Genomic DNA, 70,734 nt, shown 5'->3' with positions numbered 1-70,734 from the left:
AATAAAAAGTACACTAAAGAAGATTTTATTGCTGAGAAACATGGTAATGAAAGAGAACCTTGGGTGCAAAAGCAAATGCCTTTTCCTGCTAAGAAATTAAAATCAAAGGAAGAAGAACACTATAATAAATTTTGCGATTGGATGAAACCTTTATTCTTGCAAATCCCTTTGAATGATGCTATTAAATTGCCACCTTATTCAAAGTATATGAAAGATATTGTTACTAACAAAAGGAAAATCCCCAATGAGGAAATTTCCACTATGCTTGCTAATTACTCTTTCAATGGAAAAGTTTCAAAGAAGTTGGGCGACCCAGGTATACCTACTATTCCTTGTTCTATTAAGAATAATTATGTTAAAACTGCTCTATGTGATTTGGGAGCTGGTGTTAGTGTTATGCCTTTTTCTCTTTATAAGAGACTTTACTTAGATAAGCTGATACCTACTGATATATCTTTGCAAATGGCTGATAAATCTCTTGCTATTCTGTTGGTATATGTGAGAATGTTCTGTTCAAGTTACTACTAACTGCTTGATATTAACTGATTTTGTTGTGTTGGAAATGCCTGAAGATGATAATATGTCTATTATTCTTGGGAGACCTTTTCTTAACACCGCAGGGGCTGTTATTGATTGCAATAAAGGAAAGGTTACTTTCAATGTTGATGATAGAGAGCATACCGTCTATTTCCCCAAGAAGATTGATAAAGTATGTGGAGTCAATACTATTTCTAATGTGAGAACTATCAAAGTGGGAACTATTGATTGTCCTATATATGAGCCTAAGGAAGAATATCAAACTCTTGTGATTGGATCCATATCAATACAATTCAAGGTAACATGATTGATTTGAGGTTTATTTCTTCTTATGCTTTGTAAAATTTATTTGGTGACAAGACTTGATCAACCTTGTTAACAAATACCTTTTACATGCATAGAGGAAGTAAACAACATCTCTTTCTTCCTCCACTTGTTTTACTTACTGTAGCAACCTCTCCTTATATTTATTTTATTGCAATGTTGTGCCAAGTGAAGTCTCTAATCGAAGGTTGATACTAGATTTGGATTTCTGCGCAGAAACAGATTTCTATCTGTCACGAATCTGGGCTGTTTTCTCTGTAGGTAACTCAGAAAATTATGCCAATTTACGTGCGTGTTCCTCAGATATGTACGCAACTTTCATTAGTTTTGAGTTTTCTGATTTGAGCAAACGGAAGTATTTATTTAAAATTCGTCTTTACTAGCTGTTCTGTTTTGGCAGATTCTGCCTCTATTTTTTGCATTGTCTCTTGTGGACTTTAAGCGAGCTTTTCTAGACATAGAGAGCTGTAGCTAATGTTTTATTGAGTTTTTGCAATGTGCCACTACAGGACCAAGGTGGATTCAAATTTTTTGAGTACTAACCCCTCTAATGAAGTTTATGAGAAGTTTGTTGTGAAGGAAGTTTTCAAGGGTCAAGAGAGGAGGATGATATATGATCAAGAAGAGTCAAAAGCCTAAGCTTGGGGGGAGGTATACCGGCATCACTCATTCTTTGCATATTATGGTTGATGGATACTTGCACATACTTGTTTTGTTCGTTTGAGTGGTTTTCTAATGAGAGGAAGATGATATTTGGGGAAGTGCTGCCTGAAAACAGATTCTGGAATGTTACCGTAAACATTCTCAAAAATAGCCAGAGCGTCATTTTGAGCTGCCAATTTTTGTGCAGGTTCCCCAGGTTGTTATCTAACTTTCATTAGTTGAACACTTTTCGATCTGAGCAACTTAAGATTTTTGTTAAAATCGATTTCTGTACTGCTATCAGGTTTTGGCAGATTTCTGCCATCTCGCTTTTCTGTGTTTCTTTCAGTTTGCTATTTCTTGATTTCGCTTTGTTTCCTTCCCAAAACACAAAAAGACCAAAAATGTTTCTGTTATTTCTCTTCACCATTTGTTTGCTTTAGTTTCTTGCATTTGTTTCACTTTATTTGCTATTGCTAGTTTGCTATAAGAAAACCCAAAAAGATTTTGCTTTGTTTGTTTGTTTCCTCTTGTTCTTATTTGCAATTTTAAAACACCAAAAATATTTGCTGTTCTTCTCTGGTTTGTAAAGTTCTTTATGAGTTCAATGGTCTTCGGTGGCTGGAGCGTGGTTTTCATTTCATATTATCCAAGCTGCACAAGTGAAAAGGCAATAATGACGATCTACGACAATCTGATTGTGGTGAGAGGCTGGTATGAACTCTATTTGTTTTCATTTTTGTACATATACTCATCCATGTGAGCATGCTTAGTTGGTTCATGTGAGGTATATGTTATTTGGGAAAGTCTAGTAGTTCATGACCTCTCATGTTTAGCTCCAATTTATTAATATGAGTAGCATGTCATGTATGTTTGTTTGCATTATTTTATTCATAAGTAAGTATGGCATTGTGGCATCCTCCTCTGAATAATTCATTTATATCGACTTGGCACATGCTCACGCATGCATATGACTGAACAAAAAGTCAATTAAGCCTCGATGATTTATATTGCTTCAGAGTTCTTGTATCACTTTTATGCCTCCGTTAATTTATTTTGCCGCAAGCATGATTATGACGATTCTTTGCTCTCTTGATTTGTCGCTCCCTAGTCTATTGCTAGCCTTCACTTGTACTGAGCGGGAACGCTACTCGTACTTCCAAACACATGAAAACCAAGTTATTCTAGAGTGTCCACCATAAATACCTATGCATGGCATTTCAAACCATTCCAAGTAAATTCTCATGCGCTACCTTTAAAACCTTCAAAATGCTTCTCAATTTGTGTTTATGTTTCATAGCTCATGAGGAAGTATGTGGTGTTTAGCTTTCAACCTTGTCATTTACTTTTGACGGACTCTCATATGGACTAGTGGCACATCCGCTTATCCAATAATTTTGCAAAAAGAGCTGGCAATGGGATTCCCAGTCCCGAATTAATTAACTTAATAGACACTCCTCCATGGTTTGTGATTGTTGGACGGCACCCGAAGGATTCGGTTAGCCATGGCTTGTGTAAGCAAAGGTTGGGGGGAGTGTCATCATCATAATAAAAATAAAATAAAAAGGCACTCCTTCATGGTATGAGATTGTTGGTAGGCACCCGAGGATTCGGTTAGCCATGGTTTGTGAAAGAAAGGTTGGAAGGAGTGCCAAATAAATATGCAATAATTCATGGGAGCCGCTCTTGAAAGTCCGGTTGGCGAGGTAGTTAGTGTACCCATTACCATTCGTTGACAACAACAAACACCTCTCAAAATAATTTTACTCCTGTCTTTATAAAAATGAAAAGCTCTAGCGCATGTTAATCCCTGCTTCCCTCTGCGAAGGGTCAATCTTTTACTTTTATGTTGTGTCTCCATTATTTCTTTGAGCACTATCTTGAGAGCACAACTGTCATTCTTAGTATAATATGCTTGTCTCAAAATATGATTGATTGTGGTATAATTTTGATGCATTTATCTTTTGACAATCACTACTTCTAGTCTTTCTATGAACTCCAGAGGTGCCCGGGCATTTATGTTTTGCCAATCAAATACAAAGCGAGATACCACTTTATCATACTCTCTTATGAACATTGCAATCCTGCTTATATACATGATTCATGATGCTTATTATTAATTGTTGGTACCTCTCCATGATTGACATAGCTGTTAGATGATATTATTTGCATATACCTCATTATGAACTGCTCGAGTATTAGCCATAGCATGAGAATATATACATCATATGAGCAAATGTGTTCGTGAAAGTTCTTTTATCGCTCAGTTGTTAACTGAATTGCTTGAGGACAAGCAATAAGCTAAGCTTGGGGGGAGTTGATACGTCCAAAACGTATCTACTTTCCCGAACACTTTTGCTATTGTTTTGCCTCTAATTTGTGTATTTTGGATACAACTAACACGGACTAACGCTGTTTTGTGAAGCGCTCAGTGTCTCGTTTTTGTGCAGAAATCCAACTTTCGGGAAAAACCTCGGAATTTATGCGAAGGCCCTATTTTCCCAGGAAACTAACGGAGCCGAAGGGCAATTGAAGTGGAGGCCCGAGGGCCCCACACCATAGGGCGGCGCGGCCCAGGGGGGCCGCGCGGCCACGTGGTGTGGCCCCTCGGCCGGCCTCCGACGCCCTCCTTCGGACTATTTATCGGCCTCGACCTAAAAACGCACGGAGAGAAGTGGAAGTCGCCGAAACCCTCCGTAACGCCGCCACATCGCGAAACTCCGTCGCGGGAGCCGAAGTCTCCGTTACGGCACTCCGCCGGAGACGGGGAATTGGAGGAGATCATCGCCGCCATCACCGCCAACGCCTCTACATCAACCAGCCATGTTTCCATCCATGTGTGAGTAAGTCCCCCGTTGTAGGCCGAAGGGGATGGTAGGGATTGGATGAGATTGGTCATGTAATAGCATAAGATTGTTAGGGCATAGTGCCTAGTGTCCGTAATTGGTACTTTGATGATATTGTTGCAACTTGTTATGCTTAATGCTTGTCACTAGGGCCCGAGTGCCATGATCTCAGATCTGAACATGTTATTGTTTCATCAAGATAATCATTGTTTATGGTCTTACCTATAAGTTGTATACACATGTCGCTGTCCGGAACCAATGGCCCCGAAGTGACAAGAATTGGGACAACCGGAGGGGATGGTAGCGATGTGAGGATCACATGTGTTCACGGAGTGTTAATGCTTTGCTCCGGTACTCTATTAAAAGGAGTACCTTAATATCCAGTAGTTTCCCTTGAGGCCCGGCTGCCACCGGCTGGTAGGACAAAAGATGTTGTGCAAGTTTCTCATTGCGAGCACGCACGACTATATATGGAACACATGCCTATTGATTGCTTTGTACTTGGACACCATTTTATTATTATCTGCAAATGCCCTGCTATGATTGTTACATGAGTTTCTCTCATCCATGCAACGCCCGTCATCCGTCCCCGTGCCTACAGTATTTTAATCCTGCTGTTTACTAAAATCACTACTGCTGTCTCTGTTACTCTGTTTCATTGTTATTTCACTATCGCTATCGCTATAAACTCGTTACTATCGATAAACTCTTGCGAGCAAGTCTGTTTCCAGGTGCAACTGAATTGACAACTCCGTTGTTAAGGCTTCCAAGTGTTCTTTGTCTCCCCTTGTGTCGAATCAATAAATTGGGTTTTACTTCCCTCGAAGACTGTTGCGATCCCCTATACTTGTGGGTCATCAAGGCTCTACGGGAGATCAAGAAGTAGCAGTGGCTGAATGGACTCGGGGGGCAAGCCCCGTGTCCTACAAATGGGTTAAGCCACAAGGTCCCCCAAGAGGGTTTGACTTCGACGTGACCAAGGCTGAGCAAATTTTCGACCTCCTACTTAAGGAGAAGCAGCTAAAGGTACCCGAAGGCCACAAAATCCCCACAACGCAGGAGCTGAACGGAAAGCCATACTGCAAGTGGCATAACACGTTCACTCATACCACCAACGACTGCAGGGTGTGGCGTCAGCAGATCCAAATGGCGATAGAACAAGGGCGTCTAATTTTTGGCCAGTACGCCATGAAAGTCGACACACACCCCTTCCCCGCCGTTAACATGGTGGAGTGCACTTACCCTGGGAGGTGCCAGCCAGGTTTCTCTTTCAACATCAACATGGTAGGACCTGGGCACCACCCTGGTAAGGACAGAGACGAGGGCAGCTGCTCTCATAACAAGGACAAAGAGGAAGCCGTTCCACGCGATCGGCTCCGGCACGATGGCAAGCGCTACATCACAGAGGGAGAAGTGAAGAATGTGAGATATCAGCGACCTCTCTCTGATCACCTCCTCAATAAATATGTGAGTCAATACGACCAACGCCAACGATACGACAACGATGACGAAAGGGATCGTCTGGCTAGCAGGGACGCCAGGAGACATCGTCGGCATGATCGCGACGAGGAGAGATACGAGCGCCACTCCAAGGAAAAGTCAAGAGAGCAAGACGACGTGGATAGGCACTGGGACTGTCCCTTCTTCAGACACTGCTGGGATTCAGGAATGAGCCGATTGCCTACAATCGGCAACTGCCCAGAATGTAGACAGAAGAAGAAGGATGCAGGTGACGTGTCCGTGTTCAAACGTCTAGGGCCTCTCCCGCCTCGGAACAAGCACGCTGAGTCTTCTCGGGTAGAAGATCTCGAGGAGATAGAAGACGATGACGAAGAAGAAGAAGATAAGTACCACCGGCCAAGGTGGTGCCCTGATGGACTCAGCCGTTCCCAAAAGCGTAGGGTTCAGCGACTACGTGGATTGGAGGAAGCCGAAAGGTTATACCTGCACACGTTAAGGAAGGCGCGGCCTGATCTGGCCGCGAAAATTCAGCGAACCCTGGACGAAGAAGGTCGGCCACAAAAGAAAGAATGGCGCCCCAGACAAAGGAAAGCCGATGATGAGACATCGGCTGGCACAAACATGGTGTTCATCCTTCCGGCAGAGTTTAGTGCTCCAGGATTAGACGAAGCACCTGTGGCACAACTTGACTGCGGCCCACGGCCAGTTATCTTTGAGAAGCCACGAGAAAGAAGCTACGTACACGAAGGCCCTGTACTTGCGAGGTTATATCAATGGGCAGCCTGTCAACAAGATGCTGGTGGACACCGGAGCGGCAGTCAACATTATGCCATACTCCATGCTACGTCGGTTGGGACGCTCTAGCTCGGATCTGATCAAGACCAACGTTACACTGAGCGATTTCAACGGCCAAGCATCTGAAGCACAAGGTGTTCTTAACGTGGATCTGACCGTAGGAAGAAAAACCATCCCTACGACATTCTTTATTGTCGATAGCAAGAGCACCTATGCTGTCCTGCTAGGGAGAGATTGGATCCACGCCAACTGTTGCATTCCATCCACGATGCACCAATGTTTAATACAGTGGGATGGAGATGAAGTAGAGGTCGTCCAAGCAGATGACTCAGCCGAGATTTCAACGGCTGGCATGAACGTTTGGGAGACGACGGGCCAAGAGCCACTCTCAGGCATCACTTTGGATGACTGCGAGCGCATCGACGTGACGAAGGACGGGGTTAGGCTGGTCTTATCCACCAGCCTGACCGTGTAACAAGAGCAAAAACTATGGACGTACGTGGCAAGGCCGATCCTTGTGATCGGCCCCAAAAAATAAAAAGGGATAATCTCGTCTCAAGCATGTCACGTGGTTATAGTAAAGCAAGACCAAGACGTAAACCTTTATTGAGCGATTCAATCAACATGGAGGCCGATTCCAGCAATCGGCCAAAATTATCCTCACCATACGTTTTGCCCGTGTTCAACGTCGATCTAACGGGCGGCGGAAAGCGGGGATACGGGTTTACGTCGGCTGATGAGCTGGAAGAAGTCAACATTGGTCCTGATGGAGCCGATGTTCAAGTACAGTGCCTTGGCTAACTACAGAGCCGATATCTGCCGTTACCTGACAGATTCGGCTCGGGGGGCACCTAATCAGATGAACATGTGCGATACATGTGCAGTGAAATATTGGGGGCCGATAGAAAAATCGGCCAGTAAAAAATCACGTTCCGTGTAGTGAAATATTGGGGGCCGATAGAAAAATCGGCCAGTAAAAAAAAATGTGTACATGCAAGTCACAGCCGATGCACAGACATCGACTTGAGAAGATATGCAAAGACAATAATATACAAGTAAAGCCGATGCACAACCATCGACTCTAGTACAAATTACACAGGGGGACTCAAGGAACATTTCGAGGACATGGAGGGCATCAGCGCGAACACGATCCACCTCCGCGATCTCGGCCTCATCATCTTCGTCTTCGCCTGCTACCAGCTATGCGTTCAAGGCAACAAGAAAACATCAGGAGACAACAAGGGAGCAAGGTAGAGCTAGAGGGAAGGATCATACCTCTCCTAAGACCAGAGGAACAGCCGATGAAGAGGTGATCGGCTCTGGTGTTTCTGCTGTCGGCTTGGCCAAATCGGCCACCTTCCCAACTACACTCGTAGAAGTTGCTAGGACCAGAGTGGCGGATGGCATGGGTACCTCCTCGACTTCCCCATTGGAGGTGTCATCAATCTGCAAATGGAGAGGCTTGCGGTTCCTTGCGGCCTCTCTTGATGCATCGGCTCTCTGTGCGTAGGCTGCCCTGCCCCGCTCTGATGGGAGTTTGGGAAGCGGCAGGTTCAGTGGCTGACCTTTTCTTGGAAGCCGACGGTGGGAAGTCTGGCTGACTCTGCGTGGTGGTTTTCTCAGAATTGCCCGAGCTCGAGTCTCTTCGACTGGACTGTGTGTCCTCGCCGCTGTTCTCGCCTTGACTGAGGCTCGGGGGGCAGCTGACTTAGTAGACACTCTGCTTTTGGAAGCTGATTTGGGTGTCATCGGCTGGCTCACAACCTCCTGCAAAGGTGATGAGTTTTGCAGAAGAAGGACCACCGGAGTTGCTGGGAGGAATCTGAAAGGGGAGCCGTCATCATCTGCAGGGTCAGGACCGTCCTGTTGCTGCAAGTAGACAGAGCAAGGGTATAAAGGAAGATTAGGCCAGGCTCATAAGCAGTCGGCCCAAGAAGTCAGATCTAGGTTTTGGTTCACGAAGGGAATTCTATTTGCCTTGCATGAAATCAGATGGGCAGGACTCTCGGTAGGACGAGGGCCAAGACAGAGAGATTTGGAAGAGAAGGATGTGGCAGTAGAATGTCTGATACCTGGAAATTAATGATAGGATGAAGCATTGATTCAAATGTCTGTTGTTAATTCTAGCATTATGTTCGGACCGCGAGGAGCGGTTAAGGATTACCTTCAAGCCGGAGACCATAGTGTTGGCATTGGATGATTCCGCCATTGGGTCCGTTGCGGGTGCGAGCCTGTGCGATTGAGATCTGAGGTTACCGATTGAGTAGGCAACAGAGCTGGCCTTGCTCGCGTTTGGTGGGAAGGGCTGATGCGTTGTCATCGGCTCTTGGTGTGTTTACTTACTTTGACAATCGGCAAAACTGGTAAAAGGATAGAATCGGCTTAGAGATATTTTCTTCATTAATAAAGGTGCTTTTACAGAGAAGAGCCGATTGCTCAAGGAAGAAAGAACAGAAGCCGATTACTACTACTAATTCTATGCTGGTAGTCCCTAATCTAAGGGCCGTTGCTGCCCTCGTCATCGTCATCACTGCCGCCGGCGCAGCTGCTGGCGGGCTCTTCGTCGCTGCTCCCGTAGCCCTCTACGGGAGCCTCGTCCTCCTCGTCATCGTCGCTATCGTCGTCGTCCCACCAAGCGCGGAGACGCTTCGCCGGTGGGTAACCCTCGAGGGAGTCGTCGTCGTCATCTTCTTCCTCCTCTTCCTCGGAGGAAGTGAAGTCGTCCCAGGAGAAGCGGTCGTCCTCGCTCTCCGCCTCTTCCTCCCCGTCAATGAGGAATTGGAGGTCGTCCTCTCTGCCGGTCAAGGATTTGTCATCCTCGGACCAGACGGAGGAATCATGGTCCTCCTTGTCCCACGTCGTTGGGGCGAGGATGTCGTGCGCCGCCAATGAGCCCCACTCTGGCGTCGGCTCACGGAAGGGAGATGATACGTAGGAGAGGTTTGAGGAGGCAGAGGAGGAGGAGGAGGAAGAGGACGTGGCTACAGAGGAAGGGGTTTTTTTGCCGATGGCTAGTACGGAGCAAGAGGGTGAAGGGGCGAACTGCTCAACACGGTTAAATAATGGGGTATTGGGGAGAGTTAATGTTACAGCAGTTTCCGAGGAAGTGGTGCCAGAGAATTGTCAAATCGCGTAGAGAAATTGAAAAGGCAAGGCATCATGATGAGGGATACTGCAGCGGTTCTGCTCTGCCACGACATGACCCGACGAAGAAAAAAACAGAGTGATTTTGGAATTAGCATTTCCAAAACCAGGGGGGCATGTGTTATCACCAGATTTTGACCGGATCAGAGGTGGGCCGCGATTAAGATGGGTTTGAAGAATATACACGGAAGAAATACATGATTCGGCCTTATATACAAAGTTTGGGCTAGTTTGCCCGTGTATCTGTAAATATAGTAGGATACGTGTCGGTTAGATAGAATTTGGCTCGTGCACGGTTGGGATTATTCCCACGTTAGAAAGTCTACGGACTATAAATATATATCTAGGGTTATTGAGAAAAACAACAATCACGTTCATCACAAACCAATCTAGGCGCATCGCCAACCCCTTGTTTCGAGGGTTTCTTCCGGGTAAGCATCATGCTGCCTAGATCGCATCTTGCGATCTAGGCAGTACACGTTTATTCGCTGTTCATGCGTTGCTCGTGCTGAAGCCTTGTTGATGGCGAGCAACGTAGTTATCATAGATGTGTTAGGGTTAGCATTGTTTCATCGTATCATATGCTTTCGTCCATGCAACCCTTAGACATCTAGCCGCCCTTACACCTATCTTAGGAGTAAGGGCGGCACCTCGCTTGATCATTATCTAGTAGATCCGATCCGTTATGATTGCTCCTTGTTCTTCAAGGATTAGTTTAATGTCTGCATAGTTAGGCCTTGCAAACGGGTTGAAGGATCCAGTAGCACGTAGGTTGTAGTTTGCTAGCCCTAGATGAGATGTTCCGGGGATCAACTTCATGTTGGTTTTTAGGCCTTGTCTAGGGTCGGTTTATTATCACCGTGCGTGGCTGCCAGGCTCAACCACGCGTAGGATGTTCCGATTATGTGGTGAAAACCCTAAATCGTCGTAGGTCGTGTTAGCTTTATATTGATCAAGAAGGACCACCATTGATCGTATACCTCGTACGAATCATGGGTGGATCGGCTCCTTGAGCCGATTCACAGGACAACCTGAGAGCCGATCGAGGCTCGTATTTAATGTTTATGTGTATGCCATGCAGGAAACTAAGCGAAGCAAATCCATCACCTTTCTGACCAGGTATAGGTCAGGTGGCACGCCCTTGCACCAGCATCGGACGTGCGTGCCGAGGCTTTGCGGGCCGTCGCTCGAGGGACCAGGGCCAGCCGCAGTCCTGGGAGCCTCCCGGCTCTACTGTGTTGCCCGTCGTTGCTCGCCGGTGGGTTTCTGACCGCAACAGGATCATTCTCTTGATCACAATATCTTGGTGAGGACTCTACATTTACTCCATATATCCCAACACAAAATTGAAAATATCTAGATGTGATGTCTAGAGCGAGGGTGATTAGGAGTTTACAAATATATATTTTTAAATGAAAGATATAATCAGATGCTTCGAGTAATCTACCAATGCAACAAAACATAAACAAATCAAAGGTGAGAGATCAGGAAGCAAATGATCAGAATGTGAAGTAAAAGAACATGTATTGATGCTTGAGAACATATGAACTAGAACGACAAGCAAATATAGCAGTACATATGATTAAGTATGAACTGCAATAAGGAGAACCAGAACACCGAGTGTAGTTCAGAAGTTAAAGTTGTCGGTACGTTTTCGTTGGAGAGGCTATGAAAGCATGTACCCAAATCCTTAAACTTAGCCTAGGGAGAGGCATCATGATTGTTGAAAAAAAAACGGTGTTTCGGAACATGGGTGCATATGCTCCCACTATTTTGAAATGCATCTTACATGGATTTTGAACTTCAGAAAAATTGAAACAAAAAATTTGTTCGGACATCTTCACGTGTTACACGCTTACAAAGTTGTTTCATAAAAAATCGACTTATTATGTGATGTGTGTAAAAAAGACAAATTTCAGTGAAAAAATAATGGTTTTCACAAGATAAATTTTCTCTTTTTTACATAGACCACAAAAATGTTGGTTTTTTGTGAAACTTGAGGAACACACATATATTATGAAGATGTACATGTAGAATTTTTTGTCAATTTTTTTGACACTTCAAAATATGATTTTTTGGTAGAGGGAACATACGCACCCGGGAGCCGAATTGAATTTCCGAAAAAAACTATGTGTGTCAAATTTGTGTTGGTACCGTATCTCAATGAAAAACCATATTTGGTCAAGGGTACATCACACAACTTAAGTACTTGCACTACATCCAAATAAGTAAATCCGATTAGATTTTTAGTATGTTAATTTCAAATTAAACGTTCATAAATAACTAACTTAGAAAGTTAGTAAATTAGTACTATACATAAGATTATAAGGAATGCCCAATATTTAACAATCATTTATTGAAGATTTTCCCTAACAAACAGTCAACTTATGGTACACCTGTTTCGAAAATATAAGCTCTAGCTTTCTAAAAAAGGAGGTAATAAATAGTTAAGTTTCAAAGTCCAGTCCTATATATGGCTTTGTTCGTACAAAATGTTGATTGATATAGTAATTGCTTCTTGAGGTTGTGGACGAGAGGTTGTTTCATCCAGGAGTGTTTTTCGAATGAGTTTTAAACATATTTTAAAATGTCGAAAAATTCTCACAAAAAATGCCGCACATACATCTCAAGTTCTACCTGCTCGCAAAGTCGTTTCATGAAAAGAATTGTATTGTACGTGTCGTGTGTAAAAAGACAAATTTTGGTGCTAAAAAGTAATTTTTATTGAGACATTTTTTTTTATAAATGACGCAAAAATTATTGGTTTCCACGAAAATTGATGTGCACACCTAAAATGTTGACATGTATGCGTGTTTTTTTAATATTTCAACAAAAAATAAAAAGAGCACATGATTTCTATGACACGTTTTAGATGCATTAATTTTTTTCATGTGGTTTTACCATAACTTAGATCACTTACAAAAATTTAATGGGTTGAATTCTACATTCTCCCTCATTCCAAATGTTTTCATACGGTATAACATTTTTTGCTATTCTAATGTTCCGAAATTTCCACAACGGAGTACAACAAGTAAGACAGAACCCGTTGAAAATACCAACAGACGAGATACTAGGAACCAAAAATCAAATCTTGCGATGAAAAAAATCAAACCGGCGATTAAAATCCGTGTGTCGGGGAGCGAGGATAATGCGTCCCACAAAGATCTGTCTGCCCTTCACTCCCTCAGTCGGCCATGAGCTGACTTTTGCCCTCGGACCTCGGACATCCTCCTCTCTCCTCGCTTTCTCTCTCCTGCCTCTGCCTCTCTTGCCCGTTCTTCCAAAGTTCCATAGTCCCTCCCCCCAAATTCCCCGACCCGCCGCTACCAAATCCCTCCATACCCTGCAAAGATCAAGTTTTCGGAGGGCTTCCGCCCCCAGATCGGGGAGGGATCCCCGTATCCTCTGGTGGGTCGGTCCCCGCCGTACTTTCTTATCTTTTTCTTGGGGGAGGTTTCTTGGATGGGGTGCCTGCCGTGCTTCGGGTCGGGCAGCAAGGGGGAGCCCGCCAAGAAGCCCGCCGCCGGCAGCGGCGGTGCGCGGAAGGACGTTCCGTCGGATCGCCGCGCCCCCGGGGTCGGATCAGGTGTGATTCTTGGGGAAGGCTGGATCTTGGACGAGTTTATTTTTGCGAAATGATCTTTATTTTCGCCGGTTAAATTAGTTGATTCCAAGATTTGGGTGGATCAGTCTAAGGAATGTGCCAATCTCTCGTGTTTCGGGAAATCCTTGTAACACGTAGTCCATGTAGTGAATAGCTTCAGATTGAGACCAACGTCATTGTATTGGTGGAACTATTTTAGTTTAATTTATGGCATGGATGAATTGAGGTATCTATATATGTTTTGGCCTTGTGGGGAGCAAGAGTAATGTTTTTTTTGCATTGGCCATATAGGTTTATTACCTCTGAAATCTTATAAATAATGCACAGCCGTGGACGGATTATATTATGACACTTGCTATCTTCAACTCGGTAGGGTGACAAAAGTGCCGCATGGATAATTGTTTCCTTACAAGTTCTTGGTCCCACCGTCAAACCCATTGGAAACCCATGCTTTTGCTGCAGCAAATGGTAGATGACCCTGGTACAGCCTACAAAATGTGTCAAAGAACTGCCAAATGTTTATTAATTTCCTCCAACATAATACACTTGCTGCAGAAGTTATCTAAAAAGTTCTAGTTCAAGATGGCACTAGTTCCCAATTCATGTAGGACACTGAACTAGGTTCTTTGGTAGCTCTTCTGCTACTGTTACGTCTTAATACCGCAACACCCACACTTTGCTGGAAGCCTGTAACATTTGTTCACTAGCTCCATTAATGTCCGGATTAAATTGTGTTGGACTCTTTGCCCCAATAGTAAACAGTTTATATCATTGCATACACGTCTGTGTTCATATAAACCACTTGTGGTAAGTTGAAGGTTTATGGAAAATCTAGAATATTTTTGGCAAGTTGAATTTTGTTCTTTTATATTAGTAATGATAATGATTACTCTTGTCTAGAGCACGAATAACCTTACTTTTCCCCCTTTCCGTATCTATTATTATGTAGTTAAAATAATGTTAGTATTCCACACCACATTTGCTCCAAGGGGCTAGAATTCCGAAAGCGGGCTGGGGGTGTGTGTGCGTGTGTGTGTGTGGGGGGGGGGGAGGGGATGTCATCCATAGACATTGGGGTTGCTATAGTTGTTCAAGTTACCAACAAGGAAGTAGGTACCTTTTCATTAATAAAAGAAATAATCACCAATTCGAGTTGAAGAGAACTCGAAACTGGGTCTTGGGTGCGTACACCCACACTTCCCACCAACTGAGCTAGGCTCGGTAGCTCAGTTGAGTATATCTGCAGTTATGGTATCGGAGTTTTCAAGGAATCAAGTTATGATGTTAGATACAAAGACAAGCCTTCAATCCAGTCACACATTTGCACATGGGTCTATGGCTACTTTACCACTTTAACTACTGTGTTCTGGAAGTAGTTCATCTTACCTATATTGTATTCTTTAATCCAGATGGTCCCTAACCCTAAATGAACTCTTGCTTCAGATAAATCAAAACCACAAGGTGTATTGGACTCTAAGAATGATGCAGTCATCCCAAGGGAGGGAAATAATCAACATATTGCGGCACACACTTTCGCTTTTCGTGAGCTTGCTAATGCTACTAAGAACTTCAAACCGGATTGCCTATTGGGCGAGGGAGGTTTTGGCCGTGTTTATAAAGGACGTTTGGACAATGGACAGGTTTGGCTTTCTGAAAATAATTCATGCATTCAGATTTTATGTGAATCTTCCTTTCCGTTTAATTTTTGAGCCTTTAATTAGCCTATCATTGAAACGCCAATATGATTGCCACATCTCTTTTAACCTGGGGTTGAAGTTTCTTGTTATATGGTCTAGATGGGCCATTGGAGAAGACAGTTTCCTTTCTGTAACGACTTCCTACTGTGCAGGCTGTCGCAGTTAAGCAACTTGATCGCAATGGTCTTCAAGGAAACAGAGAATTTCTGGTTGAGGTCCTTATGCTCAGTCTATTGCACCATGATAACCTTGTAAACCTAATTGGATACTGTGCTGATGGGGATCAACGTCTTCTTGTATATGAATTTATGCCACTTGGATCACTTGAAGATCATTTGCACGGTAAGTTTACTTCACTTATGAACAAGACCTCTTCTGCCCATCTCAGTTCTACTGCTTCTATTTCATCAAATCCCGATTGTGTGGGTGTTCAGTGGAGAAATCTTCTATCGATGCACTCAGTACACGCAGCCCCATTTCCCAAATATTCAAAAGCTTTTGCCATTGTCATGGTTCAAAGAAGCGTCTCTAGGCGCTTACCTAGGCAACAGCAGAGCGCATAGCCTTGGCCCTAGGTGGTGGATTAGGCATTTACCAAGGTTGTCCACAAGGAATCACCCTCAATGGCGAGTTGCGAGGAATGGATTGCGAGGGAGAAGACGCAGTGTGGTGAGAGAGAAAGCGCAGCAGGCAGCAGCTGCAGGGATTCTAGAAAATGTGATGGAGTTTCGCTGGCGGAGTTGGCGCTCACTGACGAGGGCGCTGCCACTGTTACTCGGTCGTGGTTGTTCATATGTAGTCATTTTTTTTGCGGTGGCTGCATGATGTGGAGGCAGGTCTGAACCCTGACCTAACTAACTAAAGCAGCAGCTTAGTGGGCCAAATGAGCTTGGTGTGCCTTTCTTTTCTTCCCTTCTCCCTTCTCTTTTGTTTAACCCTCTGATTCCTACCCCTTGAGGTCCTATCCAAAGAACCTCTCTGTTAAACATGCTTGACTGGGAGCAATATTGGGATGAGTGACCTCTTGGGAAGTTTCCTAGGATGCACATGGATGAGGACAAAGTGTGCTCTGAAAGACTTGTGTGTTTGTGGGGTATTAGAGCCTAGAGAGCAGCCAAGAGTAACGAGTGGCTGGGATGTTACATTGTGTAGCAATGTTGTTGGGCAGTTAACCGGGAGATGGACGTAGGTGGAAAGGCGAGAAGCAACAGAGGATGTTGCCATTGCTGACAGTGGTCTCTCTTGCACATGTACCACCTCCATGCGCTCCTTGTAGGGGGCTTTGTAACTTACTAGTTGGTTGGGTTTAATATAATGTCGTCCAAAGAACAAGTAATGAAGTTTATCTTGAAAAAATCTTAACTTTCAACAACTGGGGCCTTGGGGGTCAGGTGAGGGGAAAAGTCCCCATTCAGAATGTAAACATATCTCAGTTACACTCTTTTTAGATGGTAAATTGTACTAATGTTGTTGTACCACACTGTTATCTAATTGTTTTCTGCGCCCTAGATTAATAAAAGTTCGTGGGCGCATCTCATATCTTCATAACATTTTATTTTAAACAGCAACTTATCTATCTAATTTGAAATTATTCTCATTTTAGATATTCCACCTGAAAAGGAACCTCTTGACTGGAATACGCGGATGAAGATTGCTGCTGGTGCTGCCAAGGGGTTAGAGTACTTGCATGACAAGGCAAGTCCTCCTGTTATCTACCGAGATTTTAAGTCGTCAAACATTCTTCTTTGCGAAGGGTTTCATCCAAAGCTATCTGACTTTGGCCTTGCAAAACTTGGCCCTGTCGGTGATAAGACTCATGTTTCAACACGTGTTATGGGGACTTATGGCTATTGTGCCCCTGAGTATGCAATGACTGGACAGCTTACAGTTAAATCTGACGTGTATAGCTTTGGTGTTGTCTTCCTTGAACTGATTACTGGCCGCAAAGCAATTGACAACACCAAACCACATGGAGAGCAAAATCTAGTGGCATGGGTATGTTCTTCCATTCTCTACTAATCTTAGTTCACAGAATTGACGGTTGGCGTCAACTTATCATTCGAAATCCCATTTTCGTACACATTTCATGAGTTAATTTGAAGCATTACTATAGTGCATTCGCTAAAACATTAAGATAGTAACAACGTAATGGGATTAAGCTGTTGCTATAGTCCAGAAAATAAAACAGTGAGGAAATAGGAAGAGAAATTGTTCATATCAGGTGGAAACTCTGCTGCCCAATCAAGGGATTTTAGGAACTCATTTTTGTCGTGTTTTGTATAGCCAACACCTGAGGGTCTTTAACTTTTCCCCCCATCTTGACTCACATTGTCCTCTTGAACTGAACTCTGAGACCTTCATTCTCTATTGGATGGGCATAGACTGCTGATGTAGAATAGTAGAGCTTAGATTGTATGTGTGTTTCCTTGCAAGGTATTTTCATAGCTCGAACTTGTATCTTTCTAGATGAATCCACCTAGGCACTGATTTTTTTGTGTGTAATATGTAATACTTGTGCATTGTCATGCTATGAGGATTATGTTACTTGCAGAATAAGCTGCCAGATCAGTTGTTTAGGTTGGTCATAATTCATGAATACTAGTGAAATCGGGGTCTTATGTTCAGTATTTACCACTGAGATTACTTCTTCAAATATTTATGGATCAACTTCATTCTCAATTTCACAAGTTGTTGCCAAAAAAGATGCACTGAAAATTAAGGGTATTTTTCTAAAGTCAGTAACTAAGGTTTGATCAATGTATACAAAGAGAAAGTATATATTGCTTGTCAAGTATTCTTTGCAGTTGCATCCTTAAATCAATATTTCTCAGGTAATATAATGTCGTATACCTTACTGTTGATCTGATAATCCTGTTTTGCAGGCTCGTCCTCTGTTCAAAGACCGTAGAAAATTTCCTAAAATGGCTGATCCATCACTTCAAGGACGCTTTCCTATGAGGGGTCTGTATCAGGCTTTAGCTGTTGCTGCGATGTGTTTGCAAGAGCAAGCTGCAACTCGGCCTTTTATAGGAGATGTGGTCACTGCCCTTTCGTATCTGGCTTCTCAGGCATATGATCCAAATGCACCTGCTCAACATAGTCGGAGCAATGCATCTACCCCTAGAGCCAGGGACCGTGGTAGTGGGAACAGTGACCAACGGCGTATCCACTCGCCAAATCACCATTCTCCAGATTTGAGGAGGAAAGAGGCCACGGCAACATCGAAGTATGAACCCGAGGTTAGCAGGAATAGTTCTGGTGGTGGTTCTGGTAGACGGTCGGGCTTGGATGACCGGGATGTGACAGGTTCACAAGCGGGTAGTCCTGCTCATGCAGGAGGTCTTCAAGGACCTCTGAGAGGCAGCGTGCTATTGCAGAGGCCAAGACATGGGGTGAGAATTCAAGAGAGAGGAAGTGGCCAAATGCTCGAGGCAGCTTCGATAGTACAAATGAATAGAACTCTGGAGCGGAATGTTGAGTCGTCATTCTAGAACAACGACAAGTTGCTTGCCAGCACCAAATAGGCGACAGTTTAGGAACATGGGCTTCAATCTCGGTTCCATGTTTAATGTGAATAGGGTTTTCCTTCTTCTCTTTCCTGGCCATCACCACTGCTTCATAGTTCCTCTTCCACAAAACTTCACCACCACAATCACCATCAACACGCCTATTCCTGGCGTCCGTTCCTCACGAGTGTGATCATGCAAATGTGCCTTTATCATCACAGCGATAATCAACATTTGGCCGGAAAGTTAGCAAGCGAAGGAAAAATATTCCGAGGAGCACATGATCCAATCAAATATGTACTTCTGTTGCTGTTGCATCATGGATATCAGCGGCCGCACAATTGTTCCAAGCGTAGAGCTTTGTTGTGAAGTCTGGGTACCGAGGGATGTGATGATTTTTCTTTCACCAAGAGTTTGTATCGAGGGGTTTTACCTGTGTTTCATACATCTGTCACATTTTTTGTGTTGAGTTGTCAGAACACATCCGTTGCTTAATCCCTTCTAGCAAGCTGTTGTGTCCTTTTCATCTGAGATGTGCATTATGTTTCTAAAGCAAGAGCTAAGCTTATAATTTTGAGCTGTATGTTAAAATTGTTCCTTTTTTCCCTTCGGTTTTTGAATTTTCTGCCAGTTTCTGTTATTGAAGATTTTCATGAAGCACAAGATTGTTGCTGTTTCGTCCAATGTTGCTGATACTGATGATTTGTCAAGATGATATACCATTTTAAGAGCTCATTTATTTCCCAAAACTAATTTTCTTAATGGATAATTCTTGGAATTTTATTACACTGCATTTTTTTTTTTGTTCATTTTCATATTCACTTTTGTGTAGTCGATGGCCATACACTAGGTTCCAGAGATGCCAGTGCTTGAGCACAACAAAGAGATGATTTGAGATAAATTAGTGAAGACTCAGAAAATACTTGTTTAACATAAGAGAGTGCATTGTATCTACCTCTTCAAAAAGTTTATCCATTACTCTGATATTGGAAAAAGTGGTAAATGTCTTTATTTTCAAAATTGTTTTTGGTAAAATAAACATTGCCGTGATGCCGTCTACATATGGAACTATATTGGTGGGCATATAGGGTCAAATACAACACATGATCTGTATCTGCCCATAATTTAGAAGGTAGCCTCAACAGTACCTAAAGAAATGCAGATGTTTTTGTTTCAGAAGTGCTCATACCATCTTTGTTATATCCCGCTTCCAACTCATCTTTAAATTGACAAGTCAAATTTTGAGCAAAAAAAATGAACAAAATGGCATAAAAATAGGACAAAAGTGGGATCACCAGCGACACGTGAGAGGTTAGTTGATTGGGCCGGACCAATTTCCAATGCCAAGGCATCTGAGAACTTCGCCGTCGCCTGGCAAATGAACTCCCAATTGGTTTCCATTTATACAAATAGGAAAGAAGGACAAAAATAGTTGTTGCTCATGTATCTGGTATCCACACTGCTCAGGTTTTCTTATTTACTACGGGTTAGGAAAAGCAATGATATAAGCACATTTTTCAACATGCTGTGTTTTATTATGGGTTTCTGTATATTTTTAGATACTAGAGTGTTGTATATTTCCATGTGTGTAGATATAAATCTATGCGCATGCAATGATAATTGTGTGGTTTGTTCAAATTTTACCACATAACGGTAAAATTTAATGGCCAAAGTTGAATTCTAAACCATACAATTCCAAAACATAGCATTTTAGACAGGAGGTAGTGTCAAAAACCATTGCATGCGCAGCCTTATATATCATTTAAAACAAGGACTCCATACCACAAACTGAATTGTGCACTTCACCAAAATAGACCATATGCGCCGTAAGCCTTACGCCACACATAACGAGAAGCAACCACCTTGCTTGAAAAAAAAAAGAGAAGATACTGAATTGTGCCCTTGGCCAAAATAGACCATATGCACCATACCCTACACATAACGAGAAGCAACCGCCATGCTTGAAAAAAAAGAAGAGAAGATATATACATGAATCATGTTTTGTACATTGCAGAGGCACCCTCACCAAGGATAATTTAATCCAGAGAGGAGCACGTGTGTGTATGTACATGAGATAGTCCTTGGACTGCCAATGAGCAAATTATACTTGCAGAAAAGAACAATCACAAGATTTTCCTGCCATCTCGAGCCTGTTTACAGTGCACTGAGTTGCTGATCAACTGATAAACCGGGCTGCTTCGACAAGATGATAGTACCATCGGGAGCACCAATTTTGTACCTGAGCATATTGCCATCAGTGACGATCCTGCATGATCCCCGCGACTCGGAGTGCATGCTGATGCCAAGATAGTGGAGATGGTCTTGCACGCTGTTACCACTCACAGACCTGGATAAAAGAGCAATGTTAGGATGAAAGAGCAACAGCTGGCAAAGAGTTCACAAAAAGGGCAGAACATAGGGACCTGCTGCATGCAGGGTCTTCACCAGAATCGTCGCAGATTTGCTCGATCGGGTATACTAGGCTATCGAGTCCGACATTATGTACCCATACCTGAAAATATATGTGAAATGCGCCGGAAAATCAACAGGAAACAGTTAAACGAGGTGTAATTTTCATCACGTCTCTCAGAAAAGTATTAACATCAGGTGTAAGACTAGAGCTGTAGTAGTGAGCAAACGTGAAAGTGAAACAGAGCAAGACATACCTCTCGAGGGAAATGATGGTAGGTTTTCTGTGGGAAGTAGTGGTAGTACGGAGGTAAATGAGGCACAATATCGTGTTCGTTGGTTACTCGAATTGCGTTTGGCAGGTTTTTCTTGAAGTGGGAAGCAAACACAGCGTTACCAATCCGAGGTTGCCCAAATGTCAGTAGTGTCACGTCCTTTAACCCATAGTTGACCTATAAGAACACGCACATATATATGTTACCATGGTAGCTAAATCAGAAGGACATGTCATCAATTATTCAAGACAAACAAAGAAAGCTTTAACTTATACACAAAAAAGGAAGCTAGAACTGATGCTTGATGCAATTTTTCACATCTACGGAAGGTGTAACTTCACTTTCACATCAGCTTCATCCAGGATTCTGGCATTCCGAAGAACAAGCACATAAATTATACGATCAGCCGACGTTCTGTTAGGTTACACTTGCTGGGATTGCCAACAAAATATGAGTAAAATGCAAAGAGAGTGCAGTCTGAGAATTGTGTAGTTAATTATGTACTATTGACTTGAGTTTCAGCTGATGTTAGAAGTTCCATTCAATGCATTTATTCAGACAGCAGAATCAACTAAAACTAAGAACAGAAGAGGACCGGGATCCCCAAACAATGCACCCATTCCATTCAATACAGCTTATAGTAGAATTTATGGAAAGTAGAGAACTGAGTGCTAGCTAAGTGGCAAGGCTAGCGAGTGCACAGCCAGCCCAATCGGGTCCAAATCCCCACCTAGCTGTAATTTCGCTGGGTGGGGCAGACTGAAAACCGGGTTATCATCCATAGAGTCTCATCCTACCTAACAACGTATAACCAAGGAATGGATCATTCCCCCGTTTGTCAATGTTTCGAATTTATGTAAAGTACAACTTCTAAACAGAGAAACTTCGGCTTCAAAAAAAAAAAAAAAAAACAGAGAAACTTCCAAAAGAAACAGAAAGCATATCTTCTTCAGACGAATATTAGTACTCACAATAAGATCAAGGGCGCAAAATGAAGCCATGGCCGCTCCCATGGAATGCCCTGTTACCATGATGGGAACATTGCCATACGCTTCCATGGTCTTCTGGATGCCATTGATGACTCCATCACGCAATGTTGTGTTATGATAGGCAGAATAAAACCCACTGTGCACCTATAAACAGATAGATCACAAACATTATATAATTTGCAAGAAGCTGATTTTCCTCACAAATAGTTTAGCCATGCTAACCTTAGCTTCAGCCATGCCTGGATAGTCGAAATCAAGTTGTTTCCAAAACAAGTCTTCTATCCAGTTCTGGATGCTGAGAAAATGGAGAAGCAACATAATTACATAAATATAACAAGATGTAGGCTGACAAATTTATTTGATCGGCAATACTTCAGATATTAATTATTTAATTTAAGATGCTATATATCAAATTTATCTGATTCACTAGACTTCAGATATCAATTTAAGCACATAACTTGGCACTTATAAGGAAGAGATATAGAAGATGTACCTGTTCTCTTGAGTGCCTCTGAATGCAACTACAATAGCATTCATGTCACTTGCAAAACCGACATATGCCTGGTTCATCAAAACTATGAACATATGTGCAAAAGAAGAGTAATACTAGTATACTACTATTAAAGGTTAAACAGAAGATCATGGATAGAGAGAGCAACCTCCAAACAATTCTGCACATCGATAATCAGCTCTATCATCTCAAACCCCTGCGCCATAATAAATAAACTTAATCAGCCATCCACACAAAGTAAGTTACATACGAATGGACCAAGGCAAATAAGAAGATGCAACAAGCGGCGAGGAAGAATACCTGCGTCAGGTCATTGCATTTTTCACAAGTCCAGGTAAATAGTTGCGACAGATCAGTAGTATAGACCTGCAAACAGCACCAGGTTCAATTGATAACCACCCAACATAACGCTCGAAATCCCAATTATTCATCTTACGCAAATCTGAAGAGAAGGATGACAAAACGAGGCAAGGCAAACAACACTTACTGCTGAAGTATACTCCGCAAGGGTCTTGGCGAGAGTCGAGTTATATACCGGCGCTGGTTTGTCCTTAAGTTCTGAATCAAGAAAGTAGAGCCATCATGAGAATTTCAACCTAGGGTACAAACCAAGAATCTCTGCTGGGTACGACAAGCACATCCTAAATCGTTTTATGTGAGCACAGAATAATAGGTTAATAGAAATCAAAGTATGAAACAACGTTGCTGTGAACTAGTGATCAGACACCAACTAGGAACTAATGTTCTCCTAATTCGTGAACCGATTCCTGAACATAACGAGCACATTGCCCCCAAGCCCGAGGCAAAATCAACCGGGAAACAGGGTAGGTCCGCAACCCATCCTCATAGGGCTGAACTTGCAGGCAGCAATTAGTCCAGGACCACGAAGGTATGTTCCAAGGCAAGAAAAGGTTGCCGTACCTCTCCCGGAGCAGAGCAGCAGCAAGCACATTAGGACCGCCGCCTGCAGCCACCGCCGCCGCTCCATCCCCTACAACCGCAGCACAAGAATCCACCAGGCCCGCCCTCTGATTCAGAGCGCGCTTCGCCGCCGGAGGCCGAAGCCGGCGGGAGAAACTTTTGGGCCGCTCGAGCGAGAGGGGATCGATCGATCAATGATTAGCGGGAGGAGCGCGTCGGGGTCGGAGTCGCCAAAAAATATTCGAGTTGGAGAAGTGCAGGGCAAGCGAAAGAAAATTATTTATAAGTGAAGGTGGAGGGGAGTATAAAAATAAAATAATATGCGAAAGCTTAGACCAGTCAGATTACGGTAACGCGTTTGATTACACACGCCAAAGAATTAATTAGGCCCATGGCGTGCTAAGGGCAAATACATCCTCTAATCCCTTTTAATTGACTTAGACTTGGTACAACCTGTACTAAATCCAAATCAATTAAAATGAATAGGGAGAATACGTATTTTTGTTTAGTTAAAATAGAAGAGAAGAGAGAAGATAAATAAGTTCTAGTACATACTCTTAGGCCATGTATAATCGTAGAAAAAAACATTTTTATCTTAGCAATCTATGTCACCTAGGAAAGACACTAAATACAAATGTTATTATCATCCCTAAGAATAAATAAAAATAACTTAATTTTTTTTTAAAAATTGTGTTGCTAAAGAAAGGTAAATGAGAGATCATCTCTTAGTTAGCTAAGGGTAGCCTTCTCTTTTTCCAATCTCTTTTTTCTAACTAAGCAAAAATCTAACATGGTACCACTAAGAAAAGGCTGATATACTCCATTGTATATGTTCTTAGACACCTTATGAGCGTAAAATATGGACCATGTATTCATGAAGTAGTACTCTCTCCATCCTTAAGAAAAGATCAATTTTTTTATAAATACTGATATATCTCTAACTAAAATATGCTTATATACCTTCGTATTCTGATAAGGTTGAACAATGTTTTTAGTGATCAAGGAGCTACAGATTAGTTATAAATGGCATGACACAGGCTTATCGCCTATATGTTTTTTTTTTTGCTCTAAGCAACATACTGTTGAATGGTTAGGAAAGCAGTGACACCTTAACCTACTAGAGATCCAATACTACAATGCAGATTATTACACAAGCTAGCTCTATGCACCACGGCCCATTATTTTTTGAAAAGTTCATCATTGATGCATGGGGAATTTGGAAAGAAAGAAATAATTTAATCTTTAGAGATATCAGACCAACTAGAACCTCTTGGAGAGGGAGAATTTGCTCATATTTGCTTTTACTTAGGTTCAGGGTACCTGAAACCCTGGTAGAACATATTTTAGATCTTATAGACACAATTTGATTTTTCTTTCTGGTTGTTGTAAAGGATGCTTGCACCAACTATGTAAATATCTGTGGTAATGAATGAAATACCACAGTAGGAGCCTCTCCTACTGTGTCTTGTTCAAAAAAAAAAACTTCAGGTTTAACGCTATGATATCGCATGAAAAGACAGAACATTTTTTTAGTGTGAGACGATGTCTTTGTTGACAGCAAGGCGTCCACTTTATCAATCTCAAAACCCGCTCTCTACTTAGTCCTTTGAGATGTTTATAAAGGTGAAATATACATGTGTGCGTTTGTAAGATAAGCAATGGTAAGAAAATAGGTAATCGTTAACTGTTTGGTCAGCTTGAAAGTAGCGAATAATCGAAATTCAGACGATTAACTGAATTAATCGGTCGGCTATTAATCGGCGCAACCTACACAAATTAGCAACCAAAACACGTCTATGTAAGAAAGAAACAAATAGTATATGAGTCAAGCCTGCCCTACTTCTCTAGAGCGCAAAAAGCCATTAAAATATGTACGCTTCTCCTTTGTGACGTAATCTTCTAGGTCATGAGCGACAAAGCATCCATCGGCCACCACCATGTTCCATCCTTTCGCTTCTCCTCCTTTGACCGACGAAGTTTCTCGTCTCCCACCACCTACCTAGAGTACTGACCCTCTTGCACCTCAACCACCTATCCTATTTGAATTCATCATGGAGCTCTTCGACAAGCTTCTCAAGGTGGTTGAGATCCTGTATCAAAGGTCTGGTCGGAAACGGTAAGCAATCGTTCAGCGATGACGGGAATCGAGCTCCTGGAGACGAGAATCGAGCTGAATCTTCGCAAACCTACTTGATTTGGATGGGGTAGCGGCTGAACGGATGATATGCGTTCAACTTCATACCAAAGTGGACTAATTAATCGGTAAAATTCCTAGTAATCAGGCTATCAAAGCAATTAATTAGGCTAAAGGATTAACACAAGCGATTAGAGGCAATCAACACGGTCATGCCTTTAGTAGAGATTAATCGACCAATTAATCGCTCCCTCCATCTCGGTTCACAGGGCTCACGTGAATTTGCATCGTGACCAAGACATCAATTTATTGGATGATAAAACTCTTCTGAGCGCTTACCTCTCTCCAATTAATAGGAATGCTAACCGACTCCTTATGCAAAAAACGGAAACAGACCCTCCGCGCGCTTATATTTTGCATGCAATCCGCGCGATCGTCTCCTCTCTCTCCCTCCAAACCCTCCAAAATGGCGCGAAATTTACGAGCGAAATCAGCGCGCGAAACTTGCCTCCCAACCGCAATAATTTTCCCACTAATTCCTCCTTTAAGTACTCCCTTGGCGAGGAGCTGCCAATTCTCATCCCTCTCCTTCATCAGTTTCGATCAATGGCGCCAGGCCAGCAAAACGTTGGTCGCCGGCCTCCACCGCTAGGTTTACGAGGGTTTATGGCAACGTTGTTCGGTCCATCGCTCCAGGAGAGGGATGAGAGGCGCTCCGTCGTTCCCCCGGCTATGCCCGCGCGGCGTGTCAGACTTATGCGGCCGCACGGATCCTCCCTCGTCGGCGGGAGTGGCAGCATCTTCGGTGGGAACGACAACCTAGACGCCGGGATAGGGAGTAGCGGCAGCCTCTCCGTGACAGGGCCAGGGAGCAGCGGCATCTTCTCGGACGGCACAGTGAGCGGCAACCGTATGCACAACGCGCTTAAGAAAAGGAGAAAGAGAAAGTGGGGAGTAATTAGAGGGGGTTACTACTTATACTTAAATGCATGCAGGTCTTAGTGGGAATGTATTATGGGATAAATATTTTTCAGATTAGACCTTGTGAACCGGGGGGAGGGAGTAGTTTTTGAACAGTGTATATAAGTGTATGCATGCATATATTTATGGGTGTTTGCGTTGTAACGTTGAAAAATTGCCCTAAGACTGCTCATAGTGGGAGTAACATAGCTAGTAACATCACACATCTCAAGGCCTTTTGGTGACATGGCATGCGAATAAATGAAAAAAGAGAGTGAGGTGGTAACTAGCTATGTTACCATAACATCACACACCCCAAGTCAAAATGAGTCTACAACATAATAAATGACACAATGCATGACACCACATATAAGTTACTACCCAATATGAAGGTAGTAACCTAGACTAGTAACATGGCATATGTTACTAGTCTAAGTTACTCCCCACTACGAGCAGCCTAAGCCATCGTCTCCTTCACGAATTTCTTTTTTTCTTGTACGTCTCCGTCACGAATTAATGAGATGGGGAGGTGTTACCGACTCCCCAGACGGGCCGGGTCGGCCATCCCGGCCACTAGCGCGATCCAGGTTCTTCTGCCACGTGGCCCTCACGTGGACCGCGCAGGATCCAAATCCGACCGCTCCTCCGACACGAGCAGTTGCGTAACCTTCTTCTGCGGCCGCGGGGAGATCACTCATAGCAGAGGGGAGGGGAATAGACAAATGGAGCTCTCGCCATCGCCGCCGCCGTCGCCGGAGGGGAGGTGGGCGGACCTCCCCGACGACATCGCCGTCGCCATCGCGTGCCGCCTCCAGGTGCCTCCGATTTCGGTGTTCAGACGTGGCCGTGCTTGTGGTTCGCTCGTTGACTGGACTTGCTCTTGCTATACCCTTGCGCAGGAGGCGGACGTGTGCGCCCTCGGCGGATGCTCGCGGTCCTGGCGCCGCGCCTGCGACGCCAACTTCGTGTGGGAGGGCCTCTTCCGCCGCCGCTGGCCGGCCGCGGCGGCGGCTGTGGCGGCCGGAGGAGGGGCAGGGGCTTCACGCGTGCAGGTTGCTATATCAGCTGATTTCCCTGCTTAGATTCACAGTTCCAGTGGCGCATGTCCTCGGTTTAAGGCCTGCAAACTAAGAAATTTGATGTCATTTTGACCACTCTATACTCTATTCACTGCTTAAGTTTCAGTATGATCCTTACCCAAGGCTTTTAGGCTCTGCAATTTTGGTTGCTATGAGTGTTCATGCTTAGTTTTATGTGTATCCTTTATGGTTCATACAAGTTAACCTCTAGGGCTCAATTGTCGTGTAGAGCCAATATTGGAGAACAATTGCATCCTTTCAGCGCTGTATTTCTCCTCCTATGCTCACTTCCTTTCCTTACTGCCAAAAGCATAACAGGTTGACCTTACATTTTGGCGTGAACTTGTGCTGTAGGGGTGGAAAGCTCTGTACATAAATCACCATGGAAGAACTGCCGTGGCTGTCTCTAGGGTGGTTGAGTTTGTGGAGAGCAGCTCGCATGACGGGTCGCTTGAAGCTGAGTATTACCTGAAAGCTATGTCTGATTTGGCGTTGATGAAGGACATAGGCTTTGTCAATGTCCAGTTCTTCTTGCTTTCAAGGAATCGCAGTGCGATAATAAATCTGATTGGACTGCACTACTCCATTGCATGCTTGCATATGCTGGTGAGTTTTTTTTTTAAATCGCATATGCTGGTGAGTTATGCATTCCTGATGTTCTCCTTTAGCTTTTCTTGTGGTTACATGCTCTCCATGCCCCAAGATATTCCATCACCTCATTTATAATATCTCCGCATGAAGTTAATGGAACCATTTCTCATCCCTGTTCTTGAAATACCATACCTTATTACATTGTATAGACACCTATGCCATTCAGATGTCACCCGACTTAGTCCACTTGAATATCTGATCTCATGTTTCATCCTGAAGTCAACATGGTTAGATTCAGAGTGTCTCATTTTGTTGCATTGAGATCAAGCTTTATCCTCTCTTTTTCCTCGAACAAGGTCAAGTTTTATCCTGGATGTTTATGTTAGCTTAAACACTTCATGTGTTCAATAGCATCCTTTTTGCACCCTGATGAGTATGCTAGTCCCTTTGCACAAGCCTGCTATATTATGGCATGTATAAACATACTACTCCATCTTTCAAAACTTCACTACGTCAGATAATGTATGATTTGCAACACCAGAAAGCTTTGGATAACTAACTCTTGTAAATGTTTCTTTTGGATGATAACATATGTTCTTACTTGAGTAATCTTAGTAAGTTTGGTGTGCTCATAAAATGCGGTTTTGACACAATTATTTTTCCAGCCAAATGAAGTAGAGAAAGCACTTCAAGCTTGCCAGGTAGCAGAAAGGAAAGTGTGTGTGAGCTTGCTCAAGCTTGGTAGGTGGTTCTATGGTTTTCGGTTGCCTGACGAATATGAATCGCACAAATTTTCATTGAGTGGGCTGACCAGTGATGAGGGGGCAAAAGTTCTGGTCATTCTTAACCGTGGTGCTGTTCATGAGGTATTTCGTCTCCAGATCAGTTTGCTGGGCGCAAATAATTGAGCTTAAAGTATGCGAAACATATGTACATGGCTTGCTGGGCTTTCTGTAAATATGGTATGATCATCCTTTGTATTTTGGTGCCCTGGTGGTACTGCTTTGATGTAAATGGCCAATAGAGATGGATGAAAGTGTGAAAACTATGCACACTTCTTATGTAAATAAATAATTGAATCGCACAACCTTGTACACATGTTGCTGATAATTTCTGTTCAGTGTGTGATGTTCTCATTTCTCTATATATGGTCTATATGTTCATTAACTTGCTTTATGACAGAATATCTCCTGCGAACATATATATTGATATATCGAGGTGGGTTACTTAAATAATCATAAACTATGTGAACTCAAAGCAAGTTGAAAATAACCAAAAGATTAAATACAGACTATAGAAAGAATATTTAAAATATGGTGGGGTTATCATCAGAACTGGGAAGCCCATGATGTGCATAATAAATTGGATGAATTAGACTGAAATTCGTGGAACACTACACTCTGTTCAAGCTGGAAGAATTGGAGTTCATAGTTAAGGTTGTATCACTCAGATTGCTGGTTAATAACTTGTTATCTAAGGCCCGTTTTGGGTGTCCGGAACGTAAGAACTGGCATTACCACACTGATGGCAACAAGCTGCACGATTAGTTTATCTCGTGACATTGATAATCCTGATGTTCTTTTCATTGCCACTTTCCATAGAAAGTGACGGCATGCCAATCCTATCTGAATGCAATAATTTTTAGGCAGTGCAAGAATTCAGATAATGAGAGATCGAATACCAAAATAAAGTGTGATATGGGTTGATGAAAAGGTTGTTGCACCCAATGAACTAGATGAGTGAGTACATCTTCATGGATCTCCACTAGACTAGTTTTCTAACTAACATTCCTGAATCTGTATACACTGCGGAAAATCACACAGAAGAGAAGTACTCAGAAAAGGATCCCTGTCTGGAGAGTTTACAGAGGTACACCAAAGTCTGAGATTCCGCGGGGAGAAAGAGCCTAAGCAAAGAGAGGGAACAATGGATCGCAAAGCAAATGGCTATGTACATCAATCGGCGCAGAGATTGTGGGCTTTGCCTCCTAAAAAAAGGAAAAAAGAGAATAGCAAATCAATGCTAGCCTAATACTGACGATTATCTTGACTGATTAATAGAATCAAATGCTTGAATGGTGGTTTTGTCCAGAATGTGCATTGTATTTTTCAGATTTGTGTAGAAGTGTAAAATCCTTAGTCTAATCTTGAAGTATTGTGTAATGTTTGTTCTTGGTTAGTTCTTTCCTACTGGAACTTGCACTAGTAGGCCTTAAGACGTCCATCCTCCTGATGTAACAAAGGTGATATCACTGCTCTTTTCTGTTGCTTAATTGCATTCTAGTTGTTCCTGTGCTTCTCTGTTGTGATCATGTAAAAATATCTGAAGGAAAAATACACAGAGAGGGGAGAAATAGAGAGAAGGGAGCATGAGACAAGTCATAGCAACATAAGTTACTAACAAATTCCATGATATCTACTTTTCCCCAAAGGTATCAATTCAGGGTACAGATGGAGATGGGCAGCCTAATATATCGACAACATAGCTTACACTTTTAACAGATCCTACAATTCAGTAGAGATTATTCATGAACTGAAAACCACGAACCAATGCCTGGCCCTGTTCCCATGAAGAACCGAAGCTTTCTCCTTGTAACCAGAAATCTGCAGGGGAGACTTGTTCACCTCAGCAGCACGGGTAGATGGTGACGGAGCGCCGGCGTGGCGGCGTGCAGAGGAGCATCATCACCAAGGCGATGACGGCGGCGACGAGGAGACCCATGAAGCTGAAGCCCGCCTCCTCCTCTGCCTCGTTGCTGCAGCACATCTTGCCCATGGTAGCCTGAGCTGAAAGGCGAGTTCCTTTCTACTTGCTTGTGCTAGCTAAGCTGGAGATCAATGGTGGTTAGAAGGAGAAGAGAGGCTCCCTGGCAGTGGTATGTTTCTTCCTTGTTGGTCGTGATCTTCGCTTTAAGGAGGGGTGGTGTGGCTAGTTGTTGAGGCATCACTATCAGGTCATCAATGATGCCATCCTCCTCCTCCGCTTGCAACTCTTCAGGGATGGAGAGAAGACAGCTCAGAGCCTATGCTCACACCCACCAAGGCCACTCACACTGGCCTGGGATGGAAACTGTTAGGCTGGTCAGCTACCCACACAAGTATATCTGGCAAATAGATCTGGCCTTTCTCTCTGTCTTTCTTTCTGTATGGAATGTTCAGGTCAGATAGTTCTTCAGCTTTCCACCGTCACGGCCGATCTCGTCGCGGTCACTCAATGACGATTCTGTTGAAAATTACAGGGACAACAATACCTGATTGCGATGTATGTACATGGGTGAAAGCTACATGATCAAAGCAAGGGTATTCTGATATAATCCAGATACAGTTCAGTTTTTTAGGCTTTTGATGGCTACTTTGTTGTCCGTCCATGATGGCGACCCTGAGAGCTACCTACGTCGGTGAACATTTTGCTGATACCTGCGTCTCTCCGTGTGAATGTGAAACACATCCCCATCGATATCTTCATCTGTTTGAGGGGGTACAGATTAGGTGGTGCCTGTTGCGTGTCGGTGACTTGGACTTTCTGAGGATTGGGGAAGAACTGAAGAAGGGTGAAGCAAGTGGCATCTGCCATGCTTTGGATTGCTGCTTCGTCGGGACTAGAGTACAAGTCAAGCCCGAAGTTTTTCTTCCTAGACAGGATTGCTTCCTGGCTCAGCTAACCAGTGTTTCGTTTCAGCTGGAAACCGTTTCATTCTCAAGATCGACACTGCTAAATGGCCGTTCTCTTGTTCACTTAGAGCCAAAATATGGTGCTTTCGTCTATTGACCTCATTTAACTTATTTCCTGATTTTTCGTGAATGTCCACAAAATATTCTAATAACACCATTTTTTCTTGTTTGGAATTTTCACCATTTACAAAATTTGAAGTATAGGTAGTATTTTTTCTCTCTAATATCTAGCTTTCCCCTAAATTTTCAGATTGAGATATGTGTGATCCGGTAATGATATGACTTACATACGGGTGGCACGACATGTGTCAGTAAGTAGTACCAAAAGAGGCTCTCAAAGAACAAGAGCAACTCTAGCGGACTACCTAAAATTTAAGCCTCTACGAAATTTAAGAGATCTTGAAAGCCGTGAGAAAATTCAGGCTCCCTAAGCTTGAGCCTCTGTTTTTTTTTTTTTTTTTTTTTTTTTTGCATTCTCATATCTTCGATCGTGCAAGCTCAATTTGATCTCAAAAATCAACCCGGAATTTTTAAATTTTGTTGTTCGAACCGAATATAGTTGAAAATTTCTCAATTACATATCCTTAAAATTTTCAAATTCAATTTTGACCAAAATTTAGACATCACATAATCACGGATGTTCATCATCATAACATATAACATCATCCATGATTAAAAAGCATATGTAAAAAGGAAGAAAATCATCCAAACGCTTAGATAAGAAAGTTCAGCCCAATTGCTCAATGCTATGAGCATCACACATCCCCATTGCCGTCGTCGTTGACATTGTTTTTTCTTTTTTACCGACGTTGACATTGTCACTACCACCCCTTCCAACGTGAGGTGGTGCACTCCTTTAGACATATGGTGGCGCACGCGCACCCTCAGCCCCACGTATCCTCGACGCTAAGATCTTTCCGAGTGATTTTCAAAACCACTTGAGTCCATCATCATGATATTATTTTTCTCGAGTCTCGTGTTGTTCATCTCTCTTTCCGTCTCTTGCTTCAAGCTCATCTTCTTGAGGGAAAGCCTGCACTCCCTACTCAAAGGAAGTATTGCATGCCTCCATAAGGGCCACTTACTCCTCCTGCCTCTTCAACCTAATCTTCATGTCCTCATTGCCTCTATACGCGCATCTTACTTGTCTTGCTTATAATGTCATCCAAATCCTTGTTTTGATCATCTCTTCTCCATCATGGCACCCATCTTCGCTTCTTGATTCAGCCTGTCCTTATCCATATTCCTTACCTCCGGCCTCCATCCTTGAGCTTCGAGTAGGAATCCTAGTTCTCCCTTTATCATCATATCCTTCATCCACATTTCTCATCATCAGCATCTCCGTGTTCTTGAGATGATGGATTGGTGGAGCCTCATCGAGCAGCTCCCAACAATGGTATAGGGTGAAGCTCTTGCCTTTGTACCTGACCATTTGCTGGAACCTAGCCTAAATCTACTACAACCGTGACATCAAAAATCACATTAGCATATAATGGTTGCAGGAATGGTACATCACAAAAGTATGTCATAAGTAGAACTCACATGATCTCCCGGTTGTTTCTCATAAATAGAACTCCACTTTTGCAACACATGCTGACATATTGCAATTGTCGACGATCATTAAAAACCTATGTGTGAGAGACTTAGGGTTCTTGGGTGAATGCGGACTTGGCTTTGTGACGGTAGTGATATGAAATTAGGTGCTAACATTTGGTGTCGGTCTGATCAAAGGCGGTAATTCCCTCCCTAAGCGTTCATCAGAGTCGTACTGCAACACTACTGACCCCAATGCTTTTGAAGTGGAGGCGTTAGCCCGGCTTTACATATAAATCCTAAAACAACAGAACATCCAAATACGGTTTAGTTCAACTCTTACATCAGCACACTGCCGTAGCAGACACCCATACTAACACACCAATAAGACGAAAGGAGCAACAAAATCAAAAAGTGAGCACAACTAAGATTGCCACAAACTTGAATATAGGCTCCTTACCACTGCCTTCACATCCTGTATTGCCTGCTTATCACCACGCTTGCTAAGCAGCCTCCATTTCTGCAAATATATGACCATTTTGAAGATGCAATTAGTAGGTTGCGAGATGAATATATTCTCCGTAGTATTTTTTATAACATTCCAGAGGGTCCAACACAACACGTTAAAACAAATCCAATCAATTCTCCGTGATCGACCAGACAGGCGCTGAGACAATGTTATAAGTTCCCCAGCCCTAGCCGGATTCCAGTCGCACTTAAACATTTCCCTAACGCAGGCCCACATAAATTTGGCCGGATGGCAATGAAATAAAATGTGGTTAGCTGTTTCCTCCTCGTCACAAAGAACACAACTCCCATCCGAGGGCCCATTTCTCCTTGTGAGTTATCATTAGAGAGTAATCTACACTTGATCATTTGCCAAAGGAAAATCTTAATCTTGGTCGGGATCTTGGCGTGCCACACCTCCTCGAAGTGAACCACAAGAGCGCCATTACAAAGTTGTGACACATGGAACCAGTGGCGAAGCAACCCGATGCCTCTAAGGAGCATGAAATCACATCAACATTCGCATTCTCGTGAACTGCTGCCAACTCATGAGAGAGGTTGTCCCACTCAACATTTTCCACGATGCTAAATGTTCGACCAAAGTGAATGGCCCACTGGCCATCCACTCTAGCCTCCCCAACTATAAGGCTTGGGTTCTTACAAATGGAAAAAAGGACCAGGAACCTATCCCTGATCGGCCCCCTACCCGACCAGCAGCCAGACCAGAATAAAGTAGCCAAACCATTGTTAAGTTGATGGCGTGCCCCAAGCTTGAACATGTGTTCAATTTTTGTTGGTCATTCCAGAACTGTGAGCCATTCCGAACCAGGGCAGAAAAGATGTCACTGTTGCCTAGGTATTTAGCCCTAAGAAGATCAACCTACAACCCCATGTCATTTTGACTGGGCTTTCAGATCCATTTGGTTAGCAGTGCAGGTTCATTAGCTTAGTATTTATTATTCCTAGGCCACCTAAATTTTTAGGACATCACACAGTGTTCCAGTTAACCCAATGGAACTTCCTATTCTCCCCGACTCCCTCCCAAAAGAATAGGCACCTTGTCGCGTCCACCATAGTGGTTCCCATCATACATCTTGTAGAGACACATGTCAAAAGTGGGCAGACTGGAAAGGAAAGAGTTAGTAAGCTCCAATCTAGCCATCAAAGACATAGATTTACCTTGCCAAGGGTCAACTCTATGGCCAACCGACCCCGTCACCAGTTCCCAATCCTTCCGACAAAGGCACTTATCACTAACCGGTAAACCTAGGTAGGTAATGGGGAAGGAGTTGAGCTTGCAGTTCGGTGCCTCTCTTGATGGCCAGCACTCTAGCCTCCCCAACTATATGGCTGGGGTTCTCACAAATGGAAAAAAGGACGAGGAACCTATCCCTGATCGGGCCCCTACCCAACCAGCCAGACCAGAATAAAGTAGCCAAACCATTGTTAAGCTGATGGCGTGCCCCAAACTTGAACAGGTGTTCAATTTTTTGTAGGTCATTCCAACTGTGAGTCCTTCTGAACCAGGCAGAAGAGATGCCATTGTTGCTAGGTATTTAGCCCTAATAAGATCAACCTACAACCCCTTGTCATTTTGACTAGACTTTCAGATCCATTTGGTTAGCAGTGCTAGGTTCATGAGCTTAGTATTTATTATTCCTAGACCACCTAAATCTTTAGGACATCACACAGTGTCCCAGTTAACCCAATGAAACTTCCTATTCTCCCCGACTCCCTTCCAAAAGAATCGGCACCTTGTCGTGTCCATCATAGAGTGGTTCCCATCATATATCTTGTAGAGACATATGCCAAAAGTGCGCAGACTGGAAAGGAAAGAGTTAGTAAGCTCCAATCTAGCCACCGAAGAAAAAGATTTACCTTGCCAATGGTCAACTCTATGGCCTACCGGCCCCGTCACCAGTTCCCAATCCTTCCGACAAAGGCGCTTATCACTAACCGATAAACTTAGGTAGGTAATGGGGAAGGAGTTGAGCTTGCAGTTCAGTGCCTCCCAGCACTCTAGCCTCCCCAACTATAAGGCTGGGGTTCTCACAAATGAAAAAAGAAGGACGAGGAACCTATCTCTGATCGGCCCCCTACCGAACCAGCAGCCAGACCAGAATAAAGTAGCCAAACCATTGTTTATGATTTTTTATATAGAGTATATTTGGTTTATAGGAAACTTTCTCATTAGATATTTTGCATGTAATCCCATAGAATTTTTTTTCACTAGATAACTCTTCAAAAATTTCATTCGTTTCACTGCCAATTCTATGTTATGCAACCAATTCCTCGGAGAAATTTCTGCTGATCCAAACAGGCTAGTTCTTATATTGTAGATTCATGCGGTTTTTGATTTATGCAAAATTTATTTGAGCGTGTCATCTCTATTCCAGATTTCTAAATAGGTATAACTACGAAGCCCTCCATAGAAAAATGGATATCGCCGGCCGGCCGGCACAACCATGAGCTGCCTAGGTTCTACGGCCAATGTATCCAGTAGAACCCGGCAAGTCCAAGCATGTTCCCAAAGGGATGCACACGAGCACGGCACATGTATTCTTCAAAAGAAATGCACATCCACCAAAGAATGGACCCATCGATCGATCCCACGACACAAACGGCTCAGTCTCTCACATAAAAACATACGCCATGGGTACATGTATTTCCTCATGCATGCATCTTCGCTCGCCTGTCCGTGCATGCGTGCTTGCAACGCCCATATGTCTCCGTTTTCGCTTGATTAGTTCGCCGCCGATTTGCTTGGTGCTACACCGGCGACGCTGGCGGCGGTCTTCTCCTGCGACAAGGACGACGCCGGCACGGGGGCAGCAACATCTGCCTTGTTCACGTCGACTGGCTTGGCCTCCATGGGTTCTGTGGTGCTCTGCCCAACCGATTTCCCTGCAAAGTCATATGCACACATATTTCACATCCTCTTCTATTCTCGCTAGCAAAAAAAAAAAATTCCTCCGTTCACTAATTTAAGACCGTTTAGATATTTCATAGCTGATTAGATACGGTCCAAAATAATTGAATCTACACATTAAAATTGGACTAGCTAAGAACCAAATAAGTGAATCTACCGAAAGCTAAAAAGTTTTACATTAGTGAATAGAGGGAGTACTATATTGCCAAATTTACTAGTACTGGTTCAAATGGAATTTGAAGAGTTGATTAACTAAGCCTGACAGAGAACTGAAAAGACAAAACTGGGCAATCACAGCAAACGTTTTGCTAAAAAATGGGCAAATTCAGAATGCGTTTTCAGATTCATTTACAAAGGTGCAGTTTGAGATGACTAAAGTTTAGAAAAATAAAATGGACACAGCTAATTCTCAGTCAATCTGGAATTAGCTTAATTCTCGGTCACCTGGTTTCATGTGTAATTCACGTGCAACTAGGTTAAAGATATGCAATTGCACATGCATGTGTAATTACACATCCATATGTAATTCTCGTATGCATAAATCACGATGCAAATCTAACGGTTGTCGAGTTGATCTGGAACTAACTTAATTCCCGGTCAACCTGGAATTAGCAAAACGGAAATAAAATAGGCTACATGCAACAGCAAAACCCCAAAATAGGTTGCGTTCACTTCTTCAGCGTGTTGAACATAAAATAGGTGTTGGCTCTTCTGTTCTGTAAAGACTGTAACGAAGATTTCCGACACTAATTCAGATTACTGCATGACTTACCACCCTCATTTGTGGAAGCGGGAGAGTCCTCTTTGGCCTCCTCGGCCACTGCTGCTTCCTTCGCTTCGTCGACCTTAGCCTCGTCCACGGCCGGCGCCTCGTCGGCCATGGTGGACTTGGGCAGCTCATCCTCCTCCTTCGCAGACGGCTGTGCCGCATCCTTGGTCACCACCGCGGCAGCAACGGCGGGGGCGGCGACATCCTTCTTGACCGCCACCTCCTCCTCTTTCTTCTCCTCGACGACCGCGGCGACGGGCTTCTCGTCCGACGCCACCTCGACGTCGGCGGCCTTGGGAACGCCGGCCGCCGGCTCCTTGACGACGTCCTTGATGGCGACGGAGGTGCCGTCCGACGACGACGAGGACGCTTGGGAGGACCGGTGGCTGGCGGACATGGTGGACTTCCTCCGGAAGAGCTTGGTGCCGCGGCCGGCGCCGTTGGCGGCGGTGGTGTTGCCGGTGGCCACGTCCTCTTTGGAGCCACCGCAACCCATGGCGCCCGGCGCTGGCGGACGCCGACGACGGAGGAGGTGGAGAGGAAGAGAGAAGCAGGGAGGACAGGAACCGTCGGCGATCGGGCTCCAAGGAAGGATTAGTGGAGGCGAGGAGATGCCGCGGTGCCAAGGCCGCTTTTATAGCAACCCACGATCGGCCTCGCTAGTCGCTACGTGCAATGCGCGTGCACGGGAAAGTCGAGCCCGGGGCGTGAACAGGCAGGACAAGTTTTCATTTCCATCCTAGCTTTGTAACCGGCTGACGAGTGACATCTCATCTTTTCCCAGCCTTTGAGAAACTCCGCCGGCCGGCACGGCTCGACGGATTTCTGTTAGTTTAGTTGCCACCAGCTTGTTGTTTGCGTGCCAAAATGTTTTGTGCTCCACTGCGATTGGCTGGCAATTGGACGTGTGTAAGAGCATCTCCAGCCGCGTTCCTCAAAATATCCTCAAACGGAGCTAGATCGAGCGTTTGGGGGATGTGTTTTATTCGTGCCGCGTTTGGGGTTAGTCGCTCCCCAGTCGTGTCCCCAAACACTGTCCCCAAACTTTTTTTATAGAGTTTTCGAAAACACAACCATTTATTAAATATAGCATACGAATAAATCCGAGATTGTTTTCGAATTAAAATACAATAAAACAACTAAACAAATGTAATCAATGGGCTAGATCAAGGTGCCGTGGCATTTGCTTATAATCTTTTAATTCTCCACATATGCTCAACGAGATCATTTTGAAGTTGCTCGTGAACATTGATGTCACGGATCTCTGCGTGTATGGCGAGGAAATCAGCAAAATCTGCAGGCAACTCATGTCAACCTCCGCAAGAGGGTCCTAACACTCATAGGGACCAACATATCTCCTGACATGATTCTTGAAGTCATCCTCGATGATCATGTTGTGTATGATCACATAAGTCTGCACACCTCCCACATTTGGTCGTGAGACCAGCTTGGAGCAGGGTATCGGACAATTGCAAATTGAGCTTGAAGCACACCAAATGCCTGCTCGACATCCTTCCTGCAAGCCTCCTATCGTGAAGCAAAGTGGCAATTCTTGTAACCTAATGGAGACGGGATTGTTTTGACAAAAATGGCCTAATTTTGGATATATACCATCGGCTGATAATAGCCTTTGGTATATTGGTGGCCATTGATCTCATAGTTGCATGGTGAAGCATGAACTTCCACTAGTTTGTTGAACACCGGAGACTGCTGCCACACATTGATGTCATTGTGTGATCCCGCCATGCCAAAGAAAGAATGCCAAATTCACAGGTCATAATCTGCCACAGCTTCAAGCACCACACTGCAATATCTATGACGCCATTTTGAAAGTGCATGGAGCCCCCATGTGTAGTTTTGGTAATTAATGACAATCCCTATGGACTAATGTTTGCATTGAGTTATATTTGTAGGAGTTGTCCATAGGCAATGCTTGAACCATATGTTGGCTTCAAGGTTGCAATAAGAAGAAATTGATGAAGGATATCAAGTGTCAAGTATGTCTTGAAGATGAAGATGAAGTGAGCCCTCAAGTTATCTCAAGACATCAACATGATGAAGAATGAAGAAATGAAGTGCAAGTTCAAGATGAGCCAACCCGAAGAGATCATATGCTTGAAGCTTGCCATCCATATGGTGTTCATGGATTTGTGAAGATGTGCCGAAGAAGAAGCTCTCCCATGGTGGATTATGGGGGAGCAATCCACAAGACTTCATCAAGCAAGCACAATCAAGAAAGGCGTTCCATCTTGTTGAGGTCAAGATCGTCATCATCGAGCTCAAGTGGAATACGCAAGTATAAGGTTTGCTCTTGATAGGGTTTCTTTCTCACCGGTCTCATAGTGTAGTTGGAGACCGGTTTATAGTTTAGTTGCCGTACTATCAAGAGGGCTCTCGAGTGAGTAACTCGATCGTATCGTTCGGAGAGAGCTCAAACCTTTGCATCCTTGCATCACCTTTCTTGGTTGTTATTTGGATCTTATCCATGTGATGTTTTAGAGCTTGTGCGTATTCTCATGACAAGCTCTAGTTCATCAAGAATGTTTTTTGCTTGGGCAACTTGTTGCATTTTCGAGGTTGGAGGTTTTACCGGTATGTCTTTCTTAGATAGGTCAAACCTTTCATCATTTGTTTCTATACTACTTTGCTAGACTATGATGTTTCTATGCATATTGTTGTAGAGCTCGTTGTTGTGATTTCAACGAGCCCAAGATCATCGAAATCAGAGTCCGGATGCAAAAGTTCTTAAGGTTTTCGTATGGGTGTTTAAGCAAAAACGTTTGGTGAGGAGGGCCCTGGCCGGAGCCTCCACCCTGCCCTGGCCGGAGCCTCCACCCAGCCCACGGCTGGAGCCTCCAGGCAAGGTACCGCTCGCGGTACCCAGCCCACGGCTGGAGCCTCCAGGTGAGGTACCACCCGTGGTACCGGATAATCGCCAAGCCTCGCAGACATGTTCCAGGTCTATGGGGAGGTTCGGCGGTACCCCGGCCGGTACCATGGCCGGAGGCTCCGGCCTCCCCCTCCCAGCCCGCAGCACACCCTCCGCCACCTCCTGCCATCTCTGGCCGGTAGTACCGGCCACCAAGGGCCGGTACTACCGGTCCCTTCTCTCGCGCGCGCAGCAGCCTCCAACGGGCAGATTTTTGGGGTCTCCTTTTAATCCCCCCTTCTCTCTCACCTTGCTACGTTTTTTTCCTCCTCTCTCTCAAGCCTCTCTCCTCCATTGTTGTTGACATTTTGAAGCTTGAGATCTCTCTCCCCTTGCCATGATTCTTGCATCTATTTGAGAGAAAGATTGAGGGGATCTAGATCCACACTTTGATCAAACCAAATCATCTCTTTGTGAGTGAATCTTTGGGATCTAGATCTTGGAGAATTTTGTGTTCTCCTCTTTGTTCTTCCTCTCTTATTCCCCCAATAGCTTTTGTAGCTTTGTTGGAATTTGAGAGAGAAGGACTTGAGCATCTTTGTGGTGTTCTTGCCATTGCATTTGGTGCATCGGTTTGAGTTCTTCACGGTGATTCGTGGTGGTGAAAGCAAGAAGATTGTTACTCTTGGGTTCTTGGAACCCTAGACGGATTCTAGGCCTTTGTGGCGATTTGTTGGGAGCCTCCAATTAAGTTGTGGATGTGTGCCCCAATCTTTGTGTAAGGCCCGGTTTCCGCCTCGAAGGAAATCCCTTAGTGGAACCGTGACCAAGGCCTTTGTGGCGAGGGTCACCGGAGATTTAGGTGAGGCGCCTTCGTGGTGTTCGGTGTGTGGTGTGAGTACCGCATCTTGGGGTGAGGCCTTTGTGGCGTTGGTGTGCATCGAGCAACCACACCTCAAGGTGAGCCTCTTGTGGCGTTCGGGAGCACTAAGCAACCGCACCTCTCCACCGGAGATTAGCGCTCGCAAGAGTGTGAACTCCGGGATAAATCATCGTCTCCCGCGTGCCTTGGTTATCTCTATACCCGAGCTCTTTACTTATGCACTTTACCTTGTGATAGCCATCATGCTTGAAGTTATATATATCTTGCTATCACATACTTGCTTGTATTGCTTAGCATAAGTTGTTTGTGCACATAGGTGAACTCTTGCTTAGAATAAGTTGTTGGTGCACATAGGTGAACCATAGTATATAGGCTTTGGGCTTGACAAAGTAAACGCTAGTTTTATTCCGCATTTGTTAAGCCCATCTCGTAAAAGTTTTAAATCGCCTATTCACCCCCCCCCCCTCTAGACGACATCCGTGTCCTTTCAATTGGTATCAGAGCAAGGTCTCTCATTCTTAGGCTTCACCGCCTTGAGAGTAAAGATGTCGGTTAGGGGATTAGCGCACAATAACTTGTTTATATTTGATGGCACAAATTATGATCTATGGAAAATTTATGTGCTTAAAATCTTACGGGGTATGTCCCCGGACATGGAGCGATTTCTTGGCATGGGTTTTTCTTCTCCTAAGGATCCTCAAAATTTATCTCTTGAGGAGGAGAAAAACTCTTGCCTCGATGCTCTTGCTTCTCATGTGTTTTCCATTGTTGTGAGCAATGTAGTTACTTCTTCAATCATGCCTTTTGGGAGCGCTCATGAATTATGGACAAAGCTTAAACACAAATATGATGTGTCCAATATTATTGAGGATGATTGTATTGCTTCCACTTCCGGCCGTGATGAGTTCCCATCTTCATCCACTTCACCAAAGTGTGGTAAGACACAAGGTAATGATATGGTGAGTGGTGATGAAAATTGCAATGTTGATATTGAGCGTACTATTGATGATTCTTCATCTCTATCTCATTGCAATGCTTCATCTTTGGACTTAAACACATCTAGCACTAGAAATGATTTACATGCTTGTGTTGATAGTCCTTGCATATCATGTGTAAGTTGCTTGAATAAATCTAATGATGATATGCTTGCTTTGTCTTGTGGCCATGATAAAAATGCTTCTATTTCCTCTAGTTGTTGTGTGACTAACATTGTAGAGGAAACCAAAGATTCTATTGGTCAAGACAAGATCTTGAAAGGAGCCTCAAGTAACTCCTCATCTTTATCTCACGGTCCTCATATATGCCTTATGGCCAAGGGTTCCACGGTACCTCCTACCATGGAACATAATATGTCTCGTGGTGATAAGGATGAGGATGAATATGAAGAAGAGGATTGGGTTGTCTCTCTACGCGATAAGGGTGAGAGCGTATTCAAGGTTATTTGCAAAGATAAAATTGCTAGCACTCACTTCTTTGAAATCTTGACTACCGCTATTGAGAGCCAAAAACTTATTTGGATGCATGAGAACACCATTGATAAAAAGGGTGCTCTTGAACGAGAGTATGCCAATGATGTAGCATCCTTAAAGAATGATCTTGAAGAAGAACAAGATACCGTAGCCTCTCTAGAGGAGCAACTTGAAACCCTTGAGGTGTCTCAAAATGAAATATTTGCTAAACTCACTAAAGAAAGAGACCATGCTAAAGCTAAATTAAAATTTCTTAAAAATGAAAATTCCAAAGTTGGTGTTGGTCATGATAAACTTGTTAAGGATCTAGATGATCTAGACAAGGCCCACAAGGCCTTGGAGAGCAAACACTCTATCCTCACCAAGTCATATGAGCAACTACAAGCTTCATATTTAAAAGAGCATGCTATGTTACCCTCTCTTCTTGATATGTCTTGTGATGATGCTTGTGCTACTAACTCTACTTCTTGTGAAGCATCTATCTTGAAGGAGAATGTTGAGCTAAGGGCTCAACTTGATTTGCTAACTAGCAATTATGGGAAATTGGAAGAAAATCATGGAAAGATTGCTAGCTCCCATGAGGATCTTCTATCCTCTCATGATAGGCTAAAGTTAGCTCATGAGGCTATCATATCTAAGGCAACACCTTGTGAGCCTCATGTGGGTACTAGCACTACTACTCAAAATGTTATATTGCCATGTGCTAGTCCTAGTAATTCATCCACTCATAATATTGCTAAATCTTGTGATGAATTATCTTCCTTGCCTTCTTGCTCTAACAATGAAGATTCTACTTCCTCTAGTACTTGTGTTGTTACTAACCATGTAGAGGAAATCAAAGAGCTCAAGGCTCAAGTCACTTCTTTGAAGAATGACTTGGTAAAGAGTCATGAAGGGAAATGCAAACTTGACACGATGTTAAGTGTGCAACAATTCCCCAATCATAAGAGTGGACTTGGATGCAAATCCAACAACAAGAACAAGTCCAACAACAACAACAACAACAACAACAACAAGAAGGGCCAAGTACAAGTCAAAGACCCGGCCAAGATTGTTTGCTTCAAGTGCAAAATTGAAGGGCATCATGTTAGATCTTGCCCTTTGAAGAAGAAGCAAAAAGGGAAGCGGCCTCAAGCTCAAACTCATATTCAACCTCAAGTTGAAGAAATGTCACTTCCCAAGAAGAATCAAGCCAATGCTCCCATTGTGGAGAAATCTAGTGAGAAGAAGGAGAAGAAAAGAACTTGCTACATATGCCGCGAGAAGGGCCACATCTCCTCCTTTTGCACTATTGGTACCTCATCCAACTCTATCACCGTTGATGATGTTTATTCTCTTCGTAAGGATGAGGGTGGCAATGTGTTTGCCAAATTTGTTGGTGCTCAAAGTGGTGTCAAGAAAAGAACCATTTGGGTTGCCAAGCCTATTGTGACTAACCTCTTAGGACCCAACTTAGTTGGGGACCAACAATCCAAAACTTGATCAATAGGTGCTTGTTGGAGGGCATTGGAGACTTGGCTACATCATGAAGAATTAAGGGATCTTCATCATTTATATTATCTCAAGCCAAGTCTTTTGGTTATCTTACTTCTATCATACACTCAATGTTCCTCTTTGCGGTAACATGTGCTCAACTCATTTATATTGAAAGTTACTCGCCCCTTTGCATGTGTTAGTTTTGTTCCTAACATGTGTTTTTATATGTTGTGCATCCTACTTGTTTTTCTTGAGAAATCAAGGCTATGTATGTTAGGTTGCACACCATGTATTTGTGCTTGTGTTGGAGCCTCTTTGCATCTTGTTGTATCTTATATGGCTCTTATGAGAGATTAATGGACTATAACATTTTGGGGGAGTGATATGCCTTTAGGAATTTCACAATCCTAACAATGTGTGTACATGAGGAATATCACTTAGAATTGATATTGCAAGATTATCTAGTCTCTATGTGGTATGTCATCTTCATGAGAAATTCAAATTCTAATGTTCATTAATATCTCTAGTTGGATCTTATTTGCCTCTTGTGAAAATAAATTCCTTATCACATTATGGGGGAGTAATAAGCTTTGTGCATATTACAAGCCTAGGAAATGTGAACATTTGAGGTTGTGTCACATAGAATTGATATTGTAGATTATCTCCCATATGTGACATGTTTTCTCAAACAAGTTCCAATTTGCTTAAATGGCTTCATTGCTAATATCTTAGTGCATCTTATTTGTGAAAGTTTTTCTTGGCATGGTTTTTCACAATGTGTCCCTCAATACATTTTTGTAAAACCATATGCTTCAAGTCATACTATTAATTTCTTTGCATGTTGGTATGAATACTATTAATTGCTTTGCATGTTGGTATGAATACTATTAATTGCTTTGCATGTTGGTATGACTAAATGAAGCTATTAAAAAACTATCTTTGCATGATGGTTAACTCTTATCTTTTACCATATGCTTTGTTCGTTGTAAATATGATCTTATGTATACTTACAAACTACCACCGGGAAATATTTCCTAATACCTCTTGTCCTAGGACAATTGGTAATCAATTATGAGGTAGATATTTATTGATCATATCTACATTGGCTCTTGTATTTATATTGCCTTATTTATTGCCATGAATTTGTTGTGCTTTGACTCCCATGTGTCTTCCTTGCATCTTATGGATCTAAGTTGTCTATTCAAACTTTCTTAGCATTGTTAGAAGATACAGGTAGCGTGGTGATCCTAGTTTTGTGCATTTTGTATTCATATAAAAAATCCTAGATAATGCACCAAACTTGGGGGAGCTCTTCTATATTATTAGAATGCTTAACATCTCTTGATCTTAATAAAAAATTTGGTTTTGGGAGACATAAAATATTCTTTTTGGTACTTTGTGCCATCATAAAAAGTTTCGAGGGTTTGGTTTATTTGTTGGAACCTTGCTCTCTTGGGAGTTGGTTATCTCATTCCTTTGTGTTTAGGTTTAATTAGCTTCTTATAATGAGATAAGTCTTTGAAGTCAATCTTGTGTTGATTTGATTCTTTGATATAATTTGGACAACCATTGTCTCTTGGTTTATTTGGTGTTTTGTCCAAATTGTATCTTCCTTTGGTTCTTGAAAGTAGTGTGCATGCATATTTAATATATGTATATCTTATGGCATGTGTCACTTTCGTTGATCCAATATATAGGGTAAACTCCATCAAATCCTAATTTGGCTAAGATGTGCATGAAATTCAATTTCATATCTATATGCACATAGAATTGTGGAGTTTGTCCTATATGTTGTAGTGTGTCTAACTACTTCAGACCCAATTAGTTTGGGGACCATTTTGTACTTACCTTTGTGTTAGGTACAATGAATATGCATTGGATGCTTGTCTCACTCTTGGAAAGAAGTGGTGACTCAATGGTAACTTGAGGCAAGCTAGGATGGTCAATGAACACATATCTACTACATCCACACCAATGCTATCTCGGTAACAAGTATCTTCTCATGCATATTTTTCTAGCATCCAACCATGTAGTTGCATCTTGGCATGAATCTCTTGATTTGCAAATATTGTGCTTCTTGCTAAAGTCTTAACGAAACCTCTTTATTGCGAATGTGAGTAATTTGAGATGAGTACATAAGTTGGGAAGTATATAAAATCATGCTCATGATTCACCCATCCCATCTATGTCCATCTAGCAATTTTATTGCATATCAATTCCTCAAGGCTCTCACGTGTGTAATATAGATGAAAGTGCAAATTTAGTTATTTCTTTTGGTATCCTCGTTTGTGATACTTGTTGCCTTTCTAAATGCATCTCAACTAACTTCTATCCCTTGTTGATATTTGTGATGTATTTTAGATGTTTGTGGTTGAAGTTCATGAATGTACAATAAGACAAAATTGAGCCTTTGGCCATGCTATTAAGCAAAAAATTTATTGGTATATTGCATGACTTCATTTTGGGATATCATACTATATTTCTTGAGTATCCATTTTGTGTGTGCATGTTTCTTTGTGGATAAATATCTTTGTGATATTGCTCACTTAGAGAAACTTATACACATAAGAGATGATACATCTCCATTTGATATCTTATTTATTTGTTGCATGTTGATTGGTCATGCTAAGCAATATAATTCATTGAAGACTATGATGATGCTTTTTGCTCATCCTTGTAATAGTCTTATAATATGCTTTATCATGCCTTTCACATATCCTCTTGGTTGAGCCTTTTATTACCGTGCCTCCTACTTGTTGCTCAACCATTTGTTTGTTGCAAGTGTTAAGCTTAATTTTCTATCTATGATCTATGGCAAATGTTTGTGTTTTAAATGGTAATGAGGGAGTAAGGATTCCATGTTATGCATATTGTATTCAAATGCAACATTTTAATTTATGCATGTACCTTGGGGAGCTTCCTCATTCTATTTAAGGCACTATTTTGTGGTGATCATTAGAGTTTGATTCACTTGGTATCTTTTGTTTTGAATGATATTATGGGAGTGATGATTCCATGTTTGTGCACTTTATACTCCAATGCAAATTGTCTAGTTTTGTGCACAAACCTTGGGGAGCTTCCTCATATTACTTAGAGCAATCTTCTTGATCGTATCATAATATCTATCTTTCTTTTGGTATCCTCTTTGTGGTTCATTTGGTTGCTTGCTTCATTTGTTGAAGCTTCTTAACCTTGTTATCTTTTTGCAATCTTTGATCCTATCTATGGTGCGATTCCTTCCGAATATTCGTTATTGGATACGTGCATTTGAGTCCACTCAAATTATGAGAAATGCACACGCTATGGAGGAACTCTCACTATATTGGCCTTCTAAATTTTTCACCCATTTCGGCAATTGGTGCCAATGGGGGAGAAGTTTGGAGGGTTTAAGGGAATTTGGTTATGTCTTTGCTTTGTGCTTAAGCATGTGCCTTTATTGCATTGCATCTTGTTGCTTTGCACAGTTGAATATTTAGAGGAAACTCCACTAGGCTTTGAATGCCAATATATGCAATGAAAGTCAAGATCATTCACACATGCATATATTATGGGGGAGTTTGCTCTATATATTCAACTTGTTTATTACTTAAATTCCTTATATAAACCCTCTCAAAGAGATTGTCATCAATTACCAAAATGGGGGAGATTGAAAGTGCATGGAGCCCCCATGTGTGGTTTTGGTAATTAATGACAATCCCTATGGACTAATGTTTGCATTGAGTTATATTTGTAGGAGTTGTCCATAGGCAATGCTTGAACCATATGTTGGCTTCAAGGTTGCAATAAGAAGAAATTGATGAAGGATATCAAGTGTCAAGTATGTCTTGAAGATGAAGTGAGCCCTCAAGTTATCTCAAGACATCAACATGATGAAGAATGAAGAAATGAAGTGCAAGTTCAAGATGAGCCAACCCGAAGAGATCATATGCTTGAAGCTTGCCATCCATATGGTGTTCATGGATTTGTGAAGATGTGCCGAAGAAGAAGCTCTCCCATGGTGGATTATGGGGGAGCAATCCACAAGACTTCATCAAGCAAGCACAATCAAGAAAGGCGTTCCATCTTGTTGAGGTCAAGATCGTCATCATCGAGCTCAAGTGGAATGCGCAAGTATAAGGTTTGCTCTTGATAGGGTTTCTTTCTCACCGGTCTCATAGTGTAGTTGGAGACCGGTTTATAGTTTAGTTGCCGTACTATCAAGAGGGCTCTCGAGTGAGTAACTCGATCGTATCGTTCGGAGAGAGCTCAAACCTTTGCATCCTTGCATCACCTTTCTTGGTTGTTATTTGGATCTTATCCATGTGATGTTTTAGAGCTTGTGCGTATTCTCATGACAAGCTCTAGTTCATCAAGAATGTTTTTTGCTTGGGCAACTTGTTGCATTTTCGAGGTTGGACGTTTTACCGGTATGTCTTTCTTAGATAGGTCAAACCTTTCATCATTTGTTTCTATACTACTTTGCTAGACTATGATGTTTCTATGCATATTGTTGTAGAGCTCGTTGTTGTGATTTCAACGAGCCCAAGATCATCGAAATCGGAGTCCGGATGCAAAAGTTCTTAAGGTTTTCGTATGGGTGTTTAAGCAAAAACGTTTGGTGAGGAGGGCCCTGGCCGGAGCCTCCACCCTGCCCTGGCCGGAGCCTCCACCCAGCCCACGGCTGGAGCCTCCAGGCAAGGTACCGCTCGCGGTACCCAGCCCACGGCTGGAGCCTCCAGGTGAGGTACCGCCCATGGTACCGGATAATCGCCAAGCCTCGCAGACATGTTCCAGGGCTATGGGGAGGTTCGGCGGTACCCCGGCCGGTACCATGGCCGGAGGCTCCGGCCTCCCCCTCCCAGCCCGCAGCACACCCTCCGCCACCTCCTGCCATCTCTGGCCGGTAGTACCGGCCCTTGGTGGCCGGTACTACCGGTCCCTTCTCTCGCGCGCGCAGCAGCCTCCAACGGGCAGATTTTTGGGGTCTCCTTTTAATCCCCCCTTCTCTCTCACCTTGCTACGTTTTTTTCCTCCTCTCTCTCAAGCCTCTCTCCTCCATTGTTGTTGACATTTTGAAGCTTGAGATCTCTCTCCCCTTGCCATGATTCTTGCATCTATTTGAGAGAAAGATTGAGGGGATCTAGATCCACACTTTGACCAAACCAAATCATCTCTTTGTGAGTGAATCTTTGGGATCTAGATCTTGGAGAATTTTGTGTTCTCCTCTTTGTTCTTCCTCTCTTATTCCCCCAATAGCTTTTGTAGCTTTGTTGGAATTTGAGAGAGAAGGACTTGAGCATCTTTGTGGTGTTCTTGCCATTGCATTTGGTGCATCGGTTTGAGTTCTCCACGGTGATTCGTGGTGGTGAAAGCAAGAAGATTGTTACTCTTGGGTTCTTGGAACCCTAGACGGATTCTAGGCCTTTGTGGCGATTTGTTGGGAGCCTCCAATTAAGTTGTGGATGTGTGCCCCAATCTTTATGTAAGGCCCGGTTTCCGCCTCGAAGGAAATCCCTTAGTGGAACCGTGACCAAGGCCTTTGTGGCGAGGGTCACCGGAGATTTAGGTGAGGCGCCTTCGTGGCGTTCGGTGTGTGGTGTGAGTACCGCATCTTGGGGTGAGGCCTTTGTGGCGTTGGTGTGCATCGAGCAACCACACCTCAAGGTGAGCCTCTTGTGGCGTTCGGGAGCACTAAGCAACCGCACCTCTCCACCGGAGATTAGCGCTCGCAAGAGTGTGAACTCCGGGATAAATCATCGTCTCCCGCGTGCCTCGGTTATCTCTATACCCGAGCTCTTTACTTATGCACTTTACCTTGTGATAGCCATCGTGCTTGAAGTTATATATATCTTGCTATCACATACTTGCTTGTATTGCTTAGCATAAGTTGTTTGTGCACATAGGTGAACTCTTGCTTAGAATAAGTTGTTGATGCACATAGGTGAACCATAGTATATAGGCTTTGGGCTTGACAAAGTAAACGCTAGTTTTATTCCGCATTTGTTAAGCCCATCTCGTAAAAGTTTTAAATCGCCTATTCACCCCCCCCCCCCCTCTCTAGGCGACATCCGTGTCCTTTCACATTTGTATATACCTTGTCAGGCAAACGGGCAGTTCTTCCATGAGCAGTGCATGCAATCAATGCTTCCAAGCATTTCAGGGAATCCTCTGGCAGCATTGTGTGCCATGATCCTTGCAGTCTCTTCTTCAGTTGGCCCTCTCAAGTAGTATTTGCCAAACTTTTTCACCACAGCTTGACAAAACTTGTACATGCACTCAATGGCAGTAGACTCACTCATGTAAAGGTGGTCGTCTTATGTATCAGCAGGTCTTGTGTATCAGCAGGTGCTCTGTATGCAAGCATTTTCATGACGGCGGTGCACTTCTAAATCGACGAGAACCCGGCAACGCCTACAGCATTGTGCTTCAGCTTGAAGTAGTTGTCGAACTCTCGAACGCCGTGGAGGATATTCATGAAAAAAATCCTTGCTCATCCTATACCGGTGGCGAAAATTGTCGCCATGTGTTGCCTCATCTGCGAAGTAATCGTTGTGCAGCATGGTATGCCCCTCCATCCTCTGCCGGGCCTTCGACTTCTTTCTCCCCGGCTTTGATCCTCTGCGACGCGGCCTCTTCCGCTTCTCCGCCTCGGCGTCAATCATGTCCTGGAGGGACGCGATGATCAGCAAATCCTCCCGGATGTCGTCGTCGAAGGCTTGCTCTTCATCCAGCAGTCGGACAAGCATCTCGTCGTCGCTATCCATGTCTGAAGCAAAATTAATGGTTAAAATTGTGCCGCAGCAGACAAGGCAACAGACAGCGGCCTATCGCGCCTACCTGACAAGTCCTCGAACACCTTATGTGCACGGAGGTGGGACGAATTTGATGCCGCATTTTGGGACACGTGGGCGAAGCAGCGGAGGCGAAAAGGCCGGCGAGAGCCAGCCGCGACTACGGTGCCGACTCAGAAGAGATCAGCCGTCGAAACAACCAGCAAATCCAACAGCGGCGGAGGGGTGGGAGGCGCGACGAGAAATAAACCAACAGTTATGAAAATAGTCGCAGACAAGTGGGAGCCTGCCTCGTTTTTCGTTGTGTCCGGCGTACCCTGTGTAGCGGGGACGGGCTCGGGGCACCGGACACCGTATTGAGCCGCGCCAGACAAAAGGAGGCTTTGGGGCACGCGGCTAGGAACGATTTTTTGTCCAGCGCGTTCCAAATCTCTTTGGGGGACGCCGGTGCTCTAAACAAGTTTGTGTTCGTGGCAACAAATTAATCATAGACCCCAACGATTTTTTGTCCAGGTGACTAACTCCATGCATCAATTTTTTTGTTTGGTTCTCTGCTGACAAGAACATCTCCAACGTAGCACCGGTAGCCTCCACGGCGAATACATCTCTATCAACTATCAATCTCTATATACACAATCCAAGAATTGAGCTGGCCTATGACTATGCACTCCAGTGATTCCTGGCTCAAGCAGGAAGCGAGTAATGAAGGACATCTGAAGTCTATGGATGGCGATCATCTCAGACAAGGACTCCTCTCTGAACACCTATCCTTCCATTATTCAACTCTGCTTCTTTTAGAAAGCTCCGCTACAGTATAAGTAGGATTTTCATCGATATCTCCAACCACACGAATCAGGCTCACAGGTGCAACAGGTAACCCAGCAACACCCCAAGAATCGCTATGTAGGTCACGAACAGCGGCGGGAAGCCCGCTTGTTTCCGTGGACCGCCCTTCCTTCTGAAGATCTACATAATTAAGGCGTGCAAACCGTTAGAGAAAAGTACGGAGCTGCTAGGCTCATGAACAGCGAAAACATATTCAGTTTGTAACAACTGGCTGATGACACTGCATCCAGTAATCTTTGCAATGAAGTATTTCGGTAGGGGGTGGGGGTGGGGGCTGGGGCTCCCCTCCAGATTTGGTCGAGAAAAACAAAACACTGAAACGGCGAAACTATTATGAACTGCACAAACAGAAGTTTCATCTAGCGCGCGGTTGCAGCAAAAAAAAAGCTAAGACGTGAACTGGCATGGTTATAGAAGTGAGCAGGCCATGGTATTTTCCTGTAAACATGTGTGATGTGTCTGCAGGAAATGAACAGACATAGTACATTGAAGACTTGCATTCTGAACAGAAGTCCAGGAAGGGGTTGTCATGGTACAAATGAAAAGTCCACTATGAGGCAAGGCCTATATTATCAGATAAATATGAAGAGAGTATATCTGTATAAATGGAGTCATGATGGCAGCCATGCGGCACAAAAGAAACTGAACATTACTTAAGTACAAGGACAGATCCTGATAAAATACCATGCAAGTTCTCTGCAGTTCAGATGCTACTAGCAATAATCATTCAATACCAAACAATGATGCCAATTGTTAATAGTAGATTTTTTTATTTCACTTTCAAATTTTGCATGATCTCAATTTATTGGATGTCAGAAATAGATGTACTAGTGAAGGTTACAGTTAAGAATAACTGGAAAGTTTAACGATGGCAGCCCTTTGCCACAGGATATGAACATTTCAATTTATCCTTGAAGCTTTGTGTTATAATAAATGTATGACAAGGGAGAACAGGTTGTCTGAGAAAACTGTACATTAATAATGAAGTTAATATCTTACCATTTCATGCCGCAACTTATCACGTTCCTGGATGGTAGTTCTGGCCTCATCTCTCAGTTTCATGATCAAATTTTCAGCCTGTAAGAAAAGGTGAATGCAACAAACAAAATGATTCTGAAGCCATCCAGAGAATTGTTTCACATGATTCATTACAGAATTTCTACCTCTTCTAGTTTGCCTTCAAGATTAATAAGCTCTGACTTCATATTCTGAACATCCTCAACCTGGTACGAGTAACAAATAAGTTAACCAGCAGACTGCAAAGTGAACACACAGATAAAGATAAAATACAGTTTTGTAGGGAAGCAGTAGCCTGTACGTAAGAATAGCTTTTATAATAAGATAAAAAAAGGGCAGAAGGACATGCAACGTAATTCAGAATTAGAAACCTACACGACATGAATGAAGATTCTCTGTGTTGACAAATATATCGCTTCTCATTTCTGTTGAAGAATATTGAGTTTCTTTCAAATGGATAGCAGATTCTGCAGAAGTAGCTGCGGCTTCGTTTAAGGGGACTCGGAAATCTCTCAGGTCACGAGTGTTTTTTAAGGTCCTATTCATTTCTGTTGAAGAAAACTGAGTTTCTACAGAAACAGTAGGACTTCCTTTCAAACGAATAGCAGATTCTGCTGAAGTAGTTGGACCTTCTTTTAACAGGACTGGGAAATCTCTCAGAACAGTAGGAGTTTCTTTTAAGCTCATATTTGTTTCTATTGAAGAAAATTGAGTTTCAACAGAAACGGTAGGACTTCCTTTCAAATGGATAGCAGATTTTACTGAAGTTGCTGGAGCTTCTTTTAATGGGACTGGGAAATCTCCCTGAACAGTAGGAATTTCATTTACAGGGAAAGGAATTTCACTCAAAATAGCTGGAGATTCTGTTAGGGAGGGAAAGCTTGCTTTCAGGGAATAAGGGACTTGGTTCACCACATTAGGTACTTCATTCACAATATTCAATGTCTCTTTCGCCACAGGAACCTCAATGGCGGTCTTAACATTGGGCAGTCCACTGATGAGCTGCTCTGCTTCAGGCTGAGTTGCACTGACAAGGACAACTCTCAGCTTATTCTCTTCAACATATCTTCTGGTTTCTTTGGAGAACTACAAGAGGATATCAGGCAGATTAAAACTCGGGATGAAAGATGCAAACAACGTCACAAAAGGAACATGAATTACTGTGTAGTGCGAACTTACAAAAGCGGGAATAATGCCTTCATCAGTTATACCAGCAGGAATAGCCGTAGTTTGCACAAGAAACTTGTCTTTAATTTGCAGATCTGGTGGGGCAGTCTTTTGTGCTTGCATAGTAACTGCAATACAGTTAGCACCAAAGTTAACATAACATATAATTATAAGGAAGCCGAAAGACCTAAAACAAACCAATGAAATCTGAAAGCAAGCTTATCTCCACCCACTGGACCAATACAAGAAGAATACAGGAGGACTCAGCTTATCATGAATATATCACATGAGTGGACAAGGGAATCAGTGAAGAGAAGAAATAAATGTAATTTTTAGTGTCTACGTTATCAACTGCTTTCACCAGAAAGGGCGCGGAATATTGATTTTAGCGAGGTCCACTCATGTCAATTACAAAAATGAGGACAAACTAACAGAAGAACATTTCATTACAGTTAGGCAAATTGCCATTATCAGTATTCAGTATATCACCATCAGCCAGTGGAAGACTACACTACCTGTAAAAACACAAGTTGCCCTTGGAAGAATAACTCCAATGTTCGGTCGAACACAGTATCTTTTTGGAGAAGTAGTTTTAACCTGGTCAAAATGTCAATCAGTAATAGAAATGAAGTACTAATTTATCCTCATTGTGCCAAGCAACAAAAAAAATCATTGATGATTGTATATAACTATATATATGCAATAACTAAGTGCAAAAGCTATCATAAGAATAACTCCAGTGTTCATTTGAAGAGAGTATCTTTATGTAGAAGTTGTTTTAACCTGGTAAAAATGCTCGATAAGTAGTAGATATGAAGTATTATATCTTCATTGTATCAATTAATACCCACATGCATTGATGAATGTATATCTACGCAACGACCAAGTGTAAAAGCTAGGCGATATATGTCCAGTATGTTTATGCACCGAATGTTACCATTACATTATGAGAAAACACTCAAGTATACCACGCATAAACTTGAATGTTTCAAATTGCATACCAACCTTGAATGCAACATATTCATCTGTCTTGTTCACAAGATGGATAGAACATGAACTTTGCTTCTTCACCTCAACTGTCAACAAGAAAATAAGTTATACAATCAAAAAATTATGAAAAAAATACATTTAGATTGCTAATAAGTATTATCAAATGTGATCTAAGATCATATGAAAAAACTACTTCCAATTTTCTAACATCCGGAGCAAAACACTAACACAGTAACATTGTACCATACATGCAACAGATCAATGGTAAAAGAAGTTCAAATTTAGGTTAAAACGGTCACCACTGCGCACACGACATATAATTTTGGATAGCAGAACACACAGTCCCAACTCACAATTCTTATAAAAAGGTACAAATAAAATACATCGCATTCCCATTCAGCCAAAGAGCCATCATATGCTGTCATAAGTGCAGAAAAGACAACTATCATCTTCCACAATCTAACAGCATCATCAATATACCCTGTTTGGTATAAGTACGGAAATAAGCTCGCCTGGTCCCTTGCCGCCACTGATCCCCGGTGAAAGCTAAATCCGATGTAACTGAACACAGCTGACCAAGTATAGACCAGTGAACTAACAAGCCAGGAATGTAGAAATCTCGATTCCCCAAATGCACAACATATGGCACAACTTGAGAACCACTGATGCTACAGAAACTACCAGTTCACAAATCACAACTGTGAACCGACCAGGCAACCACCACCGGTGAAGTAACAACTTCATGAGAAGAATTAAACCTCGAAATCCATACTTTAAGTATCAAATTACAAAAACGTTAATACCCACAGGCCACAGTTAGTCCCTGAAATGTGTCCCAATAAAACTAACATAATCTCTAGTGATAACTGTTTCAACTGGAATAAAAAATGTAATACTGTTGAAAATGTTTTTCAGGAAAATTAACTAATTCCCAGAAGCTAAGCAATTGTTAACATTACAATACAACACAGGGAAAGAAAATAAAAAAAAAAAAACTAACAGACACACTGCTGCATTACATGGTCACACCACATTCTGATTTCAAGGCTGATTAAACCATCGCAGCAACCCAGTCGCTCCTTCAAATCCCAACCCAACAGAAGCGAGATAGAACAGCAAACGAATCAGAAATTCTTTTTTCAGAATTATACATGACCAGCTAACTGACTACGGACTAGCTGACACCCCAAATAGCGCCTCCAAGTTCACGGATAGGGAAAAAATCATGGGAGTTCGCCTGTCCAGCTTGGCCGCTACTGCTGGCGCCAGCCGTCGTGGCACTGATCGACGAAATTGGCTCCGTAACCGCCATCTCCGACTCTCAGAACCTAAGATCTCCGTTGACATGTCCATCGCCTTCCCTGACCTGTCCCAGGCACGCACAGGGGATAACCTAAGCATCCCGGCAAGGGCGCTCGGTCACAAGGAGTAAAGGACGACTACTCTGGCACGCGCGTACTGCTCACCAACACAGACACCAGCAATGTCTTCGCCAAAAGCAGGCACTCCGGTTTAGGCAACATGAAGAAATCATCGCCCAGGCCGTCCCATGCTCACAGGAGCAAAATGTGATTTGCTACTAGCCGTACCCCGCTACTCTATTTGCATGTATAATGCTAGCACTCATCTACTAGAATTGTCAGAAATAAAAGCAAACAAGTATTATGAGATTGATGTGAGTTACTGTGTTGGTACGATGTTTAACTGAACATCTCTGTTCAGCTGTTGTTGTCCAACAGAAGAAATTGTGTTGTGCAATCTCTGCTGGGGTCCTAACTGCCAGACGCGGGCTGTCGAAGGGTTCCAGCGGTGGGGCGGAGCGAGCTGTTTTATCACCTGCATTGCAGCTTCATGACCATCTTGAGCTGCTTTCACGTCATCCTTGAGCATCAAAACACTAACATAAACAGATTTCATCAATGAACTAACTCCTAAACATTTTTATGCTTTTGGTACCACCATTGGAAACCTTGGAGCTGGGTTTGCTGGGATCTGTATTTTGTTTACCCTGCAAGCATTTGATGTAACAGGTCATCTTACAAAGTGGTATGCTGCACTAGGTGCTAGAGCATCTGAGGCATCCACGCTGTTGAACGATAACCTTAACATCACTGTCATTGTGGATACCGACTGCACTTGTACCTAACCAATCTAGCTGGTTGGTATGTAAATCACCATGTACAGCATATGTACCCATGCAAGTCAGTAATGGAAATAGTTGTCTGCGGCTCCTTTCCCTCTCGCATGCTTTCACACTCTCGGACTGGAGCAATTGTACCTAAACAATCTTGTTGTTCAAACGCATCAATGTAGAGCAATATCTCAGCTACTTTTGATAGATAAATTTGTCCCCAGAAATTGTTAAGGTAAAGGTTTCACCAGAAATCCTCACAAGAACACTTTCCATCCTTGAAATGGTGAAACCGGTACAAATCTCGCACAACAATCTCTCTATCTGTGGCTCGGTTTACATACTTGATTGCTTCATGGCAGTCCACACAAACACGAAGATTCTTGAAGATCCTAAGTGGAGTTCCACTCGGAGTGCTGATGATCCCAAACGCGATGGCAAGCTTCTCACTATGGAACTTCAGAGCTGTTTCCCTCTGTTCCTCCTCTACATCATGAGCAACAAGATCAGTTCTACTTGTGTACCCCAGTTCCTTGAGTCTGCCCATCAACTTCTCCAAGTAATCGTAGATTTCAGTTGATCTTGGGTGCGCTATGTCTCCTGCAACGAATGTATGCACAATGTTCTTCAGATGGATCCAAGATCGTCCGGGTTGCTTCCAGACCCTCTTTTCCCGCATGGAACTTCTGAGCTTCAAAGTGTCAAGCCATTTGCTGTGAGTGGCATACATGTTTGACATCATAACATATGATCCTGCATCACATTGTTCCAGATGAATCAAATTTCCAGAAGCAAGCTTTGCGTGCTCCATGTCCTTGTGAACCCGACAAGCAGACAGTAATGTCTTCCAAACAATAGCTTGGTGCCTAATCTTGTTTTCCATGATGAAGTTATTTGCTTTGTCGAGCAGTCCAGCTCGACCATAAAGATCAACCATGCAATTGTAATGCTCAATGCTTGGAACAATTCCATACTCTTCTTGCATAAGCTTAAAGAAGCGGTCTCCTTCAGTCACCAACCTGCCATGGCTACAGGCAGATAGAACACCTACGAGAGTAACCTCATTGGGTGTGATCTTCTCTGCAGTCATGGTGTTGAAGAGTTGTATGGCCATCCTGCTTTTCCCGTGAGACGCATAGGAGCACAGCATCGAAGTCCAGAGAGAAACGTTCTTGGTGCGAGCTCTGCTGAACATCCTGCAAGCATCATCAAGGTTGCCGCACTTGGCATACATGTCGACGATGGCAGATGCCAACGGCGCATCAATGATGTGCCCTAGCTTCTGGACGCATCCGTGAACTTGCCTGCCTTGTTCAACCATCCCTGCATTTGCGCACGCCGCAACCGCACTGGTGAGGGTGAAGCGATCGGCTGCAACCCCTCGACGCAGCATCAAGCGGAAGAACTCGAGAGCTTCCTCCTCCCTGCCATTCTGGATGTACCCAGCGACCATCGTGCTCCACGCAAAGTTCACGTCACCGGTAACATGCGAGCATCTACCAAAGATTGACAGAGCAGAGTCCATGGCGCCGCACTTGCAGTACATGTCCATGAGAGAGCTCCGAACGAACGCGTCGGCTTCCGTCGCAGCCGTCAGCACACGGGCATGGAGCTGCCGCCCAAGGCGCGGCAAGGAGAGCATGCCAGCCAGGGCAAGCGCCGTGGAGTACGTGTAGTGGTTAAACGCCACCCGGGCCCGCGCCATACGGTACAGCCGGCCCAGCGCCTCGGCGGGGCAGCTGCTCCGCATCAAGCCGCTGATGATCGTGTTCCAGCTCGACGCGTCCCGCACCGGCGACGCATCGAAGAGCCGCATCGACCCGAGGACGTCGCCGCTCTGCAGGCACGCGCCGATCACGATGTTCCAGGACACGGCGTCTGTATGGGGCATTGTTGTGAACGCCCGCCTGGTCCGCCCGTAGTCGCCGCACTTGGCGTACATGTCGAGGAGCGCGTTGCTCAGCACCCCGTCCATGCGCACGTCGTTCCGCAGCATCCAGCCGTGGATTTGCCTGCCTGGTTCTGTGGAACCGAGCCCCGCGCAGCATTTGAGGACCGCGGCGAGGACGAACTTGTTTGGTGGGAGGCCGCCGTTTTGGGCGAGCATGTCGGTGAACGTGGCCAGGCCGTCCCGGTGCCGCCCCCCGCGCGCGCAGGCCGCGATGGCCGATGTCCATGCGGATGCGGTCCGATTGGGGGTTTTGTCGAGCGCCCTGCGTGCATCGTGGAAGTGGTGGCCTCTGGGGAGGCGGCTGCTCGGGGGGGAGACGCACTGGCGGGGAATCAGGACCAACCATCCTTCGCGAAGGGACCGGGATCGCTGGAGGAGCGGCGCGGAGGAGGGAGACGAGCAGGAGAGAGTCGGCGGGGATAGCAGCGCAGCTAGAGGTTTCCGCGCCGCGTACCTCATGAATCGGATTGGCCGCTAGTGCAATCCTGGAGGCGATGCGCCGTCGGACGGAAGGCCGCGCATGGAGCCTGGAGCAGCGAGGCTACGCCGGCGCGGGTGGAGCCGTGGAGGCAGTGGCGAGCGGCGGGGATGGCTGTTGCAGCCTTGGAGGAGCCTTGAAGGGCGGGTGGTTTTTTTGTTTTTTTGTGTGCGGGGAGCCTTAAACGAACCCAAAATCTATTAAGTGCGAGGGCTCCATCTTGTCTTACACAGTGCCCACATCCCTACACCGTCCGATGTGATTAGACTAGTCAAACATATCCTTCCACCGGCAACCACTCGTTCCTTATCCACCTCCTCCTCTCGATCTCATCGACAACCTCTTGCAGTAGCAGCTCTGCTGCGTATCCGTTGCCTCTAATTCCCCCGCCTCACAGCCTACCGACCACCTCTGATCCCCTTGCCGCCGGCAGGACCTCGACCTCCACCGCACGTTGCATGCCCTCGGCTCCATCGGGCGTTGCCAGGACGACGCCCACCTCCACAGCACGCTGCAGGCCCCCGTCCATGGCGCGCCGCCGAGAAGGGCCTCGCCTCCACCGCGGGCCGTTGGGCCCCCGTCCATGGCACCGCCGGGAAGGGCCCCGCTCCCACCGCGAGCCGATGGGCCCTCTCTTCCATGGTCAAGCGCGCAGCCGATCCCTGCCACCACTCCTCTTCCTGTCAACTCCCGCACCTCTCTGGTTCCCCTAGTTCTACATCCTGAAATATCGAAGGATGTCGTTGCCTAATCGACGGTACCCCCGAGGAGGGATCCTCACGAGGGGGAGAAGAAGTAGGGGCCATAGGGCGGAGTGCTCTCGGGACGGTGGTACGCGAGTTACCCAGCTTCGGAACACCTGCACGATGACAGGGCCTACTGCTGCTTGTCTGGAATTATCTGGGCGCTTTCGCGTTGTTACAATGAGTTGTGGTTGTGTCTCTAGGGCTCCCGGGATCCGGCTTATATAGACGCTCGGATCTAGGGTTTACACGGAGAGTCCTAGCCGGAATACAAGTTGCCTAACTACGGTACAAAGCCTTGCCATGTACGTCAAGGATCCGCCTTCCTTCTAGGTCACGCTGGATCCGGATACTTCATGGGCCTTCACGGATCCGGCCTCCTTCGTAGGTCGGTTAGGATCCGGCTCCTCGTTCCTGGGCTGGACTTCATCCTCCACGATCTACAGCAACTGGGCCGCCCGATGGGCCACATGCCTCACCACCAACTATGGGCCACCCGGGCTTGCCGGATCTAGGCCACGCCGTTGATATACCCATAAAGTATACCCACAACAGTAGCCCCCGAAGTTCTCCGAGATTCATCATTCCTCCGACTTCATTCAGCTCGGAAACGAAGAGAATCTTGAAGAGCTTCAAAACTTCTTACTTGATTCCGGGTTCACTTCGCCGGAAATCCTCCATCTTCAGATCATGCCAACAACGGAAAGTCCACACTTCCCGCGCACAACTTCCTCATTTCCCGCGCTAAATTTTCGCAGATGCAAATCTTTAGCCGGAATTTCCGGGAGTGCGTGGTTAAGTTACCTTCACGTCATTTTACCGCGCTTGACCTAAAACACGTGTCATCCATCCAACGGTGCGACCGTTCCGTTTCCACCATCGGATCTGGATCCCGAATCTCCGCGTGCGGTCTATAAATACCCCGCGGTTCGGTAAAATCTCATTCTTTCACCCCTTTTCACCACCTCGTCTTCCTCCTCTCGCCGCGCCGCCCGCCAGATCTCGACTCCGGCGAGCTCTTGCCACGGTGAACTCCGCGCGCCGCCAAACCAAGGCTCCCCTCGCGCCAAGATTCCCGCGGTTGAACGAGAATTTCGCTCCGCCGCCGATTCGTGGTCACGCAGGACGATTTCCCTCAAGTTCGGCGACCTCATCTTCGCCGGAACTCCGTCGAGCCACCGCGCCATTAGCGGTAAGTGCGCCGGTCTTGTAGAAGATAACCTAGTGTAGAAGATAGACTTAGTGATCCGGGTACTCAAATACTCTGTATGGGCGCAGCCGGAAGCATGCCACTCGAAACATCGCATTGTACTGGTAGCTCTCCGAGTAGCCCTGATCCCAATCAAATGGAACCCATATGCCCGAATCCCATATCATTCCTGCCACCATATGTTTCCGACATTAGACTAGCTCAACCTTTTTCCGCATCTTCCAGCACCGCTCCAGGCCGGATCCCTTCCCTTCAAGAGCTCCAAGAAGAACTCGAGGGACAAGCTCGGATGGCAGCAAAAGTGCAGGAGGCGGAAAACAAGAGGGCGTCCAAAGCCCGGATCCGCGAAGGAGAGCGGGGTCAGTGGTGGCCTTGCGCAACTACCGATGTGGAGCTTAGAGAGCTCCAGAACGAGGGCATGATCTCCACACATTGGAGTTTCACGCGCGACTCCGACGCCCCCAAGCCTTGAGCGGAGAAATTGTCATGACCAAAGCTTGGGTGGAACGCGGACTTTCACTTCCCTGTTCGGAATTCTTCCTCTCCGTCCTCAACACATATGGGCTCCAGCCCCACAACATCTGCCCAAACTCTTACCTTCTCCTGTCCAACTTCGTGACTCTGCGAAGGACACCTTGGGATCCGGCCGGACGTCAAGTTATGGCGATTCTTTTCCGGTGAAGAAAGAAACCAAGGACAAAGCAATGGTGAATTGCGGAAGCATGACATTTATGCTCCGCCCTAGTCGCATGTATCCTCCCCATGACTCGCACGAATCCGTCCGCATCTTGGAACGCCGGATGGTTCTATGAGAAAAACGCCTCAGTTCCGGATGTTCACAAAGGCCTGCCCCAGTTTATCAACGAACCTCCGGAAGAGCTTGCAAGCTGGAGCTTCGTCCCTTCGCTCGCCCAGACCCCGATCTTGGAAAAGGCTGCGCGGAGAATCTCCTGGTTAGTCCACGACGGGCTGACCAGAGCCCAGCTCACACTTATCTGGTTCTCCCGGAGAATCCAGCCTCTACGCTACAACGCGCGCTTGATGTGCGCTTATACCGGGGCGGATGATCTTCTCCGGGTTACCCGCCACGATCTTCCGGCCGACTCTCTGAAGAGGAGGTTCAAGACGCTGGTGAAGATTCCGAGGGGCCAACAGGTCCCGGAACTGATCAAGGATATATACACGAACGACCAATGTCCTCCGGTAAGCTTTGTTCTTTTCGTTGATTCAAATTTCGCAAGGTTTTTTGATGTTATCTTTAATTCTTGTTTTATTTCTTCCAGCTCAACACTTTGGCGGAGGAAAGCTTCCGCACCATTCTTCGTGTTCCCGTTAGCGGCGACGCGGCGGAGGAGGCTCCGGACGACGACGAGGAGGAAGAGGAGCAAGCACCCCGCAAGGCGGCCCCTCGACCTACAAAGCGTCCCCGCGCCAAGGTTTCCGGCACTGAAGCCGGGACTAGCGGCGAGGCCTCCGCCAAGAAGCCCAAGACGTCAAAACCACCTCCGCTGGACTCAAGGAAAGCGGAGCGTGCGCGCCTAAGGATGCTCTCAACAGCTGGCCAGCGCACGCGGCCCATCATCCCCGGCGCCCCGTAAGTTTCCGAACATGATGCAACTTTAACTTGGCGAAATTATCTCTTGTCTAATCCCTTTCACTTGTTTGCAGGAATCCAAGCGCCACTGCCACGCGGACCACCAGCCAAGAACCCATCACCAAATATATGAAAAAGTCTCCGGCTGTTGGTCCTTCTACCCCAGTTCCGCCAAGTGCTTCCCACCCTACTCCTCAACCATCTCCTCCTCAGGCTGATCCATCTCCCCCTCCTGCTACAAACTCTCCACCGGAAATAATTCCGGTTAGCAGCGAGAAGGTGGGTGGAGACGATCCTAAGGCCAAAGGCCCTGCCCAAGAAGACACGGAAATACAAGGCCAAGGAGAGGTTGAAGTCACTTCTTCCGAGAAGGCTGGAGACGGCGCTGGCGACATCGTCGTTTTTCCGAAGAACTTTGGAGATCCGGCTGACACCACTTCCACCCCCAAGGCATATGCTACCAAGTTTTTCAACAAGTTAACTGAGGCGGAGAAGTGGGAGCTTGAACAAGACCTGCTCAACGCCATGCTGAACAATGCCTGGGGGAAACCTGATGCTGCGACATCGGAGATCCAGGATTTTAAGAAGGATGTCGGCCAGTTCTTCGACAAGCTCATCTGCAAGCAAAAGGTACTCCCCAGTAGCCCCCAAGCATGTAGGCGGAAACTCAAATAGTTAGCGCTTAGATGCTTAGAGAAAGATTACTTCCAGGAAAGTTTTTTTTTTAAAGTGGACCAGTAGCCCCCAAGCATTATGGCGGAAAGGTTCCGGCAATGATGCTCTGAAAGAAACCACTGTTACAGGCGGAATTTTTACTCCTGCCCTGTTTAAATTTTACAGGAACAGCAGGCGCTGCACTACGAGCTGCACAAGAACATTGCCCTGCAGCGCCGCGTTACTCTGAGCCAGGCGGAAAATATCCGGACTCTGAAGGATGAGAATGCGGAGCTGACCAAACAGCTGGCGGACGCCCAAGGTTGGTTTCCGCCTTCTTCGTCATTAGCCATATTCCGACTTAGTACGTTGTTGTTAACTTATGTTATTTATAGGCGCATCCTCTTCCCTTGCTACAGCCTCATCTGAACTTGAGAACCTGCGCTCCTCGTACCAAGATTTGGAAATGAAACTAAAGGAGGCGGAACTAAAGAGGGAGCAGGCCAAGAAACAGCTGGCGGAGAAAAACTCCGAACACATCAGGGAAAAGGGCGAGATGTTGCTGAAGAAAAATGCTGACAGCGAGACCATCAAGAGGCAGCAAAAAGAGCTCAATGGACTCCGGAAATATATGGAGACCGCGGAGCATCACTGGGACTTGCTCAACGAGAACATTTTGGGTAGGATACTGAAACCTTGCCCAGATGTTTGCTCCGACTTTTTACTTTGTGCTCAAATTGCATGCTTATATCCTGATTATCTTTATGCAGAGCCACTTGGTTATCCGGAGCAGCGCCGGAATTTGTTCCCCCGGGATGACCTTCTTCAACTCGCAGGCGATGATTGCAAAGATCTCATCTCCGCCTCCCGCAAGATATGCTATAACTTATCCATCAAGAGGAGTCGCACATGCAACGTTCGCAGGCTTGTTGGGAAAATGGATGTTCTGCCGGAGCTGGTGACGGATCTGCAAGCATCATCAGCCCGAGGCGCAGCTGCAATGGCCTTGACCATGTGCCTAGCACATAATCCGGGTCTTGATCTTGATCAAGTGACCACGGGCGTTCCTCCGGATGCGGATGTCGCGCGCCGCCGGATGCGATGAGCGGCTACGACACCCGTATCGCGCGCGAGGATCCGGCATGATGAATTCTACGACAAGGTCGTTCTTCCCGCCGACGAGCCCTTGGAAGAGGAACTTCGTAAAGAGCTCGCCGCGAAGGCGCGACCTGCGGAATCCGGAACCCAATACACCTGGACCAGCTCCAAGGACGCTCCCCAAGAGGAACCCAAGACCAGCGCTGCTACTTCTGAAGAAAAAGAAAGTGATGAAGACGTGTCTTCTCCGGCCGAAGACCCCGAGAAGAAAGACTCAGAGGACAAGACTTCTCCGGCCAAAGGGGAGTGAAAACTTTTATTCCTGCGGGAGAAACAATGCATCATTTTGGCCCCAGCGAGGGTTTGTAATATAACTTTAAATTCTTAAGTATCTAGGGACGAAACAATTATGCATGGGCGGAAAACTTATCCTGCTATCCTTTTGAATTATTTGCATGTTTCGTTTTATGTCGGAAAGCAAGTGCTGACTTCATTGTTTTCCGGCTTACTCGCTTGACCTTCCGCGAGCCGGAAAACCTTAGCCGGAAATGCTCGCCGGCGGCGACGAAGCCCAATGGCAGTCCGTCCATAACCGCGGAAACAAGCCCCCAGGCATAGGTGCCGGAAATCGCTACTAGGAATCCACGAGTTCGCAACAGATAACAACTTAATCAGAAAACTTAAGCTTACGTCTTAAAAGACGGTTTTGGAAATCACAACTTTCATACACGCCTAGGCGGAAATATCCAGCTCTGCGGTTTTAGTCGGAAAAAACATACACGATCTAAAATGAACAAGTAAAGGAGGTAAAAGACTCAAAGAGTGAACCATAAGCTTTATTTCATTGATCATGTATAAGTATTACAGAGTTTATAACTCGGAAAACATATGCTAAGTGTAGAAAGGACGTAGCTGTGCGATGTTCCAAGGGCGATCTGTTTCATCGTAGATGTCATCCGGATCCTCACGCTTGCGTTTCCGGTGCCAGTTAGCAGGTCTATCCCTCAGCTCGCGGAAATCAACAAGGTAGTACGACCCGTTATGGAGCACTTTGCTAACGACGAAGGGTCCTTCCCATGGAGTTTGCAGCTTATGGTCTTTCACCTGTCGAAGGCGGAGGACCAGGTCTCCTGCCATGAAGGAGCGATTCCGAACTCGACGACTGTGATAACGTCGGAGCTTCGCCGGTAGATGGCGGAGCGCTGGTCGCCTAAGTTCCGAGCTTCCTCGATCGGGTCCACAGATAGCTGTCCGGCCTCATCATTGTTTCTTCATTGTAGGCGGAAAATCGCGGTGAATCGTGGATGATGTCGGAGGGTAGCACGGCTTCGGATCCGTATACCAGGAAAAAAGGGGTAAACCCTGTTGATCTGTTAGGGGTAGTTCGTAAACTCCAAAAAACAGCTTCCAACTCGTCAGCCCAAGCTCCAGCTGCTCGCCGCAGTGGTTCTTCAAGGCGCGGCTTAATTCCCGATAATATTAGACCGTTAGCCCTTTCAACCTGACCGTTAGATTGTGGATGAGCCACGAGATGCAAGGTCCATCGAATCCCCATTGTGTCACAATAATCCCTCAACTCTCCTTGGGCGAAGTTTGTGCCATTATCTCGTGATTATCTTTTGTGTGGGATGCCGAATCTCATCACGAGGCTGCAGACGAATTTTAGTGCCGTAGCACCATCGGCTTTTCTCACTGGCTTTGCCTCGATCCACTTGCTGAATTTGTCAACAGCGACCAGAAGGTATTTAAAACCGCCAGGAGATGATCTTTTTAACTTACCAACCATATCGAGCCCCTGCACCGCAAATGGCCAGGTGATAGGTATGGTCTTCAGCTCTTGGCCGGAGCGTTTGGTTGAGTAGCGTAGTACCGACAACCTCGGCAGGTTTTTACCAGCTTGTCAAGATCTTCTTTAGCTGTGAGCCGGTAGAATCCTAGCCGGAAAGCTTTGGCAACGAGGGATCCGGGAGCGGCGTGATGCCCGCAATCCCTGCGTGGATCTCTCTCGAGGGTTTCAATGCCATCTTGATTGGAGACGCATTTGAGAAACACCCCCGCCGCACTTCGTTTGTAGAGCTGTCCATCAACAATTGTGTAGGTTCTCGCTCGTCGACGATACGTCGTGCGAGGACCTCGTCCTCCGGCAACTTCGATCGATGAGGTAGTCCAGAAAGGCTGTGTCCAAGCCGAATGATAGCCATCACCTCCCTAGCCGAGATACCGCCACCTCTGGATTTTCCGGGTTAGCGCCCTTAACCGAGGGTATCCGGAGATGCTCCAGAAAATGCCGGGCGGAATTTGCTTCCCGCCGGATCCGAGCTTGGATAGCATGTCCGCGCCGTGTTATCGTCTCTCCCGACGTATTTGACTTCGTATCCGAGGAAGCACTTGGCGATCTCATCAACTTCGTCTCGTAGGCCGCCATGACGGAGTTTCGGCGTTCCAGGTTCCGGCTACTTGTTGTGCCACCAGGTCGGAATCTCCACAAGATATGATGTGCTTGATCCCAATTTCCTTAGCGATGCGTAGACCGTGTAGTAGAGCCTCGTATTCCGCCATGTTATTTGTAGCTTCAAGTGGATCTGCAGAGCATCTGCAGTTCTTCTCCGGTAGGGGATTTCAGGTGACTCCGGCTCCCGAGCCTTGATGCCGCTTGGATCCATCGAAGTGCATGACCCATGTTTTCGGTTCCGGCTCCATCCGGAGCTTCGTCCAATCTGCGACGAAATCTGCCAAGACTTGGGATTTAACCGCAGTCCTGGGCTTGTAAGCGATGTCGAAGGCGGATAGTTCAATGCCCCATTTAGCCGTACATCCCGTTGCGTCGGCGTTGTTGAGAATTGTTGATAGCGGAGCCTTGCTCACGGCTATTCTTTGGATGCTCTTGGAAGTAATGCCTCGCCTTCCGGCTGCCCAGAACACTCCATAGGCTAGCTTCGAAAGTGAGGGTATCTTTGTTTTGACTCCGTCAAGACCTCGCTAATGTAGTAGACAGGTCTTTGGACGTCATATTCATGACCTTCTTCCTTTCGCTCCACCACGATGACGAGGCCGATGACTTTGTTGGTAGCTGCCGGATAAAGGAGCATTGGCTCGATCTGCTGGAGCTGCCAAGATAGGTGGGGAGGTGAGTATTTCCTTCAACCCTCGAAGAGCTGCGTCAATTGCGTCGTCCCAGAATTTAATTTGTCTATTTTCTTCAAGAGCTTGTACAGAGGTAGCGCCTTCTCGCCAAGACGGCTAACAAACCTATCGATTGCCGCGACGCAACCGCTAGTCGTTGCACATCTTTGAGACAAGTTGGCCGTTTGATGCACATGATTGCCTTGATCTTTTCCGGGTTAACCTCAATGCCTCTCGTGAGAGACTATGAAGCCAAGGAGTTTTCCTACTGGCACGCCAAAGACGCACTTCGCCGGATTCAACATCATCTTGTACCCGCGGAGGTTGTCGAAGGTTTCGTGAGGTCGCCGATCAAGTCGGATCCTTTCCGGGTCATGACCGCGATGTCGTCGACGTAAGCGTGCACGTTCCGGCCGATTTGGTCCTTCAGCACCGCCGCATCGTTCGTTGGTAGGTGGCACCCGCATTTTTCAAACCGAAAGGCATGGTAACATAGCGAAGAAGTGCCAAACGGGGTAATGAACGAAGTCGCCTTTTGGTCGGATTCCTTCATCCGGATCTGATGATACCCGTAATACGCATCAAGAAAACACGAAGTTCCGCCCCGCCGTCGAATCAATGACCTGGTCAATGCGCGGCAAGGGGAACGGATCCTTCGGGCAATGCTTGTTCAAGCGTAGTAATCGATGCACATTCTTAGTATTTCAGTGTCTTTTTTGGGTACAAGGACGGGATTCGCGACCCAATCGGTGTGGATAACTTCTATTACAAAACCTGCTTCTAGTAACTTTGCTAGTTCCATTCCTATGGCGCGGCGCTTCTTGTCTCCAAAGCGTCGCATAGCTTGCTTCACCGGTTTGGCCCCGGATTTATGTTGAGGTAGTGCTCGCGAGTTCCCTAGGTACTCCGGACATGTCGAAGGTTGCCATGCGAAGATATCCATGTTAGCGCGGAGGAACTCGACGAGCGCGTCTTCCTATTTGGGGTCCATGTTGGCTCCGACCGAAACCTGCTTGGAAGAGTCGCACAGGATGAGGTCGTGCTTCTTGGTTTCTATCGCGGCCTTGAAGGAGGTTTTCTGCTCGGAGATCTGCTTCTTGGTGGTCTCGCATCTCGCCGGATCCACCGCGGCTCGTAGCCTTTCAGGCTCTTCTCCGGATATCACAGACTGCGAAGGCGGCTTCGCCTAACTCGCACTCATGAGCCTTTTTGTAGTCTCCGGATACGGTAATCATACCTTTAGGACCCGGAATCTTGAGCTTGTTGTAGATGTAGCACGCTCTTGCGTGGAACTTGTGGTAGGTGGGCCTGCCGAAGATGACGTGATAGGAGCTCTAGAAGGGCACAACTTCAAACGTGATCTTCTCTTGGCGGAAGTTATGAACATCGCCAAAAGCCACGGGAAGTGTTATGCTGCCGAGGGAATTCGCCTTCTTACCTGGAACCACGCCGTGAAACTCAGTGTTGCTGTGTTTGAGCTGTTCCTTGGTGAGGTTCATCCGCTCTAGGGTCTCCAGGTACATGATGTTCAGACTGGCCCCACCATCCATGAGGCACTTGGAGAAGTCATACCCGTCTATGCGGGGACTTACAACCAAGGCGTAGCATTCTTTTGGCACAACGGCAGGGTGATCCTCCCTGTCAAATGTGCACGGGACTTCCGACCACTCGACATATCGCGGCACAGGAACTGTGGCGTTCAGGATCCGGGTAGCTGACTTGGTAGCGCGGACTGTTGGGGTTCCGAGGAAAGTGTGGTAAGCCCCCACGCTCTTTTTATCGAATGGGTTGGATTTTCCTGCGGATCCTGCCTTGGGATCCGGCGAGTTATCATCCTCATCCATCGCCTCGGAACTATCATCTTCTTTGTCCTTGTTCTTTCCCTTGCCACCTTTGCCGCGTGGGCGGTGCTTCCGGGCGCGCTTGTATCCTGCCTCCGGGTCGTTCTTTAGATCATTGACCCACTTGCAGTTGCGGTTGGTGTGAGTGGACTTCCCCGTGGCCGGATCCAGATGGGCCGGGCGGGGCATGTCTCGTATTCCTCATAGGTTTGCGGGGCGCGGGATCCGCCACCGTGACCTCGGAGGTATGTCGCCGACTGCCGGCTCCGCCTCCGCGTCCGCGTCCTCTGCCGCCTCCCGAACCTCCGCGTTGAAACGCCATGGCGATCATCTCGGATCCGCCACTCTTCTCGGTCATCGTGGTTCTTGCGCTTATGGCTGCTGCTGCTACCGTTGTCACGGTTCTTCTTTGCCGATGCGTGGGGATTGCCGTGGTCGCGAGATCACCGCCTGCGTCGTCATCGGCGGCAGTGATCGCTGGCAATGGTGATCATGTCGTCCAACGTCGGCTGATTTGCATTGACCATGCAAGTTAGCTTGTGCCGTAGCAATCCTCCTCGCCGCAAGCCCCCAATGAAGGCGTGCATTGC

General features: G+C 45.1%; 5 protein-coding genes and 1 pseudogene across 5 annotated transcripts in view; 2 read left to right on the top strand and 4 right to left on the bottom strand.

Moving 5' to 3' along the window:
• Positions 1-12,915: 12,915 nt before the first annotated feature.
• On the top strand, positions 12,916-19,082 carry LOC127316830 (receptor-like cytoplasmic kinase 185; annotated as a pseudogene).
• A 1,435-nt stretch (positions 19,083-20,517) lies between these two features.
• Positions 20,518-23,867, bottom strand: LOC127316822 (lipase). Its single transcript, XM_051347288.2, has 10 exons — positions 23,662-23,867; positions 23,228-23,298; positions 23,041-23,106; positions 22,889-22,936; positions 22,723-22,790; positions 22,452-22,524; positions 22,212-22,373; positions 21,223-21,417; positions 20,980-21,068; positions 20,518-20,903 (listed from the first exon to the last, which is right to left on the bottom strand). The coding sequence occupies exons 1-10, from the start codon at positions 23,726-23,728 to the stop codon at positions 20,711-20,713; spliced, it is 1,032 nt and encodes a 343-aa protein (XP_051203248.1). The 5' UTR covers positions 23,729-23,867; the 3' UTR covers positions 20,518-20,710.
• A 3,540-nt stretch (positions 23,868-27,407) lies between these two features.
• LOC127316813 (uncharacterized) lies at positions 27,408-29,553 on the top strand. The gene is made up of 4 exons (XM_051347277.2): positions 27,408-27,570; positions 27,655-27,807; positions 28,189-28,440; positions 29,091-29,553. The coding sequence occupies exons 1-4, from the start codon at positions 27,478-27,480 to the stop codon at positions 29,331-29,333; spliced, it is 741 nt and encodes a 246-aa protein (XP_051203237.1). The 5' UTR covers positions 27,408-27,477; the 3' UTR covers positions 29,334-29,553.
• A 7,107-nt stretch (positions 29,554-36,660) lies between these two features.
• Positions 36,661-38,452, bottom strand: LOC127316801 (uncharacterized). The gene is made up of 2 exons (XM_051347269.2): positions 37,838-38,452; positions 36,661-37,040 (listed from the first exon to the last, which is right to left on the bottom strand). The coding sequence occupies exons 1-2, from the start codon at positions 38,328-38,330 to the stop codon at positions 36,880-36,882; spliced, it is 654 nt and encodes a 217-aa protein (XP_051203229.1). The 5' UTR covers positions 38,331-38,452; the 3' UTR covers positions 36,661-36,879.
• Positions 38,453-51,772: 13,320 nt separating this feature from the next.
• The window catches only part of LOC127316792 (uncharacterized), a 22,994-nt gene continuing 4,032 nt past the window's right edge, over positions 51,773-70,734 (bottom strand). Inside the window, exons 2-8 of the mRNA XM_051347259.2 lie at positions 55,337-55,407; positions 54,847-54,928; positions 54,344-54,459; positions 53,540-54,250; positions 53,311-53,370; positions 53,147-53,224; positions 51,773-52,267 (exon numbers count right to left, since the gene is read on the bottom strand). Coding sequence (XP_051203219.1) covers positions 52,160-52,267; positions 53,147-53,224; positions 53,311-53,370; positions 53,540-54,250; positions 54,344-54,459; positions 54,847-54,928; positions 55,337-55,407 — 1,226 coding nt within the window. The 3' untranslated portion in view covers positions 51,773-52,159. The remainder of the gene's footprint in view (positions 52,268-53,146; positions 53,225-53,310; positions 53,371-53,539; positions 54,251-54,343; positions 54,460-54,846; positions 54,929-55,336; positions 55,408-70,734) is intronic.
• On the bottom strand, positions 57,695-59,878 carry LOC127316782 (pentatricopeptide repeat-containing protein At5g04780, mitochondrial-like). Its single transcript, XM_051347250.2, has one exon. It carries the CDS (start codon positions 59,860-59,862, stop codon positions 57,697-57,699), a length of 2,166 nt encoding a protein of 721 aa, XP_051203210.1. The 5' UTR covers positions 59,863-59,878; the 3' UTR covers positions 57,695-57,696.

The sequence above is a fragment of the Lolium perenne genome, chromosome 1 (assembly GCF_019359855.2).
Source record: "Lolium perenne isolate Kyuss_39 chromosome 1, Kyuss_2.0, whole genome shotgun sequence".
NCBI classification, from domain to species: Eukaryota; Viridiplantae; Streptophyta; class Magnoliopsida; order Poales; family Poaceae; genus Lolium; species Lolium perenne.
Note: the sequence above shows the minus strand (reverse complement) of the source record. Positions and strands in the feature narration are given on the sequence as shown.

Coding starts and splice junctions, on each gene's coding strand:
- LOC127316822 (XM_051347288.2), bottom strand. CDS start 23,728: ATGGAGCGGCGGCGGTGGCTGCAGGCGGCGGTCCTAATGTGCTTGCTG. Junction 22,791..22,888: donor ATGTGCAGAATTGTTTGGAG/GTTGCTCTCTCT, acceptor TTGATGAACCAG/GCATATGTCGGTTTTGCAAG. Junction 22,525..22,722: donor AGAGGCACTCAAGAGAACAG/GTACATCTTCTA, acceptor CCATTTTCTCAG/CATCCAGAACTGGATAGAAG.
- LOC127316813 (XM_051347277.2), top strand. CDS start 27,478: ATGGAGCTCTCGCCATCGCCGCCGCCGTCGCCGGAGGGGAGGTGGGCG. Junction 27,571..27,654: donor CCATCGCGTGCCGCCTCCAG/GTGCCTCCGATT, acceptor ACCCTTGCGCAG/GAGGCGGACGTGTGCGCCCT. Junction 28,441..29,090: donor TTGCATGCTTGCATATGCTG/GTGAGTTTTTTT, acceptor TTATTTTTCCAG/CCAAATGAAGTAGAGAAAGC.
- LOC127316801 (XM_051347269.2), bottom strand. CDS start 38,330: ATGGGTTGCGGTGGCTCCAAAGAGGACGTGGCCACCGGCAACACCACC. Junction 37,041..37,837: donor CGCTTCCACAAATGAGGGTG/GTAAGTCATGCA, acceptor ATGACTTTGCAG/GGAAATCGGTTGGGCAGAGC.
- LOC127316782 (XM_051347250.2), bottom strand. CDS start 59,862: ATGAGGTACGCGGCGCGGAAACCTCTAGCTGCGCTGCTATCCCCGCCG.